The 64,400-nt window shown below is 34.7% G+C and overlaps 2 protein-coding genes across 2 annotated transcripts; one reads left to right on the top strand and one right to left on the bottom strand.

The window, feature by feature from the left end:
* Positions 1 to 12,575: 12,575 nt before the first annotated feature.
* Positions 12,576 to 20,547, top strand: LOC121418792 (ankyrin repeat and EF-hand domain-containing protein 1-like). Its single transcript, XM_041612928.1, has 7 exons — positions 12,576 to 13,491; positions 13,839 to 14,038; positions 14,510 to 14,783; positions 15,470 to 16,289; positions 16,757 to 16,983; positions 17,418 to 17,620; positions 18,448 to 20,547. Exons 1-7 carry the CDS (start codon positions 13,146 to 13,148, stop codon positions 18,724 to 18,726), a joined length of 2,349 nt encoding a protein of 782 aa, XP_041468862.1. The 5' UTR covers positions 12,576 to 13,145; the 3' UTR covers positions 18,727 to 20,547.
* A 6,877-nt stretch (positions 20,548 to 27,424) lies between these two features.
* On the bottom strand, positions 27,425 to 64,057 carry LOC121418791 (menin-like). The gene is made up of 6 exons (XM_041612926.1): positions 63,391 to 64,057; positions 60,541 to 60,735; positions 56,950 to 57,092; positions 35,020 to 35,060; positions 32,627 to 32,851; positions 27,425 to 30,523 (listed from the first exon to the last, which is right to left on the bottom strand). Exons 1-6 carry the CDS (start codon positions 63,812 to 63,814, stop codon positions 29,506 to 29,508), a joined length of 2,046 nt encoding a protein of 681 aa, XP_041468860.1. The 5' UTR covers positions 63,815 to 64,057; the 3' UTR covers positions 27,425 to 29,505.
* Between the last annotated feature and the right edge of the window lie 343 nt (positions 64,058 to 64,400).

Below are 64,400 nucleotides of genomic sequence, written 5' to 3'. Positions count from 1 at the left end.
TCATCAGGAACCATGCAAAATTTAAAATTCATGCATTTTATATTACATAACACATGGGGCAGCTGCTCGTTTATGACGTCACAAATCCAAAACTTTGAACTCTAATAACTTTTTTACTCTTTAACGGATTTTCCTCAACCCTTCACCAATATTTTTAAATATTTTTTTCTGCTATTTTTACAACAAAGTTTTCTTCAGGGTGAACTTCCCCTTTAAGGCCTATCTTGTGTCAATAAATTTATATTACTCCTCCTTCTGTTTTCTTTTAGTCCAGCACGCGACACTGGCACCGGTCCGACGGTCCCAGACCAGTAGAAATTGCTGTTGGGCCAGTAGCTTTTCAGAAATAGCCAGATTTAATGGTCCAACATGACCAATAAACTGATACAAAACATAATAAATGGCTCTCCAAAATCATGAATTATGTACGACTTGTTTGTGTGCACTGTATGTATCTTTTTTTCTGACTTTCTTTTTATATGGACCGGGTGCATGATTTGGCGACTGAAAGGCAATAATGACGTTCATGATTTATCATAAATATTCTGTTATTATTGATTTCTGATATTATCTTCGTTATTATCATCATCATTATAGTGCCATGATCAGCACTTTTTATGATAAAAGAGCACGACCTCTTCGTCTAGTCTAATTGGAGGCCTATATTCACTATGGCAGATTGGGGAAGGCTTTTTTTAGAGGGCCTAAGGGGGTCATGGACCGCTCAAAAGTTTCTGAACCCCCCTCCCCCCCAAAAAAAATATCAAAAACGGAAGGAAAATGGTGCACAGCAGCATTGTGTTGGTTGATACTTTTTTTTAATTTCACATTAATTTACTTGATCATGCGTGACGACAAAATTATCAACGTAAAACTAACAAGATTCTAATTTTGAATTTGTAGATTAAATAAACGAACCCATTAAATTCGAACTATCCCCTTTCACACGAAATTTTCATTGCTACAATGTTTTGGACTGTAGCTGGCGCTATACCACTTTTAACCTTCAGTTAATCTAAATTAAACAGAAATAAGCAAAAGAACAATTACAACATACAAAAAAGGTATAAGAAAACTAAATCTTCTTACTTTTATCATTTACTCCATTCTTTCATCTTTAAAAAACATTCTCATTGAAAAATAACTCTTTTAATATTATTTATTCAAACAATATAATGTTTGTAACTAGAGATGGCGCTATACAACTTTCTACAGGGTGTTGTGACAATACTCCCAGTGTAAAATGTTTGATAAAGATTTATCGGGTGAAATTATTATTTTAATATTTTAAAGGATAATTAATTATGATAACCACCATCACCAAAGATTTCAAAATTTTCTTTTCATACAGGCAAATGAATTCATGAATTACAAGATCTTGGAGCATCATCTGCAAAATTAAAATGAAAAATTGAAACTGTTCAGGGATTCTTAATAAGAACAGTGGTTATATCGGGGGTATATGTGATTTGTTTTAACGATTTCGATAATATGTGCAAAATGAACAATAAAACAAAGAAAAGGTATAGAAGAGGTAAATGACTTTATTTTTATTGGCTGCATTCTTTCAATTTGAGGACATCGTTTCTAATCTAAAGTAGTACTTTTGATATTGTTTATTAAAACAATGTAATGTTTGTAACTGGAGATGGCGCTAGACCACTTTCGTCAGAAAAGCCTGGCTAAGTTGATGTGACAAAAATTGTTGAAATAAAATTCGTCGAGAGAATCATTAGGCTATTTATCAAAAATAATATTATTATAATTTTTAATAATTAGATGGACAAGTTCAATCAACCATCTTCACTAAACATTTCAAAGATTTGTTTGTTCGTATTCATCCTATCAAACAAATTTACATATTCTTAAAGAACTGATTTGGAATCAAATCCCATATTGATTTAGCGTATGCTAATAGTAATAATTATTAATTATTACTATTAGCATACACTAAATCAATATGGGATTTGATCCCAAATCAATTCTTTAAGAAAATGTCAGTCATGCAGGGATTTTCAAAAAGAATAATTGTTTCTATTCTTGTAAAAAAAAAACATATGGTGAGCGCTCATTTGCACATGCCTCTTCCGTCTTATGGAATGCACCTCCTAATTATATGCCAAATATACATGATTCTTTACTTACTTTCTAATTTCTTTCCTTAATTTCGTATTTTTGTCCAAGTGCATAGAGACATGCGTAGCTATGTGTTATGCGCTATAAAAGAACTGATTATTATTATTATTCAAAGTAGCACATCAAGAAAACAAGATTTCCATCTACAGAAATCATGATAGTGATTTGATATAGAAAACAGCGGGCGAAATTACAAGTTTCTATTTAATCAGTCATAGGCCTATACTGCAAGTTGATTTTGTTTCATGAATTTGATTTACTTTGCAAAACCAAGAAGTTATTTTCTGATACTTGAAGTAAGTGTCAAAATATTTATTTCAACACACCGTCTAGTTTAATTAATCATTTCAGATCAGGTGATATCATATCAAATCGAATTAGGTTTAAAATGCTATACATTATTATTTTGAGGTAGTTTTTCTTAGCATTAAATCTTTCGAAACAAATTACATGTTGAATTCATTGTTACCGAACCAAAATACTAAAAAGTATATTCATTCTATTTTTTTATTGTACAGACATGATTGCATATCGCATTCTGTTATTTCTTTTATGTGCGTAATCATTATTATACAAATAAACAGGTACGGCAAGTTGTGTGAAAAATACTATCAATAAGGTTACACGGGCCTTATTACAACTGGCAGGCAAAAGATATTCATTCGAGCTAACCCGTTCTCAATTTATAAATTTGATATTGCTGATTGACAAAAATGAATGAATATGACTGAAAATCTAACCTTGATTCTAGAAAGGATACCTACTGATCTTCCTTTCTTGAAGGTCCTCCAAATTGGAAAGATATATCATCAATTTGGAAATATTTTCTACTGGTAGAAAAATTAGGACCATTTTACTGTCTCCAGTGATGAATTTGATCCTGTCAGGTGTATTCTTCATAAATGCCGATTTGTTTTTAAAATGAGCCGGTCGATCGAGGTATCCTTTTCTGGTCAGATAAGGAATGTCAGACATATATTCTATCCACTGGTAGTAAACATTAAACCCTTGAATTTCGTCCCTATTTTTTATGATTTTTTTAAGTGCCACTTTAACACACGATTCTATGGGATTTTGTTAAGGCCTGTGATACCATAACTCGGTAAAAACCTGTCTAGCGCCATCTCTAGTTAGAAACATTACATTCGTTTTTCAGTTTTTAATGAATCTCCATATTTCAATTCGTATTTGAATTCTGTTAGAAATAGCAAACAAATAATAATAAGAAAATCGTTAGCTTGTTATTTTATATTTGGTATAGTTCTACATGCTTCTGGAAAGCTATGAAATTTGTTACAAAAAAAAGCGAAATTTGAAAGCTGTATAGCGCCATCTATAGTTAAAGATATCAACGGTTAGAGCATAGAGATATACTTCTAGGGCCTACCGTTCAATTATTTGTAATTATATTTTGTTTAAAATTTTCGTAATAAAAACTTTTCAAATCTGATTATTTGAATTATTTATAGTGGTCTATTTGTGTCAAATTTGTTCTAATCGCTCTCATCGTTGTAGTCTTCAAATATTGAAAGCTAGTTTTTGTTTTCGTCCCATGCGTTAATATTTTTTTCAAAGCTTTTTTTCTCCTCTATACAGGGATTTTATTGGCAATAAAACTGCAACAGATACATAATACAATATATAATAATGACAATCACTGATAGAATGAACTGACAGGTATAACAAAATAATTTTGTATGCAATAATCAAACAATAAAGAGAATTTTCAATTGAAACCATATTTTGTCAAATTTGCGTTGTTTGTAATTTAGTTGGGTATAATATGTATTTCTTATTTTGGTAATATTGGTTATTGATAACAATACTGAAAAGATGAATCGTTTTGTTTATTTCACAATTATATACTGTTTTTCTTATTATAATTACAATTCAGTGCACAATTAGTTTTCCCAATAAATCCAAATATTTCATTTTCAGCTGAAAAATGTATTATCCCACTGGTTTTTGGCCATAATCCAGTTCTGTAACCTTTTTCCAAATGTGATTTACGTACCTTGATTCCTAACGTAGATACGAAACCCTTTTACTTCTTCCCTACAGAAGGTACATTAATTTTGTTTACTGAAAATAATTTTTATTTAAAAAGCAATCATTTGTAAATAAAATATGTTGCATCAAACCAACGCAGGTCACATCATTGGTAACTGAAATCCCAATGAGCAAAGATTCCCACCTTTTATCATTTAGATCAATATGTTTTTGTTTCTGATTTTCTTCGTTTCAATAAAATGGAAAAACTAAAATATGCGACCATCCATTAGTAATAGATGATAACACATCTGGAATTAATTAACGAGGGTAAGATCAAATGGATCTTTTGAACAGTTTGTTGATAGCACACACAATGAATGATATATTAGAAGTGAAAATTTAATCAGACATCATGAATATCCTGAAAATCATTCAAAGAAAAAATAAAGCCTCGATCTAGTCTGATTGGAGGTCTATACTCACTAGCAAATTGGGGGGGGGGGTCTAATGGCCTCCTGTTTTGCAGATTTGACAATAAGAATCAACTTGATTGAACCATAATCAATGGTAATTCCACATGTTCAGGGAGAAATAAACCCTTTTTCACAGGACAATGAGGAGAAAATATACCGACCAGGATGTGCATATAACTATTTTGTGAAATTAAGTGAAACTTAAATGAGTATTTATATTATCTCTATATGGTCTGAACCCGGGTCTGAACATTTTTTTTTCAGACAGAATTGAGTCTGGATCGAATCTCATTTTAATTTTGCAAATAATGCTTCAAGATTTTGTAATTCATGAAAAAGAAAAGCTTTAAAATTCTTTAGTGAAAGTGGTTATTAATTGTACTTTTCCTTCAAAATATAAAAATAATTAAGTTACACGAGAGTATTGTCACAACACCATGGAAAAGTTGTATAGCGCCATCTTTAGTTACAAACATTATATCGTTTTAATAAACAATATTAAAAGGTTATTTTTCAATGAGAATGGTTTTCTCAAGATAAAAAAAATGAAGTAAATGATGAACATAAGAAGATTTAGCTTTCTTAATCTTTCTTGTATGTTGTAATTATTCTTTTGGCCATTTCTGTTTAATTTAGATTAATTGAAGGTTAAAAGTGGTATAGCGCCAGCTACAGTCCAAAACTTTGTAGTAATGTAAACTTTTTGTGAAAAGGATAGTTCGATTTTAATGGGGTCGTTTATCAACAAATTTAAAATTACTTTTGAAAATAGCACATTGTTAGTTTTACGTTGATATCTAATTTGTACATTTGTCATGCATGCTCTTGACCAAATTGATATGAAATTTAAAAAAAGAAGTACCAATATAATACTGCACGTTTGCACCCTTTGCACGTACCATTTTCGTCTCCCTTTTCCATCAAAGGAAGATAATAATAATAATGTGTTAGAAATCAACAATGAAAAAATAATGTTGGTGAATCATATGAACATCAAGGGCCTATTAATTGCTTTTCAATTGCCCAAGCATGCACATGGGTGGTCCATATGGGGACGGGACAACTCGGACCACGGGACATCTCGGACCGCGGGCCGAGTTGTCCCACCCAGTACGAGATTTTTTTCCCACAAGTTTGCGTCTATTTTTCCGTCATTTCTAAATTTCTTGTAAAGATTTTTTAGAGATATGGTCTGATGATAATGTTCTTCACATTTTATTACTTTTTTTTCGCTGAAATAAAAAAAAAAGTGTAATTTTAGGCGTTTTTCGACAGCTCGCGATTCCCATAGGCGCGCGTGTATTAACTGTGTCGGTGCTCGGCTCGGCCCCGCTCAATAACTGACTTGATTTTGTGATCATTTCTCCTCAAAGTACCACTTTTATCGCAGAAGATGGACTTTGTTGTATTCCATTACCTCCATTTTCTCATCACAAGGATAAAATTTGGTGTATTTGCACGATTTTGTTCAAGTTTTTCACCTTTTTCTCTCTGGTCGCAAGAAGCGAACAACCGATGCCGGTCCGCTGCTCTTCATCGTAATTCTCCGTAGCTCGGCCGCCTAAACTGCGCGGGGTGGGATTTAGCCCGAATCCACAATGGAAGTGGGCGTGCAGTCAAAGAGCTGAGCTTGACTGAGTGAGAGAGAGTGAACTAGAGTTTGAAGCTTGGCAGTGTCGTATAGGCTCTGCCTTTTTTTGTAAATATATATTTTTCAATTTTTTCTATATTGATTTTCCCTGGTTTCGAGCTCTAAGATTGTAATGATATAATTATGCTTCAATTTCTTTGACTGAGTGTGACTGTGGTGTGGATGTTTGAGTTGCTCAAAAATATTTTTTACGTGGGTGGGGGCTCGGGGCGATTTCACTCTTGCCCCGGAAATGCGAAAAAAATATATTCGGGGTGTAGCTGTGTGGGCATGCCGGGCTGAGGCTAGCCATCAATAATTTTTTTTTGAGAGAGAGAGAGGGGGGGGGGGGCTTAATATTTCACTTTAAATTGATCATTTTTAGGCCTTTTTTTTCCATTTTATTTTTAATATTGAATTTCCGTGGTGTAGAGTTGAGTTTTAAGTTGCAATAATCAATATGCTTTAATTTCTTTGACTTTGAATGTGACTGTGGTGTGGATGTTTGAGTCGAACAAAAAATACTTTTACGTGGGTGGGGGCTCGGGGGCGATTTCACTCGATCCTGCCCCCTAAATGCGAAAAATATTCGGGATGTAGCTGTGTGAGCATGCCGGGCTGAGGGTAGCCCTCAATAAAAAAATGTTGTTTTTTGGGGGGGGGCTTAATTTTTCACTTTAAATTTATTATTTTTAGGCCTATTTTTTGTACATTTTATTTTTCATATTGAGTTTCCCTGGTGTAGAGAGTTGAGTTTTAATAAGTTGCAATAATTAATATGCTTCAGTTTCTTTGATTTTGAGTGTGACTGTGGTGTGGATGTTTGAGCCGAACAAAAAATACGTGGATGGGGGCTCCGAGCATTTTCACTCCTGCCCCCGAAATGTGAAAATGTTCTAGGTGTATCTGTGTGGGCATGCCAATTTCATTTTTAATTTTTATATTGAGTTTCCTTTGTGTAGAGAGCAGAGTTTTGGATATAGGGTAAAAGGGACGACGATGTGAGGGATGGCGATGATAGCATACCGGCGATAACGAGGGGTGGGCCTTGATGAGAGGGACGAGGAGGTGAGAGATGGTGATGATAAGAGGGATGAGGATCTTTGATGACTCTTGATGAGGGGGGGGATGATGAGAGGGACAAAGGGAAAGAGATGGAGATGAGGATGTGAGGGATGGCGATGATAAGGGGTGGGCCTTGATGATGAGAGGGAAGAGGAGGTGCATGAGGGATATAAATAAGAGAGATGATGATGATGACTCTTGATAAGAGGGGTGCATGAGATGGTGAGAAGGACGAGGATGTGAGGGATGATTATGGGAGGAAATCGGGGGGGGGGGGATGTGTCCCCCTACCAAAAATAGGGGGACACAATACCAAATGTCCACCCTACTATTTTTCTTCATGGAGAACAAAATAATGAATCATTCACAATTGAAATGATTGTGTTTAGGACTAAATGACCTTTTATTATTGAAAACCCCCTCTTTTTTCTTGTCAATTGTTTTGGGGTTACAAATTACCCTACATTTGGGCGATAACCTTTTTTTAAATGTTTGTCAAATTTTGCAGCCTGTGGTCCCCTCTACCTTTGTGGACAGTTTTGCGCCTAAGGGGATGATGATAGGGACGAGGATGATGGGGAGGGATGGGGATAAGGTGAATAGCCGGCAAAGATAGATTTAAGAAGAAAAATCCGTCCCACGAATGCCGCCATGTAGATTCCGTCCCACATAACCCAAAAATATGGCTTGATTTTTGTTCAAAATCATGTCATGTGATGAAAAATCATATTAGGCCCTACAAGTATTTTGGTTACATTGAAAGAAAATAGGGGTAATCCTTTTTTCCAATTATAAATAAATTAAATTCTTCATTCAATAAAAATGACGAATTTATGATTTTAAATTTAATTTCTTTTACATAGCATGTGGTTTTTCTTTTTGATTAAATTCATTTTATTGCTTTATTTGTCATCACTGTGCATGTCATGATTTTTGTCTCACCTGGATGGCAGAGTGAGACTATAGGCGCCGCTTTTCCGACGGCAGCATCAACATCAAATCTTAATGCTGTCATTTAATAACCGAAGGTTATTAAATGACAGCATAACTTATATCACTGAACATCCTGCAGCGAGTTCCAGGTCACATTATCAAGGTCAAGGGTCATGTAAGGTCAATGAACTTTGGCCACATTGGGGGTATTTGTTGAATTACCATCGTATCTCTTTAAGTGTATTGGTATATTTCATAAGACATGGAAATAAGAGTAACCCAGTATCACTGAACATCTTGTGCGAGTTGTATATAGTAGTTTTCAAAGTCAGCACTACTGTTATATTGAATCACGTGATGCAGGTGAGACCGCCAGAGGCATTCCACTTGTTTTATTGTAGAGACTATACTCTTTCTCGAGAAAAAGAAATAATAAATAAATCATTTAAAGGGATGCTCCGGGATGAAAATATTTATATATGAATAATGTAGACATAGCAACATTCACATATCAAAGTGCTTATTTCATAAAAATCTGATAACAAATAGCGGGGTTATTGAATTCAACTTTAAAAAATTAATCTAATTTCACATAATAAAATACAAAGAACAAGTGAGGATATGACATCATGTATGAGGTTGCTGATTAAATATCCATGAAGAAACGCCAGACCTGTTTCACCAGAAAAATACAAATCATTCTTTAAAATGCAGCGATAATATTGTTTTTCCTTATCCGATTTTGATCAAATTTTTATTGTTTCTTTGCTCAAATCATATCATTATCAGCCTCGGGTTCCCCATTGTCACTTATATATAGCTCATTAATCTTGCCACAATTTGGTCCAGTTGTTCAAATTATCTAGTAAATACAATATATTTTATTAATTGCAGAAGCTTGTCTTAAGAGTCATTGAGAAGGTGATCATACCTGCAACTTGCATGATTAATGTAAATATATACCAAAAGTCAACAATTTTCTAACTGGTACACCTTAAATGATTTCATCCATACATGATACAAGGAACTAGAAAATGTAGATTGGAAAACAACACTAGGGCAACTTAGTGTTAGATACAAAGTTCACTTTCTAGAATGGGTGAAACAAAGGAACTGCAAAGGAACTGCAAAAATTATTTGATAAAAACCAAACCCTCTTCATAGTTGCTATTTGCAATATTGTATTGACGACTCTTCTCCTGTTTTTAAAACCCAGACAAGAATGACTTGTTGTTACCCCCCCCCCCCCTCCTTGTACCTGTCATTTCTTTGTATTTTCCCTCTTTTTCTTTGTTTTTTTTCTATTGATCGATGTTTCATTGTTGAGTATTGTCTTTTTTTTATTCTAGTAATAGAATATAAATTTAATTGAAATGAGAGTGATGAACATAATGAGAAAGGGAGACAATGATAAGATAAGAATGGAGATAAAATATGATTTGAAAATATTACAATTTACAGAATATAACATTATTTTCTATTTATTCAAAGTTCATAATTCATTTTTATTCAGGTTTGCATTTTAAATTCAAACAAGTTAATTAGGTGATGCATTTTGGAACAATACTAAATTAAATACATTTTACTTGAATAAACAATAATTGGTTAAAAATGCAAAACATAAAACTTATTTAATTTGGTATTCTTTCCTCCTGTAAAAATTAAAACTAAATAATATGGACATAAGTTCTAGTGGCAAATCGAGGGAGGGGGCACATTCGCCCCCCTTAAAAAGTACTGAAAAGGCAACTTACAACATTTTTTTCTTTTTTTTTGCTTGTCAAATTTTTCCTGAGAAAAAATTACTGTGATTTGGCAGTAAAGACCTTTTGTCAAAAATTCCTAGACAAAATGCCCCCCGGCCCTGTAGGGAAATTTTGGATCCGGCCCTGATTATGTTTCAAATGGGAATAAGACTGAGTGGCCTAAAACTTGATTAAAAAATATTCTAAGCTATAGGGCAAGGCTTCAGTCTCCAAGCTCACGACTGTACAAGTATGTCCACTTCCATTGGCAATTGTGGCTGAATTCCATCCCGGCAGCCTGACATCCACCCTTGAGACCAAGAAATGAAATTAAAGAAAGTAAATCAGTTTTATTTTAAATCCTGTAAAAAATACAAATAATTAATTTAATTAAAAATCAAGCCCCCAAATAAAACACTTTTTTTAATTGATGGCTACCCTCAGCCTGACATGCCCACACAGATACACTTAGATCATTTTCACATTTCGGAGGCAGAGTGAAATCGCCCTGAGCCACCACCCTAGCTCGTAAAAGTATTTTGTTCAACTCAAAACATCCACACCACGGTCACACTCAAAGTCAAAGAAATTGAAGCATATTAATTATTGCAACTTAAAACTCAACTCTCTACACCAGGGAAACTCAATATGAAAAATAGAATGTACAAAAAATAGGCCTAAAAATAATAAATTTAAAGTGAAAAATTAAGCCCCCCCCAAAAAAAAAACAACATTTTTTTATTGAGGGCTACCCTCAGCCCGGCATGCTCACACAGCTACATCCCGAATATTTTTCGCATTTAGGGGGCAGGATCGAGTGAAATCGCCCCCGAGCCCCCACCCACGTAAAAGTATTTTTTGTTCGACTCAAACATCCACACCACAGTCACATTCAAAGTCAAAGAAATTAAAGCATATTGATTATTGCAACTTAAAACTCAACTCTACACCACGGAAATTCAATATCAAAAATAAAATGGAAAAAAAGGCCTAAAAATGATCAATTTAAAGTGAAATATTAAGCCCCCCCCCTCTCTCTCTCAAAAAAAAAAATTATTGATGGCTAGCCTCAGCCCGGCATGCCCACACAGCTACACCCCGAATATATTTTGTTCGCATTTCCGGGGCAAGAGTGAAATCGCCCCGAGCCCCCACCCACGTAAAAAATATTTTTGAGCAACTCAAACATCCACACCATAGTCACACTCAGTCAAAGAAATTGAAGCATAATTATATCATTACAATCTTAGAGCTCGAAACCAGGGAAAATCAATATAGAAAAAATTGAAAAATATATATTTACAAAAAAAGGCAGAGCCTATACGACACTGCCAAGCTTCAAACTCTAGTTCACTCTCTCTCACTCAGTCAAGCTCAGCTCTTTGACTGCACGCCCACTTCCATTGTGGATTCGGGCTAAATCCCACCCCGCGCAGTTTAGGCGGCCGAGCTACGGAGAATTACGATGAAGAGCAGCGGACCGGCATCGGTTGTTCGCTTCTTGCGACCAGAGAGAAAAAGGTGAAAAACTTGATCAAAATCGTGCAAATACACCAAATTTTATCCTTGTGATGAGAAAATGGAGGTAATGGAATACAACAAAGTCCATCTTCTGCGATAAAAGTGGTACTTTGAGGAGAAATGATCACAAAATCAAGTCAGTTATTGAGCGGGGCCGAGCCGAGCACCGACACAGTTAATACACGCGCGCCTATGGGAATCGCGAGCTGTCGAAAAACGCCTAAAATTACACTTTTTTTTTATTTCAGCGAAAAAAAGGTAATAGAAAGTGAAGAACATTACCATCAGACCATATCTCTAGAAAATCTTTACAAGAAATTTCGAAATGACGGAAAAATAGACGCAAATTTGTGAGAAAAAAATCTCGCAATGGGTGGGACAACTCGGCCCGCGGTCCGAGATGTCCCGTGGTCCGAGTTGTCCCTGATTCGTCCATATGCACCTGTGAATCAATTTAGACCATATAACATCCAATCCATTCCTTTGCTGTAAATACCTTTCTATTAATATTGGATAGCTTCTACAATTCCAAAATTTTCTAAGAAAATTTAGTTTAGTCACTTTAGTGTCAGACGAATAGCTTGTAATTTTATCTTTTATAAATACATCTTACATAATAGCTATCTGTTATCAAGTTATTCTTTCACCGCGGCATGTCGACTGTTAACCCCAATCAAGGATAAACACCAACCGCAGACACCCCTCATTTCATTGTCTTCTCCTAGCAACGGGCATTGCTACACACGCTATGGAGTCAACATGTGTGTGTGTACGTGTACGTACGGGCATATCGGATAAGCAGCAGCAAATTGACGCTGTCCGCTGTGTTTCCCCCAACCTTTATTTTGGGAACCGTACGTACAACACCACAAAATCAAAAGGAACAAAGTAAATTAAAAGATTAGTAGACTATAATCTAGTTGGCATTATCGTGATATAGGTAACCACCGTTCCTTCATCACAGCAGCGCTTTATTCAGTCGCACGCACGGTTCCCTATTTCCACCTCCATTCACTTTGTACACAAATGCGCGTACACAAATCTATGAGTGGTTTCCTAAACCACGATTTGGCCATCTAGTTTTCGACGTAACAGAATTGGCAGCTGATCGGATATTAAAATCACTTCTTTCTGGCGATTGTAGTAAAATTGTGGAATCAATTTCTCTTCCGGATATCGGAGCGACAACCCCTTCCCACGACAGCCGAGATAGCGGAAGCGACAGGTGTAAATTTGGAACATGTCACAGCTAAGGAGAATAACATCAGAAACGTGATGGTGTGATTGTTTAACGATTTTAGTAGATTTTTCTAATAATATCAATACTAGACCTACGGTACAAGATCTAAGAGGCAAGACCGGAGAAGTTTTATAGTTTCTTAAAACTGAGTGAGTCGATATCGATCCAGGGATTTTTTCAGTTTCAGTGTCACTAAAAATAATTGTCAGTGTCATTTCTTTGAATTTGATCATGCAATTGCAAATAACTCGAGTTTTTTGTACTCGACAGTGAGCAAGTTGACTTGAAGATGAAAATACAGGAAGATTTTTAACTATAGGGCCTAGTATATGACCATCACCTTTCGTTATTGAAAGTAAAGCAGATAGGGTCTAAGAATTTGATAAAAAAACAACAACCCAGTGTCAACAATGCCAGTTGCACAAACCAGACTTGAAATCTTGCAAGTTCACAAGTTTCTGCAGTGTGTACGATCAAAGGACAAAGCGCAGATTGAGAAACTGTGCTCAAATGGAGTCCCACATCTTGTCAACTATAGTGAACCAGAGGAAGGTGAAACAGGATTGCATTTGGCAGCAAGAGTCAATGATGAGGAGATGGTGCGATTTCTTCTTGACTTGGGAGCCCATCCCAATGTCATCGATCTTAAAGGGAGAACAGCTGCAATGAGAGCTGCAGAGTTTGGCCATGTCCAGACGCTTGAAGTGTTAGCCACTGCTGGCTCGGACATGAAAATAAAAGACACTGATGGAAAAGGTAAAGAAGTCTTTCAACAATATTTTTTCATAATTAAAACTGATGTCTTTAAAATGTTTATTAGATAAAATTGGAACAATTAAAATTTCTGGATTGACAACAAAATCAAGTGCTTTTACTCTACAAATAATACATTGTGTGATCAATTGAGGTACGTACATATACATGTAAGCCCCCTTTTTCAGAAAATTCCACTTTCATTTGTTGGGCAAGTGATTCATTTTATTAAATCTGTTTAATTTTATTTCTAGTGGTTACACAGGTTTGTAAAATTTGTCTTCAAATTGAATGTTAAAGCTCAAATCTCAGCACAATGTCTAACAGTCAATTTTTTCCCAATTTCGCAGGTATTTTATTCTACTGTATTTTGCCAACCAGCCGTCATGCTCGCTGTACGTCAATAGTTATTGAGAACGGAGCAGAATGTAACAACACATCTAATGATGGTATGCCTCTTCTGGTTGTAGCCTGCCTGGAAGCAAAAGAGAATGAAGAAATCTGTAAGAAGCTCCTTGACCATGGTGCCGATCCAAACAGCACCCATCCAGTAAGTTTTATCTCAATCCCTCAAGGGCTACATGTACATGATTATTACGAGCAAGAGAAGTGCTTGGTGAAGACAATGCCAAACCTAGGAGGTGCATATTCAATCACAGGAAATCAGATATCAAAATGTCTAGTCTATGGTAATATGAACATATGAATATGAGATGCAAATTTGTGTAGTCAGTATGAAGACAGAATTGGAGCTAGTGTTAAGAAAAAATAAAATGTACTGAACAGTGAGTTGGTACTTTTGGGGTCCAAATCCACTTTCTCAAGTATCAAGAATCACATAAAGTACCATTACTATGAACTGAATAAAGGTTTTTATCTGGATGGTAACACAATAGATAGATATATTCCTTGATACATCTGTTGTTTGTTAGCTCACCTGTAAATGTGTTTGTTTAAATTGTGATTGCTGACTAATTGTGCACTTTGAAATTTAATCTAATTTTATCTTCTACTCATACAGTCAACCGGAAGAACAGCCCTAAATGCTGCAGCTGGTAGCGGAAGCGTTGAAGTCGTCAAGAATATCCTCACTAAAGGGGGTGATGTGAACACACCCGACAAGAACATGCTGACTCCTACGCACAGAGCATCCATGAGAGGCCATTTTGAAGTTCTTCAGGTATTAGCGAGCTACGGGGCTGACTTTGGATGTGTTGATGTCATCCTGAACACACCTGTACACTATGCTGCAGAGGGTGGTCATGCCTTATGTTGTAGATACCTTGCACAAAGAGGTAGGTCCGAGTTAATCAAGATAACAAATAGGCTTCATAAGTGAATTGTGTGCTGGCTAAAGCCTGAAAGAGTGTTTATTCTTTAAGCTACGATCAAGTCTGTATCCAAACCAAACAAATTTGAATTGGATACTATTGAAATGCTAGATTTCATCTCCCTCCTTCGATATTCATTACAAAGATAATCTTAATCTAGGCAATACATTTTTTAAAAGTCAGTTGATACTGATGTTGTTTTTCTTCTTGTTAACAGGCAATCTGTAAATATGTCAACTACTTTTATAAGTGCGTTTTTATCATCACATTTCCACATACTGGTAGATGATTCAAATCCAGTCCAGACAGACTGCTACATCCTGTGCTGTATGTGAATGTTGAGTGTGCCCTTATGATGGGAACTTCAGGGAGTATTTTACATTTTGCTTGCTGACTTCGATTTAATACTAATTACATGTATTGTAGTTGATTCTAAAAAGAACAGGTTGTATTTTTAGAACTTTCAGTAGCTTCTGATGCTACATTTACATGTATATTCATTGTTTTTCAAGTTACATTCATGTACAAAATTATCTTGCATGAAATAAGAAATTTATTGCTTGAATAATGACAGATGTCATCTCTAAGCTATTTTCATTGTAATTGTTGAATACTAAACCTACTCAAATGTTTTCTTCTATCTTAAACAGGTGCCAAAGCACATATGAAGAATGAGGATGGCCTACTTCCCAAGGTAATTGCAAAGAACTATGGATTCAAGGATGCACTGAAGGAATGCAAGAAGGCTGAGAAACTTGCCAAAAAGATCCAAACGGGTGGTAAACTCCCCACAGAGCCATGGGCTGTCAGAGTATACGATTGGGCAAATGCCAGGCAAGACGAACTCTCAAAGAAGTTCATGGAGATGGACCCTGAGATGAATGAAGTTGTATCAAAGGAACAGTTCTACGATGTCCTCATGTCGCTAGATGCACCCATCGATGAAGAAGACTTTAAAAAACTATTCCAACTTCATGACAAGACAAAAGAAAATGTTATCAACTACAGTGACTTTTTAGGAGCCAAGAAGTATGTTCACAAAACGTATCTCATGTCAGCGTACGCCAAAAAGGAAAAGAAAAAGAAGGGCAAGAAGGGAAAGAAGAAGAAGGGTAAAACCAAAGTGCCAATGCCAATTTGTTTAGGACCCGAAGGTGATAGGACTGAAAGAGGTGGACCTCCACCTGTATTCATTGAGAGACATGTTCCATTCACTGATACCGGTCGGTTTGATCGTGATAGACCACCACTTCATCCCATTCAGGATGACTCAGCATGGTATCTTAGTCATCCAGATAAAACTTACATTAATGTCAACGATGCTGCAAAGATGGGTGATATAGACTCGTTACGACAGGCTTACATTCATGGTAGGAGTGTGGATGTACGGGATAAATACTTCAAGACTGCTCTTATGATTGCGTGTGGTCAGGGAAACCTGGAGATCAGCAAGTTTCTAATTGACAATGGGTAAGTGAATTTGCATGTGATTTGCAGTTTATAAAAAAAATTGGAATAGGATAAAATACTGTTCAACCAAGTTAATAGATTCAAAACCCCTTCCATCTGATAATTTTCTCCTTTACCCCATAAATTATAAATTTTTCCATGTAAAAGCAATTAAAAATGCTTAAAATTGTACTTATGCACATTGACTTTTTAACCTGAATATCTGCTTGTGCTGAGATATTTTCTTAAATCACTGTAGTTTACATGAACATAAGAAGTGTAGTGTACAAAAACATCTTGCTAAGTCACGTGGTAAAATAAGAAGGATATGAAGTGTAATCAAGACACTTTAAAGAAAAATTTAGAGATTGAATATATGCTATGACTTGCATGTATTTTTCAAGATTGAACATTTCATAGTAGGTCCATTTCCACTGCATATATGTAATAATAATAATTTTTTATTTTAATAAATGACTTTAACCCAGGGCCCAGGTCAACACTTGTGATAACTTCAAATGGACCCCTCTTCACCACGCCTGTCTGTCTGGTCAGATAGATATCGTCCAGCGGTTAGTAGAGGCTGGTGCAGACATGAATGCTCAGGCATTGAATGGAGGTACACCACTCATGAGAGCTATACAAACAGGATCTCCAAACATTGTACAATATCTCATCAATAAAGGCTGTAATGTCCAACTTGAAAATAGGAAAGGTAAGATTTAACAGAAAGTGTGTAGAGTGAGCAAAAAAATATAAAAAAGTTTGAGCTCTATTAGACTTTGGTAGCTTTTTTCGTTACTAAAAGTCAATTCATATTTTCAAATTACTACTTTAGGGCAGAAAACCCTTAAAACAGTTATAATAAATTTCAATATGATTTTGATTTACATTATTCTGAAAATATGAGGTGATAAGAGGTTTTTTAATCAGATAGTTGTTCACTGCCCCAATTAAAAAAAAATACAGTCTGTGTTTTTCATCAAAAGAGTGTAACAGTTTCCAAAAGACATCCTTTTGATCCTTTCTCTCTCTTGCATACAGATCTCTCAAATGTTTTATCAACTCTTGCCCCTCCCTCTCTAGGTGTTTGATCCATAAATTTTGTGATAGATATGATTTAGTCAAATCTTTGTTCTTTCTACTCAGGGGACACGGCTATGGAGGTAGCGAGGTGGTGGGCCGATCCAAGGGTTCTTCAAATCGTCTCGGACAAGTTTGACACCATCCCAGCTCCAAAGGAAGGGAAGAAGAAGGGCAAGAAGAGTGCTGGAAAGAAGAGCGATGGAGGCAAAAGAGCACAGTCTGTACCGCCAATCCCTCAAGGTGGTCTAATATCACAACCATCAGGGGTAAGAAAGAAACTCTTGAAATTGCACCTGTCTTTTTAAAAATGCTTAGTTTATAGATAAATTTAGAATTCAATTTTGACTGAATTATAAGAATTAGGAGATCTCAGCTGGTAATATTCTCAAATCTTTTCAAATAGTGTCTGTTTCTGTTTGTCAAATATGTTTTGATATACCAGCTTTCTTATTTAGATGTACATGTATTCCATTTTGATGCATGGACGGACAATATTGTGTTCTTTACAACCTATGAGCTTGCCTTTAGATATACTTTAACTGACATAGCAACATATTTTGTGTGCAAAGTTGATTGAGGTATGCACTTCACTCACCAATGATTAGTTTGTGGAATGCTTTGCTAGGTCCCCAGAAGAGAATTACTTCTAATAAAATAGTAAAGTGGTTTAATGAACCAGACCGTATGTGTTTGTCATTTAAGAAAGGAAATGTTCATTTTAATGTGAATATTAGAGTACAGTCACATTTTATGTGTGTGGCTTGATGTAGAGTCAGTGAAAGTTTGCAGATTGGTAAAGGATTAGAGGTCAGTTGATACAGGAGTTTGACTTGAAAAAAAGTTTTATAAGAAATTTACCCTGAATAGGATTTAATAGCAATCTAAAAAAAAAGCACTGTGAGGCTAAATGTGGGGTTGCCCTAAAATATGAGCTTTTGTAATGGCCATTTTGGTCAAGATTTAAAAGCCTTAAAAAAATCTTAGTATCTACATACCAATAATATTTAATAAAGACTACAAATGATCTGAGAACTGGTATGCAGCCTCTTGTTTATGGAAACTAGCGAAATCTACTTTTATCTGTTTTCTTTAGACCGACTCTCCAATCACGACACCCCGTGAGCGTAAGGGTTCCGTTCTGCGAGCAGCATCAGCCATGGCCGGAGGTATAGAACACCAGGAGGATATCACATATGTACCCCTGAAAGCATGGAGTAATGTACCAAACACAAGGGAGCTTATCATTAAGAAGGAACAACGAAGACAGAGATATGGCGACGGTATCGACTTCCCAGATTACAGGCAACCTTTCAATGAAAATTTCATGAAAAAATCAGAAGAACTTGGTGGTGCGGACTCCGATGATGACTGAAATACATGAATATTGATTTGGAACCAGGACTGGATGTTTGATCATGTGATTAAATAAAGAAATTACATTCGAGTATTAATGTAAGTACATGGGGGGGGGGCTTTCAAGATTTGATCAATATGAAGGAATCACACATACAGAACAAGGTGATGAAAGTCATTGTTTTGGGGCAGAAATTTATTACATGGAATGCAATTACATGTATACTATTCAAAGTGCGGTATGTGTGTCAAGGAGAAGTATGCAGAGAAGTGTGGGAGTTTGCCTAATACTGTGGTCACATTTGCTCTACGGCGGCTGTATGGCGAGTCGAAAACAGCCGTTTTATTCATTTCTATTCAAATCATGTAGCTGGAACAAAAAAATGTTAAAACGGTTGTTTGTGACTCGCCGTACAAGAAATGTGACTGAGGTATAAGTAAGTGCAGACTATATTGTTGGGAATTCAAGTTTGACTAAGAAGTCTCAAGTAGTTTTTAGTTGGTTCCTTACTATGGCAAGAACCAAATTGGATGGACTAATCTATAATTTCATGGATACCCCTTACTGAGATCATATTCACCTGTGTCATTTGTTTTAATGCTTTACTTTCATGATATATTTCAAAGAGGATTTTTTTTTCCGGTGAATTTGTAATGCATTTTCTCCTTTAGTATAAATGGAATGTGGTGATAAATTAGCTTTTACTCATCAAATATATGTGGTCTTTGTGTACTGATCTCATACAATATGCAATAGTTGAATATACACAATATTATTTAAAAATTGAATATGTATTACTGTGCTAAATTTGTTGTAATTTCTTTTATACCATTGTCTATGGACTTGTACGCTATGCATCAAACCCCACTGAATGCCATACTGAACAATTTAAGACTATGCACCTATTTCTTTTGCAAAAAATATATGATCAATCAAACACATTTTTTCCCTTTTATTTAAACTAGAGTTTGCATTTATAGTTTGTGCACTACATGTATATTTGTACCTTTTATGACTTTTTGTGAGTTTGAACGGTATATTTCTCCAATACCTTAAAATCAATGGTCAATGGATATCAGTAGTATTTAAGTGACAAATGTATTTTAAGTGAAAGTGAATGGTTGATTATATGAATGTAAATCTATGTGCTGAAATAATGTATATTTTAAATTACTTGTACGTTAAAATCGGTTTGTTGAAACACCTTGCATGTTCTGCCAGCATTAATATCTCAGACTAATGTATTCTTATTTGTGTATCAGATCTTGATAGTAAGATTTGTGAATTCTATTGGCACCAAAAAGCATTATCACAGCCATTTTTGAAGTTTTATGAAATTATGCACAGAATTGATGAAAATCCAACATTTTTGTCAAATTTTGAAATTTATGGAAATCATGGTGAACAATATTTTGGAACAAAATCAGATCTGAAAGATCACTATGTGTACCTCTGTTGATTTATTAACTTTATTTGCTTTCTAAGCTCTGGATTCCGTTTAATAAGATGCCTATATTTTTGTGACATTTATTGAAGTAGAGAGAGATAATCTCTATGTAATTCATTACCATTGTTAAATATCATGCGATTATCAATAAATATTTATGGATATGCATTTGCTGTTTTCTCTGTTTTGTATGAAAGTCAGCGTCTGTCAAGTAAGCTATACGTAGGAACAACAGCAAAATATGCCCTTCATTTATTAAAATGAGATAGAAAAGAAAATCATCTCTTCTATCAAAAGTGCACTTTGGCTCAATAGCCTATTAATCAGATATCATACCACATTATCACCTACCCATTCATTACTAGAGAAAACAAATTGGTTTTGTCTTAAATGCAATCCTAGCTTGTAAATTATTTACATACATGTATATGTCCAATATCAACCTGATATTGATTTCAGATCCATTAAATCTATTATTTCAAATCACTAAAACCCATCTCCAGTCAGTTTAAACCTGTTCTTTACTACACTTTAATTTGTTTAATGCATTTTACCAAAATTCTGCTCAATCTTTTATGCAGTAATCCTATATCTTTTCATTTCCAATCCTCATATAAGCAGACAAAACAGCCGGGATGTTTGGGGGGGAAAAATGAAGTATACATAGCACCTTAATGACTGGATTCTTGCCCCATTACATGTTTGGCACCACGCTCGTCCACAACAAGCAATGTACTGTGTGTACACTTCAAAATCTATCAAACTTGCCAAATAAGGAATAAAAAAGTGCACTTATAAAAGTCTTGAGAGCCTGGAGCCTGGAGCATGGGAAAGGGATATATTTCACCCTATAATGGAAATATAAAATTTCAGACATTCAAAGTCGGGAAACGTGGCAAAATACTTGTTTTGGGTCCATTTTGAAAGTCCATGACCGAGCATGGGGTCCACCATATGACAGTGCCACTTCTAGATTCTCGCTAAAAGGAGCAGACTTGCCGATCGGTATAAAATTTCATCAAAGCTGTCTAGAATATTAGACTTGGGCAGTACCTTGGTTTTAATAGGCTTAAGTTCGAGAGCACATTTCCCTTCGTCAATCTAAGAATTTCTTCGAGAAAAAAATTGGTACTCGTCGCCTCTGTTACGAAAGTTTAACTTGATACTTCAAACAAAAATAAAATGTTGATTAGCATTGTAATTTTAAGTTTCTCAACAATCAAAAAGGCACATTCGGGCAGAGGGAAAGTAAGTCCCTCCTTCTTCGAGAAAAAAATTGGTACTCGTTGCCTCTGTTACGAAAGTTGAAACTTGATACTTTAAACAAAAATAAAACATTGTAAATTGAAGTTTCTCAACAATCACAAAGGCACATTCGGGCAGAGAGAAAGTAAGTCGCTCTTTCATCCCCACCCCGCCTTTCACTATCTCTATTTCTTCTCCCTTCTCTCCCTTCTCTCCCCCTCTAACTCTTTTCTCTTTTGCATGTTAATCTTTTAAAGGAGGATCGTGACCATAGAGATGTCTTTACAATCGTGGCAAACCATATCTTGCACTCACAGATCAACCACATATCAAACTTGTGAAATTGTCAAGCAAGATGTTTATTTATCTTTCATTGCAATAGCAGTACATTTGAGCACACAAATCAAAAAAACAGAACAGAACAAAAGTCAGAAGATAAACATACAATCTACAAAACAATATACTGGTCTTGAATTCATAGTTCAAAGATTGTCTCAGTGATTGTAACATTATCAATTTGGTCAATACAATAATATCAAATTGAGAATTCATTCATTTAATGAAAAATATAATGCATCAATTACATAATAAAAAAAAACAAACCTTACAGGATAGTTTACATCAGTAAATAGTGTGTTTTAACAATATGATTGTATTTTCAGCATATATTTGTGAATAGAATTTTTAATCTTCTAATATCAATTAATAATAAGTTCAGTTATTTTTAGCTACAAATTTTGCTTTAAATTTCACTTTTGTGTGTGTTATTTCATATAAAATAAAGATAATCATGATTATGGTTTAATAATCCATATTCTGAAGAGGCTTTAAAGAGTTTAAAAGAGTGCCAAGCACATCAAAACTTTTTTTTGCAGTGGTAACAGTGGTAACAATGCTTGCTAGCAGGTTTTCAAACAATATGAAATTCTATGTTATTTGAGGCAGCATTTGAGACCACCAACAATGTAAAAGCAATAAAGGTAGATAAACATGTAGGAGAAATGTAGTTAGCCATCATTTCTATCAAAATGTATAGGGTATAAGGGTTATTTGTTTTGTTTTAACACAAACATTTCATACATGTTGTTTTATGTATATTTAATCAATTATGTCTTTTTGTTTGTATAATATGAACAAAAAATAAATGAATACTTTGCAAGAACTAGATGTTTTTTTAGTTAGTTTGATGAAGAATAAAAAAAGAGGGAAGCTGGTTGATACACAGGTCGGTTAGAAGGGAAGTCTGGATAAATGACAGTTTTTAATTTCTTGCTTCTAGACAGTACCATAAATGCTGATAAATCGATAATCTCCAAATTCAAGCTTCCATCAGATTTAATTACAAATGGGACAATGTTTACAAAGTGACATATCAAACAAGTAAACAACGGTTTGATTAATCCATTTTAGAATATGGTTCCTTTATAACTTTATTCTACAAATAATGTAATCTTACATTCAATAATTCAAATAGCTTCAACTATACATTTTCATCTAAAAGCTGCAAAGGGATTTTACCAAACTCAAGGTGTGCTCAAAAATAAATAGCAAAAGAAAAAAATTGCTACAAATGGAGAAAAAAAATATTAGTCTATTATTTCTATTTCAGATAAACAAAGACAATATTACATGTACATCAATATATACATATAAAATATAAGGTTACCCCTCAAGTTTGAGTTTTAAGAAGGCTATATTATCAAAAAAAATATGTATACAGATATTTAAAGTAAATATCAGCTTAATCTATATTGCAATTATTTGATATTATTCTTTTTTTCAATATGGGAATAATTTCTCATAAAATGATCATCAAAGTTTCAATCCTTTTTTTACCACTGTGCTTAATATTGTAATGACACTAAAAATCAAGAACATTCCTCATGAATTCAAACAGACAACTTACCAACCAAAGACATGATTAATCAATAAAATTAATTCTCTCATTTGAAATGAATAAAACATTATAATATCTTCAAAGCAATATAATTTACCAGCAAGATTGCAATTCTTAGCTTCAGCCTTTCACAATTATTTTCATATGGAATATTAGAATCTGAATTCATATTTATATAGCAATACACACCAGAGTGAGTGTTCTCAAATGAAATCATTCTTAGTACTAAAATAAGCAATTTTATCTTGTGAATACACTTATATTTTTTGGTAAATATAAGTCCAATTAAATGAACAATTTGCTTTTATACCATATCACATACTTGCTTACGTGTACTATCCAGTTTATTGGATGAACAATTTGGTTTAAACAAATATGACAGAGATAATAAACATCTTCATTTTACTTACACAAGCAGGATCTGCTACAAGTCAATTCACTTACAAGGGAAGATACAATGTTATTCTAGTAGCTCGTAATACTAATATACTATAAAGAGAGAAGACTTCATTGAGTGTGTTTATATACATATGTATAATATTTTGTTTGAACAATAAGTTTGACATGAAGGAGTTATTCAAAGACATGCAAATTGGTGCCTCAATGAACTATTTTCATTTCTCCAGAGAAAAATGCAAGCATTTGACCATGTATCAAGTCTGCTATATTGTGGGAGGTCAAAATGCTTACATAGTATGTTTCTCTTTATGTTTCCACAGTGAAGATTACTAGTTAAGTTTCATTTCCTGAACAACATTTTTATTGAATTTTAGTGCCAAATGTGCTGACAAATCAAACCTCTATTAACTAACAACTCTTGCGATTAAAAAAACAGCTGCATTTTAAGCGATTCATTTTGTATTAAAGACAGGGAAAGCAAGAATGCATTGGTCTAAGTTCAGCTGCTACAATATATGAAGTTTAAATGCCTATATCATTCTCATCTCTCATTGGAATGATAGAATAATGGGAACACAAGGAACATCAAATAACACGAGTTATGGAATTATTATTTGTATACATCACAATTAAAACTTCACTCAGTGCAACTTTTAAGAGACTCTGACTGACTCTCTTATTTATCAATGACACTTCAGAAAAAAATTGTTGATCAACTGTGCAATATTTTCCCCAAGAATAGTGCATATATCCATATAAATAATGAAATAAGGGTTGAGATATGATTAAGATAAATGCAAGTATTACAGTAATAATGCAAATCATTAGCAATTATAATAAACTTTCATTAAGTGGTACAGAAGCATTGAATGCCATTTTCATCATAAAAAGGGAAAAAATGATTTTGATAAATGATAGCTGATGGAAAAACAATTATGACACACGAGTATAGTTCTTCCCAGTACCGTTACTCAAATAAATAAATAATTAACATAGGAACAAAAAAGAGAAGAACCTGAACTGATTGAGTATAAATAATCTAATATTAGTAATAACATTACTAAAGACTACTTTGGCACAGAGTCAATACATTAAAATCACTGTTTTTCACTACAAAATGTTTCAGACTGTCATTTGTGTTTCATTGAACTGTATGTTCATTGTGTTGAAAATAAACCCTCCCCCTCCCATCAAATAAAAAAAAATTAAAAAAAAATCAAAATTATGAAAAAGATGACCAATATAAGCCTGTACAAAAAGGATGTAAAAAGTTTAAATTCAATATCGAGTATGAGTGGGTCATTAAAAAAATGCTAATACAAAGCTGTAAGTTTGTCAGTATGATAATTACTTTTTTTTCTTAAGAAAAGTGCAACAATTTCAACCTCAATAACAGTATATGAAGCTGTCCCATGACTCCATATGGGTATCTGCAAATACACTGATAAAAATAACATTGATTTACATCATCATAAATATATTCATATGCATCACAGTACTGAGTAATATACTGTATTTCTTATAACATCATATATAGCACGGCTATAGGATTTCAAACTTGATGCCAAATATTATGTCAAACCTATGGAGTTGTATGGATGGATATAATTTCTAAATAGTTTCAAATGAATACACTATCAAATGTTACCATGAATCATTAGGTTTGTGCACGCTGTGCAGTGTATTTTTGGAATGGTGAGTTTACATATTTCAAATAAAACATACAATTCTTTTTCATCTTTTCCATGCCTCGACCTTACATCAAATAAGGAACAATATATCAACAAATTACCACAGTTTCACCCAAAAAAATCAAACTGACACAATTAAGGAAAAAGAATGTCTCATAAAAAATAAAGATATAACATACTTCTCTTTCAAAAAATAAACTATACTTCCATGTCTTCTCATTGCATTCATTTTAACACCTGACAAGCAATGACCACTTGGTGGCGCTCTTTCATTGTAAGGACACAATTGTGGTACAATTTTTTTTTTCATATCAAAATTTGAAAGAAAATGAACATTCAGTACTTCTGATTTTAAAACCTAGTTTATGGTACAACATGATCAGGCAGACTGGTGGTTTTCTCACTCAATTCACATGCATTATTATTATTCTACATATTTACAAAAACAGAAAATCCCATTCACATAACAGGATTTTCTTTACTTGGGCCATTCTCGGTCATGTGTGTGACCAAAATTATGACAAATCTTTACTTTAATAGTTACAAATCAAAAACTTTCAGAGATTTTAAACTTTCAAAATCATGCTTCTGTGTGAAGTCACACACGTGACCCACTCCTTTTGACCTCTGACCTTGAACCTGCATTTTGGAGATAGCTAAAAATATTTCTCAATCATAGCTTACTAAACATGTTAATGCTATATAACCTTTGATATTACTAAATCTCTAAAACTTTTGAATTTATAACTGATTGAAATCAAGGTTTGTTATAATTTCGGTCACACACATGACCAAGAATAGCCCACTTAACAATCAATAATATCTTTCAAAGATAGCATTATAGGTCATTCAAGTACTGGAATCTTATCACTGGAATTATCTCTAAATTTAAATCTATCGCCAGATCCTAATTTGAATTAAATTCATTCTGGTCCAGCATGCAGCTGTTCTTTCTGTACCACTAAGCTGCAAGACTGACAAAATAATAGAATTTATTCAAAGACAACACCTCTTAAATGTTCTAAACACAAGTCATAAGGATATAAAGTAATTTCTAATGTCCTTTGGCAGTTCAACAGCATGGTGCTTTGACTTACCGGTAAGTCCTTGTGCTTGCAAGATTGCAGGTTTGAATCCCCAAATGGGCATGGATTTTAATTTGAAAATTTTGATTTTTCTTGTTTGAAATAAAATTGAGGCAATATGTTGGTATAGCATACCGAAGGGATGACGTCACAAATTTATTATTTTTTTTTTTAGAATTTCAGTGTTTTTTTATACCATATTTTGGTTGAGCATGATGAAAAACCCCCTCAGCAAAAATTTGGTGGGAATCGGTCCATGGGGCCCTAAGAGATGACCTCTGAATACATAATTAGCCCAACTGAAGTCAGTGTATTATTGGCCAGGTTCTTAAAGTTAGGAACCAGGCCATAATACACTGACTTCAATGGGGATAATTATGTATTCATGAGGTCATATCTAAGGGCCCCATGGACCGATTCCCACCAAATTTGGGTTGTGGGGGTTTTCATCATGCTCTACCAAAATATGGTATAAAAACGCTGATATGCAAAAAGTAAAAATTGATGACGTCACACTTCGGTACTCTATAAAGGCCATAAGTGCAAGACTTGTTGTAGCCTGATTCAGTCTTCAAAACAAAATGGTGATGCAGAAATTTCATCCAGCATGTTCAAATGGTGGATACACTCAACTACTTCAAAATTTTCTTTGAATTTTTTACCATAAAATCTTGATAAAATTTTATAATATATTTGTATATTGTTCCAATAAATCCATAGAATTCAACAAAACCTTTCAGGTATTTATTAAAAAATAACTTTACTTTAAATCGACATCATTGGAACTTTTAATTGATGCTGAAATAAAAGTTCAAAGGCATTTTAAATGACCAAATGAACACAGAAATATGATTATATTTGCCTAGGCATACTTCGTATATAATTGTATTACAATATGCACTATAAAAATATCAAACTCCTTTTTTAAAGCCTCAATCAATTTTTGTCCTAACATGCTGCATCTCTAAAATACAACCCTTACTTACAAAAGCATTTTGTTCATTATTACACTTTATATCATAACCCTCTTCTTGTAATTTACAAAGGAACTTTTCTACTGACAGAAAGACATTATTATCTATACAAGCATCGAACAATAAAATGACAAAGAGTATTCGGTCAATGAATCTACACAATTTTTTTATAAACAATATTAACAATTCAAATTCAATTACACTTTACATCAATATGATACATCAACAGCTTACGAGAGGACCAAATACATTCCAAACGTTTGGCAAGTGCATAATACATAGCAACAACATGAAGAATGTCATATTTATTCTTTGGTAACAATTTGAATAAAAACTGCTGTTCATTTAAAAGATTTTCAATGAAATGTCAACTATGAATGGACAGAAAATATATTCGAAAAAAAGAAAAAAACAATGTATAAAATACAAAATGTCAAGAAGTTATCAATTCATCCAGGCATGCAAAAAGTATTATAATTTGGTCATGACAAGAGAGAGAGGTTTTGGAGGAGAAAGCTCTTCTCAAGAAACAATTTATTAATACAACATTCAGATAACAACATTCTAAAGGGAAGTTCACCCTTATGATAAGTTGGTTAGGATAAAAGCAGAAAAAAAATAAAAATATTGACAGTTTCTGGAAAACCTCATAAAAAAATAAAAAGGTATCAAGTTCTAAAAATTTTAAATATCTAACATGATATGCAAGCAGCTTTTCCATATATCATGTTCTATATATTCCATAAATTTGTTTTTTTTATATGGAATATGATAAATACGAATATATTTTTCTTAAAGAATGGGGTATGAACTGTGAAATTGTGCGTCTGATGATATATTCAACACACATACATGTATAAAACCATTATCAAATTTTGGGGGAAATGGCAATGGAGAATTTATGATGCAAAACAATATCGTCTGTGAGGTCACATTATTTCTCCAAAAAAAAAAATTCATAACTGTTATTTTTTGATGGATTTTTTTAAACCTTTGAATTTTTCTGCTTTCATCAAAACTGAAATTATCAGGGTAAATTCCCTTTGATACATGAAATCATTAGATAAGCATTTACCATCTTCTCCATAATCAGAAGAAAACAGACAACTTCATATCTACAAAGATAAAGCACTCCAACAAGAAGAGTTTACACTTTTAAAAGCAACACTTTTTCGGTGCTATACAGTATGTACAACTGGATTAATGTCACAGGGAAGTTCTGTTCATTACTTGTAAGGAAAATGTACATATTCAAGCAAATACAATAAATTTCAAAAGACATAAATACAATTTGTATTTCCATACAATAAATATAAAAATCTGACCAACTGATCACATAAAGCATGCTTATGAAACATAAAAAGAAGGGCACAATTGCACTCCGCACCTGTGTACTGTCTTGTTTTCATTAAAATATACAAGAAAATATATGATAAATGCACATGAAATACGTACATATTGCAGAGTCAAGGAACAGAAGTTCACAAAGTGCACTTTTTATCTCGAAAATGCACAAAGAACAACCTAAATTTTACAGGATGTTTTTTCCGCCAAATCAATTTATCTGAAGATTGTCTCTGCAGTAAAGATTTGTTATTTCATAGAATGTGGAAATGTTGGTGAAAAGCTTAAAAGTCTAAGTTTAAAATATGTTTTTAATTCGTTAACATTACAAAAATAAGGTTCAGAAAGTTGATTATTATGTAAAGTAAATCTCAAAGAAAATTGTGACCTTTCAGACTGAAGACAAATTTAGATGAGATAAGATATGCTCTCTTTATACAACTTGATAAATGACAATGTAAACATTAATTGGCAACTAAAATTTAAGTTACGATTTCATTCTTAAGACTAAATGCTTTTTGTCAATGACAAAAAACAAAATATATTTTTATGCATGGCACTGTTCCATCACTTCAGGTACTCTTCATAGAAATAAACAAATTCTGTTTGTTGACATTCATACATCAAACAGTGAAACATATTTAATTATTTTATTGCCAAGAAAAAGGAATCCTTGACATTACTGGCAAAGTTTATCAATGGAATTCAGTCCTCCTTATTCCCTGCGTGGTCTTCGTCTCAAGGTGCCATAGTCCTCATAATCGTTAGTGGATCGAATTCTCTTGCCGACCTGGACCTGCGATTGGGCCGTCAGCTGAAGGTGGATGGCTGCAGTGTTTAGTTTACCTGTAGAGGTGAGGATACCACGCAGGCCTTTCATCTTCGCACTCCTCAAGAGGATCTTGGGTACAGGTTGCGGTGGCAGGTTGATGCTGTCCTCAAGATCATCCTTGGTGTCATCATCCTCATCGACACATCCTGCATCATCACCTTGTTTACTCTCACTCTGTCCTTGTGCACCAGTATCATCCTGTGAAAGCTGCGACTTGAGACGCCTGTGGAATGCCATTTCTGCAGGACTCTCGGCTTTCATGAGAGATTCTAGGGTCATGCCCGGGAAGGCACTGCCATTTGAGCGAGTGCTCAGAAAGTCACTGAATTCCGTCTTGGTGTCCCAAAGTGACCCTAAGCCGGTGAAAGGATCGGAGAAGAGTTCTGGATGAATGTTATCCTCATTGCGTTCACCCTCATTCTCCGTCTTACCTTTCTTTCCACAACTATCTGCTTCATCAGGTGCAGAGACCACATTCTTGTTGATATCCTCTTCCTTATCCTTCCCAGTTTTCTTCGCTTCACCAGCCTCTCCTTCTCCTTCCTCCTCTTTATCTTCTTCCTCATCATCCTCCTCATTCTCTTCCACTTCTTCTTTTCCATCAGCATCAATTAACCTTACATCTAACCGATCTCTAATGCTGCTATCAAACTTGGTTACCGAGGCTACAAAGTGCTTCGCCCACGTGATGTGCAAGACAGGGGTAGAACTGCCTTCTTCCCACTTACAGATGTTGTCATAGAGACGTAGGTAGAAGCCATAGCATTCAGGGTCTTTTGGGATGTGCCTAGCATCTCTGGAATGGTAAACAGTAGCTTCCTTCAGGATAGTGGGGATTAGTTCATTGGCCACTTCCATGAATTCCTTGTACACCTCCTCATCTTCGCGTTGGTAGTTGTACCTTCATTAAAAGAAAAAAGAAGGAATTTAACGAAATGAATGAATAAATTTTAGAAAAAAAAGAAAGTGTATCTTTTGGGGATTTATAATTCTACAGATTTTATTGATGAGTTAAAATCATCTTTTGTTAAAGCTTTGCAGTGAATTTTCATTAACTGGCAGGGATTAAACATACTTTGAATGGGGATTCCTCTCATGAACAATCATTGCAATATGACTTCTTGATGTTTGCATAGCAACAATTTAACTCTTAAAAAGAAGTGTCAAATCATGGGGAAATGGATTCTTACAGAATTTGGAGAAGGCTTACTGACTTGCACATTATATTCTATATGTCATGCGAGCCAGTTGGACTAGTGTGATAAAAATTTGGACAATACAAATTCAACTAAATTCAGATTCAGTTAATAGCAAGGTCTCATTATTTCCATACCAAAACTAACACCCTGACTCAAAAAGTCATGTTTCAAAGTAACTTCTGGTTTCCCAGTCCTAAAATTGCTTTGTGGAAGAAAGTGTCCCAAAGTGATTCAATGCATCTATGATGCTTGTATGATATTTGAATCACTACAGCTGAGTCACATTCACTACATACGTACTGGAAAACATACAAATATGGCTGGCATTGTGTGCTTTTGGTAACCAACCATTAATAGCAGAGGACTGTTTTTTTATAATGATAATCTTCCCTGAAAGATAACAATAATTATTTATATTTTTTCCAATAATATTATTCCTTACAAATATGGAAATGTCTTATTTTCTTGATCACTTTATATTGAATTCACATTAACAATACTGCCATACCTAATACTTAAAAGTTTAGTAGTTCTACAATGCAAAGTCATTTCCAACATACTGAACATGAAACTCAAGTACCCTGTACAGTAGATGTAAAGGGTATACTCTATGTAAAGACATACATACATGTATTTCAATGCAATTTAATACAGCTGAAGCACTTTAATAGAAGAGACGCTGTGCAAGAACGTTTATATCCAAAGTCTACTCAAGGGCGGATCCAGGATTTTGAATAAAAGGGGCATAAAGAGAAATTTGAAAATAGAGTAACAAAGTGTGACATCATCAATTTTTCCTTATTGCGTGTCAGATTTTTGATACCATATTTTGGTAGAGCATGATGAAAAGCCCCTACAACCACAATTTGGTGGGAACCGGTCCATGGGGCCCTAAGATATGACCTCATGAATACATAATTAGCCCCATTGAAGTCAATGTATTATTGGCCTGGTTATACATGTTAGGAACCAGGCTAATACAAAAACTTCAATGGGGCTAATTATGTATTCATGAGGACATATCTAAGGACCCCGAGGACCGATTCCCACCAAATTTGGGTTGTGGGGGGAGTTCATCATGCTCTACCAAAATATGGTATCAAAAACGCTGAAATGCAACAACAAAAAATAAAAAAAATTGTGACATCATAACTTGGGTACTTTACAGAGGGGGTGCAGATGACAACTGTCAGATAAAGCTACATTATACTCAGTGAGGGGTTCTAAAATATATAGAGGCATGCACCTCTACACCAAACTCAGAGTTCAACATCTAACTGATAACTAAAAACTGAGTGTCCATCCCAATCCCATCAGCAACATTGTTATAAGGTGGGTGCCAAGGATGCTGTTTGTTATTCCCCAAACCACACATCTTGTGTCATTGACAACTGAATACTGAACGATGTTGACCCCATCGGCTGTGCCTCCTTTCTGGTTTAGTGCAGTGCTGGTGTTGTTTTATCACAGCACCAGATCAGAGTTTAATACCTGATATTATTGACAAGTCAACACTGAGGGACATCAATATCATCACAAGCCTCGCTTCAAGTTTGGTGCGAAGGCCAGTGATTTTCAAGCCCCCTCCCCCTATGAGGCTGGTGCTTATAAACACCAATTAGCCTGAAGAAAAGGGTGTCATGACATTTGCTTCGGTGATGATTACTTCGCTGTAAATTCCACACATTAATGCTATGACCAACTTCAACCCTGGATTTCACACCATATCCTACCCTTAAAAAGAAAAGCCCGGATAAATTGTCGCCGGAGCAAATGTCACGTCACGAAGAAAATAATATACTTACTGGCTGAGGACTTTTGCTCCTTCTGCCCAGTACTGCATCGCTCTCTTGTACTGCTTCTGCCGATAGAGATGACCTCCTAGATATGTGTAGGGATAGACATGATGGTCAGAATAGAACTCTTTACCAGATTGAATGGCCTCCTCAAACAGTTCAAGGGTCGTGGGTCGACCAGGACTGGGGTCAATGCTTTCAAGGTCACCAAGATTGCTCAAAGCAAGAGGATATCTACAAGATAAGAAAAAAATAATATATATAGTTACATTGCTCTAGACCAGAAAATTTCATCAAAATTGGATAACAATTAACAAAGTTATTGAATTTTTAAATTTGGCAATATTTTGTGAAAACAGTCGTCATGAATATTCATTAGGTGGGCTACTGATGTCACATCTCCACTTGCTCTTTTGTATTTTATTATATGAAATTAGGTTTATTCAAATTTTTTCCTCCAAGAACTAGAAAAATTGGATTGACAAGTGATTTAGTGCATTAGATATCTATTGCTGCAACTTATTTCATTATAAGGGAGACATATTATTCACACAGGTATGAATTAATGAAAAAATTTTGATTTTATGTTAATAACATAAGAAAACGGAAAGTGGAGATGTGACATCATCAGCCCACTTACTGAATATTCATGACTGTTTTCACAAAATATTGCTTAACTTTAAACTTCAATAACTTTATTATTTGTTATCCGATTTTGATGAAATTTTTGGCATTTTGCTCAGTGAATTCTACTCCAGGTCTTAAGATATCAATATTAAGATATCAATATTTTCAGCCCGGATCATCCCTTTAAAACATGTGTATGCGGGATATGAATTCTGGCAAAGCCTACAGAAATCTGTCATTCTTATACACATTAATCAGAGTATATGTCACTGGATAATCATAATAAATTTGAGAATCATTGGTTTTTTTCACTGATTTATGCTTTCTTGATTTGAAATAAAATTGTATCAGCTCCAACTTGAGGTCATAGATTATTTTGGATGAAGAAAAATGGTGGATGACTTGCCCTATGATGCAATCTTGGAGCTTTTGTCAAGTAACATTTAAAGTGTATAAAACAAATCAAAACTTCTCATGAACTAAGATGGTCTGGGCTCCGTAACACGAAAATTAGCGATAAACTGCTATAAATGGACTGACCAATCAATATCAATGTTTCACGCGCATTTGGTTTAAAATACTGACCAGGAACCTATCAGACGTGCTCTTTCATATTTGTTATTCATCGCTAAGCTTTGTGTTAAAAGGTCCTGGTTAATATTCTCAAAACAAGTTACATGAAAATAGGGTGAGTAGTTCTTGACAACTAACAAGGATATTGCTGATGTGGTTTACGGTACACCATGTGGAGTGTTATAGAAGCAGTGGATAGAAGAGAAGGAAGTGGATAGGCGAGAAAGTGGAGATTTGAGAATAGAGTATTCTTTCTTGAGAATAGTCCTGAAAAGGACTGTAAACCAGAAGGAATGTTGAGTGAGAACAGCTTGAGTAGTAGAGCTGATGAGGAGATGCTGGCTTGCGTCGGCGAGTAGAGATGATGAGTAGTAGAGAGACTCGACGTTTCGGACAGGTTGACTGTCCGTCTTCAGGAGTGGTCTTCAGGAGTGGTCTCCCACTCAACATGAATTTTCAGAAACTGCGTGGTATGGATGGATTCTTGGTATTGCACAATCTTGATTTTTAGTATGGCTGCTACAAGAAATTACATTAGGTGGTTTCAGACCGCCTCGAAGTTCGCCAGTTCCAGGTATTCTCTGATCGGGAAGTTTACCCCGATCAGAAAATACCAGGTATTTTGGTAATGTGAAAGCAAACTACGCGTAATTTCCCCGAAAGAAAATACCCGCTAAATAGTGGGTACTTGGCGAAATTACGAGAACTTTCGTGGGGATTTTTCCAAGGTCGCAGGTATTTTGGCGATGTGAAAGCAAATTACGGGAACTTTTAGCCCAGCGTGTCGTTGGGCGCGGCGGCGTGGGTGGTTGCTGGGCTAGTGATTTTGAATCTCGCGCCTTGCCTGCTTATCAGACCATACTGCGCATGCTCGTAACTTCGGGAACTTATCCCGAAGGATGTGTTTCGGGGCGGTGTGAATGCAGGAATAATTAACGGGTATTTTTTAGCCTTAAATAGTTCTCGTAATTTAACGGGGATTCTTGTGATCGAGGCGATTTGAAACCACCTATTGTGTAGCTTATATTTTAAACATACATGTAGGACTGTTCATTATGTGTTTTCCTTAAAGACCAAAATTGCTTTAATTTTAGAATTGTAATTATTCCCTGCAATAAATTCCCAGAAACCTTCATAGGGAATTTATACTACTCACTACCTATTGAACATGATACAATTTCACTAAATACTAGAATTCTTACTTTTTCAGATGACCCATGTCATACAATAACCATAGAAGCTCCTGAAAGAAAGGAAAGATAAAAAAAAGAAAAGAAAAGAAATGAACATGGTAACTGATTACTGCATTCTTCCTGATGATTCCCCACAACACCTTTTCCTGAGACGGTTTTCACTCAATAGCAATAATCAATTCTAAATGTAAAAGAGCGACAATCCTAGGATCTGTATCAATCTTTGAAGCCATGTTTCTTAATATACTAGGATCTGGTTTGGGATTGATTATAGACCTGAGAAAGAGGTCTTGATTCAAATATTAATGATACACATCTTTGCACTGTCAAAATATAAAGGGCCTGTCAGCTTGCCAGTGGGAAACTAAATGCACAATAAAATTGACCCAACAGATGGCAATAAAATGGATAAATATTTGAACTCATTTCACGATATATGACTCAAATCATTTCCCAAGAATAGGAATGATATTGATGTCTGGGAGTGAATCATATCTTATACCGTCTTCACACTGCTTCTCAAATTTATCCTGGTGATGTCATGGGACTGTGACAATGCTCTGAACACACTAAAAATGCATTCCCACTAGAAAAGTTATCTCGGCACAGTCCCGGGATAAATTTCAATATTTCATGTATCCATGCACACTGCAGCAGGTGATTTTTATTACCTCCGTAACAAAACATGTGTAGGCTTGTGACCCCACGAGTGACCCGACTCTGATACACTGGAAATACTTGAGGGCGGGAATCGAACCCACATCCTTAAGATTGAAAGACGAGTCATAACCACTAGACCACGACTATTACTATGGCTTGCCTAGCGATAGACATTGCAGATTTGTAGTGAAGCGAAGTTATCCCAGGGTAGTTTATTGCGGGTCCGAGAATTCACACTGAAGGCAACACCGCGACAGTCCCGGTACTGTAGCGGGGTTTGTGGCCAGTGTGAAGATGGTATAAGGTTCCTAAAGCCAATGCTTAGTGGTCAATTCCATTGTGACTTATGGGACATTTGATACTTTTTTCCACATAACTGAGGTGCATATCTGAAATAGTAGCTGCACAAACATGGATTTACTTTATTAAACTGAAAGAAGAATACTTAAACTTACTATATACAAAAATGTATGCTTTCAGCTTGGTTGCATAGGGTGCTAGATATTCAGAAATGTCATTGTGACTTATGGGACATTGATGGACCACACAAATTGGGCTCTTTTGTTCAAAGTGCCATATCTATCTCAGTTTTATGACAATGTTTTTAGATTTGGGCTTGGAGATTAACTAGTGATAGGACTCACTAACAGTACTTGAATTGGACTTGATTCATTTCATTTGTTTCAGTAGTTGTGTGCAATCGTGTGTGACTTATGGGACAAGTGACTGTGACTGATGGGACCCTATCTCATTTCATGGAATTAACATTTCCTCGCGATGACTTTTTAAGTCAAACTTAATTTCAGCATGAATAAATATTTCCTAATAAGATGACACCCTTAATAATTCATGCCATTGTGTCAGAAATAAATTCAACAAAGGGCAGAAACATCTTTTCATGCAGTTCATTTATATAAAGGGAACATTAACCAAAAAAAAGCTTCCTAACTTGTCATCAAGTTTTAAGAACTGTAATCAAATAAGTAGAAAATAATCAATAAACAATTACAATCATAAATATTTAGCAAACAGATGAAAAATGAACAATTAGAAAGAATGTACACACTTTCAATTGTGACTGATGGGACATAATGATATGACATATTTGTTACAGATAGGACAAATAAATGTTGCTTTTCTCTATCTGTCTCATACAGTATGGTAAGAAAATGACCTTTTCAGTGTATTGTATGTAAGCAAATTAAGACATTAATGCTGCCATGAAGTAAATCAATATTCTTGTTAATATACTCTCTTTTGTGTCAAATGCTCATATTTTTCATTAGCTGTTGATGTTTATGATAAAACAGATGGATATCAGTGCACAGGCAAATTTTTGACAAAAAATATTAAAATTTTGGCATAAATTCTTTTTAAAAAATTCATTAACTGGACTGTCTAGAAAACAGTTGCAATCGCTTTCTACTATCTAAACTGCATGTACATGTATACTTGTATAGTAAAAAGTGTATTCATTTACATAGAAGATTATACCATTGTCTGTGCAAAAAATATGAAAATAATTGATTTTCATGAAAAATCCAAGATGGCTGCCAAAATTGCCAATTTGGAACCCCATGGGACACGATTTGACAAAGGGAACATCAAGATTCATTAACTATACACTTCAGGCAATACAAAAAATGTTGGTTAAAAAATATACCATGGGGATGCACCCTATCACATCTTCTTTTTTTGCCAGCTGCTTGGGTTGATATGTCATCTCTTTCATAGAAATTCTGAATGCCTGTAAGGACATCATCATTTGTAGAGTACCAAAGTGATGTTAGTTGTCATGGTGTAATGGCGGCCTGGTTCTAAACAAAATAACCTGGGGCCATTTCATAAAGCTGTTGTAAGTTAGGAGCAACTTTTCAGAATGACTAGTGATCCTTTCTTATATGCTAAAACATTGCCAATTTATGATGACATTTACCACAAGGATCATCGGTCGTTCTTAAAGTCGCTCTTAAGTTACGAAAAGCTTTATGAACCAGTGCCCTTTTACGACTATCAGAATGATGGTAACAACCAAGGACAACACAAATCATTATTTTTGCAAATACAAATGTGTAAGACGATCATGCAGCTGCGACTAGGTTTAGAACCGGCGATTCGATGTTCATGACATTATGACACCACCCTTTGGTCCTCTTTAAATGCGCATGTTCCTTTCTATTGGCAGGCGGCAGGAATGATTCTGAGAAAACTTGATTGCAAGCTTCTGAACAATTTTTTGGCATTTACAGGGGCTTTAATAGCTCTGCTCATGGTAGACTTAAATGCATCTGAGGACTGGTGCTCTTATTTTGACAGGATCCAGAGGGTCGCTCAACTACAAAATTCGTGACTGATGGGACATTGACATAGGTTTTAATAGTTTCCATGGAACTACGTGTATATACCAAGTTCACATCATATGTAAAACAGTTGATGCACACTCTAAGGGGACAAGAAAACCAAGAGAATGATCTGGACCTAAAAAATGACTAAAAGCTAGGGTGAAACAAACCCAATTCACCTGCACTCAGCTTTGCATTTTAGCGATCATATTCAGTTTTCTCCTTCTTTCTGGACTGGGCACACAATGCAAACTTATTTTTTGTTGTTCAATGCACTGCCTTTGATATTCAGACTGTTTTTTCTGACAGTCAGCATACTGTTCTCCAGCTTTTAAGCATTCTTGTCTCTCTCTTTGCTGTCATGGACAGCTTTAAGGTGGCATGGTTTACAAACTGTATATGTGACTTATGGGACATGTGACTTATGGGACTGAAATGTATGTCCCCCCAGTATAGCTATTTCAAGTCCAATACAGATGCAGCTTGATTTGTTGAAGCAAGCATGTACTATGGTAGATAAAAAAGTCCAATACTTGTCTCCAGGAGTCTATGGCAGCATATGAGGGAAACTTAATGCTCAAAACTGTGACTTATGGGACATCAAACATACACACCTTGAAATGTATTTTGTGCCTCATAGTTTCACTGCAGCGTGTAAAACAATACAGCTAATGGTAAATTATTGCTTGGAGGTCACATGGACAGTGGGATTTTTCATCAGCACCCTTTGCTTGCCAGGAGCCAAGGATGGGTGAAAGTTGTACATTTTCTATGAAATCTTAGTACCACAATGCAACAGAGTGTACATTGCGTATTTTATGAATGAATGAGGGTATAGTAAATATAAGTGTGTTTTTGTAAACCTTAAACTGTATACTTATAAACAGTATAAACAAAATTGCTCCGAAAAGAAATTTTTGAAAATGGAAAAATGCAACATTTGGCTGGAATTGACCTAGTCAAAGATTGTAAAAAGTAAGTATGATGGTGTTTAATAGACAAAACTTCCAGCAATTGCAGTATTATTACATTATAATTGAATAGTATCAGGGAAACCTCCCACTTCCCTGGTATGATGTACACATTATTTTTTATCCAGACCACATCGGTATGATTTATTTTCAAACTGAACAAAACATTTTGCTGATCATTTCAAAGCTCTATGTACTTTATGCAACACTTCATTTATCTAGAGACAATGACACCAACTTGTACAATTTAATCCAATATAATTGAGATTTTGACTCTGCATGGATCTAAACCAAATTAGCAGGATTTAGTGACACCAAATTGAAGCGAAATCCACTCAAAAAAATTTTATGCAAAATTTTCTCAAACATGTAAAAACCCTTTGGTACCGTAATTAAAATGTTGCAGAACTCATTAATCACCCGGTATATGTAGAGCTCGCCATGTAGATGAGATCAAAATGACAATCATCCCATTACTCTTTATGTACCTAGTGACGAACCACATAGTTGCCATGGCTACAGTACCTAACAGTAACCACCCTATGGCAATAACCAAGCATACGCCCACTCAAAATATATTATTACTTAAGAGAAGCACCACAAACTAAAGTACTTTGTACAGTATCTTATTACATAGTTCTTCTAATTATTTATTCGCTAGGAAAAATAGTACATATAGACTATATCAAACTCTGAGAGTTCCTTTTTTATAAGACATGGCTCTGCATAGATGCCATTGAGCTTTATTTAAAAAAAGAATGACTGTATGCATAATGCTCCAATTCCACGATCAAAACACTGCTTAAGAAATGCACATAAATATACAGTATTTGTCAATGTTTCATGTTTGCCACCAATATATATTTTTTTCTTCTTCTCTCACCATAAAAAATCAGTTTCTTCAGCGACGTCACATGTGACATTTTTCAAGAATGAGAATAAAAACAAAACAAACGTCTCATCTATTTTTAGGTGTTTGTTACCATTATTGAATTCTCCCAAGCCAGTCACAGGGAAGAAGATGGAGGCATGGGACATCGCTCCACGCTCGGAAACAAGGACAATTTGCACACAGAATAAACACATGAAAATGAGTCATTTGGTCTGATCGAAGTCTCATGTACACGTGCACTTCAGGAAGCATTATGGGCAGATCTCCTCTGCCCATAATTTTCATTCTCTCTTGTCTACTTTCAGTATTACTTGCTCTGGGCAGATATGCATTAATACTTCCCTCTTGATAATAACACAAGTCAATGGCCTACGCAATATATTTGCACCTTTACAAATTCTTAGTGCTAGCTAGCTTCATCTTGATCACTAGCTACCCTCCACTTTTATTCTTTTCCTCTCTACCCCCCCTCTCCTTCCCTTGCCCCCCCCCCCTCCCCTCTCCCTTTATATATTTCCTGCTCTCCATAAGACACACATACATATGCACACAGTCACACTCATAAAAAGAAATCCCCAACACAGAATCAAATCACAAATGTTTGTTTCAGCATTTTTGCATTACTCTTGTGTAAAAAGTTTATCAACAAATTTACCACTTATGAAATTAAGAATCATTATATGAATGTTTACATCATGATGATGTAAACATGGAAATCATGGTGTGATTATACAGTAACTCCCTTAACATGTACAACACATGCAGAATGCATTTTTTCTCGTGCAGTCTTCAATATGACCTGTGAAATTTAACACTCATTGAGATAAATCCTTCATATAGACCATCTTCATTTACCATCAGAAAATAAAATGCAAGGCTATCTTATCACAATTTGCCAATTACATGGTGTGTACACATGTATGTATCAAATTGTGAGTGCAATTTTCTCTTAATGACCCATGAAAAATATCAAATTATTACAACACATTTCAACAATATCAAAAACTTTCAAAAGGATCGGACCAAGATATGGAAATTGAACAAATAAACATAATTACATGGCTTCTCTATAATTTTTTTTCCCTCAATACATGAGAAGACTTTAAAAAAAATAGGATTAGTCCTAGATGTATGAGAACTTCAGAAAATGGTTGCAACCTGCAAGACGTTCCAAATCACATTGCATGAACATGAAACATGTTGTATTCTCAGTATTGCATGAATTGTCTTACATACAGCCTGCATATTAAGTGCTTGAATTTTTAATTAAAAAAAAAAAACACTACTTTATAAAAAAATACTTAGGGGACTTGGGGAGCATAAAACACATTTATATAATGTCTACAGGTACATGTTAAAATTTATCAAAGGAGAAAAAAAAGTGACAAATGATATCATAAATCTGTAACAATTTGATATTAAACAGTTAGAGACTGAAGCAAGTAATATCTCTGAAGCTGCACTTGAGTGAATGGTTTTATTGACAAGATATTGCAGTGGACAAGAAATGGCCATTAGTCAGACTTCAATGATTCAATCAATGAGAGATTTGAGAAATGGCGAATGATTCAGGCAGGAGAGCTGCAGCTATGAAGTGCATTAGTTTGTCATTCAGACTGTAGAGAAACATACGCCTGTGATATTTTGAAGGATGATGAGGACAAGCACAAAATCACAAGCCTTTATCAAAAATTTTATTCATCTAGAATTTGTGGGGAATTTTATAAAAGAAACAACTTGAGTACATATAATTCAGTTGAAACTATAATCATAATGATAAAAATGATGATAAATCCATTATCTATTGTTCGAAATAGACATGAAATTAAATACTCCGAAAATTTCCTTTGCCCAATTGCTCGTGGGCCCTGCAGCCGCTGTGCAGCACCAGATCGACGAGGCTCTATCCCTTTAATCGTTAAACGCCAAACAGGGTAGCAGCAACTTCCATCTTTTAATGTCTTTTGGTTTGACGCGGCCGGGGTTTGAACCCCCGACCTCCCGTTTGTGAGACGGTCGTTCTACCAACTGCGCCAACACACCGGTATTTGTAAATCAATAATAAATACGTTAATGTACTTGTAGTCATGAATCAAATAATGTACACAGTTTACTACTAGAGTCAAAATATTGAAAATTCTTCAAAAAAAGCATGTCCTTGGAAGTCCAAAAGCTTGCCAGACATGACATTGATTCAAAATATTTCAGTTCATTCATTCGATGTCTGACCCTTTATACTGTAGTAAGGGAAAGTTAAATTGGGTTGGTTATATTGGAGGGGGATTCATGAATGTTCCACTTTGATGGCCCCCCCCCCCCTTATAGTCTGTTATTGCTGTTTCTTCATGCAATTTTTTTCAACCCGCCTAAAATCTAATAGTTTGTTTTTTTTCTTACCATTTTCACAATTTCCCATGCACGTGCCATTCCCTAGCTCTTGGTGCAGATGTAAACTGCACCAAGTGTGTCGACCAAAATATTGCTAAAAAACAACAAGGTTTGTCTTCAGTGGAAACAAAAAGGAGCATCTACTTGGAATGACTACCAACTTCATGATGAGTAAGGTATAATCTTCTTCTAGTCCATTTATGCACTTTTCAAAGAAAAGAAAAAAAATGTTATCGAGAAGAACCTATATAGAAAAAAAAAATCCTTTGTGATGCTCTGATGAAAATTCACAGTCATTCCTATATTAATTTCGAGATCTCCCAACTGGCTTTTTTCATTCCCTAAGGTCTTTTGAAGAATGAGAAAAAGATACCTGTATTTACGGTCGAATCTACCAGTCGCTTCGTTTACTCCAATTATTTCCTGAGCATTTCTTATCTGTCGACATTTCATTGGAGTCTACCTTGTTAGTGTTAATGACCTGTTCTTAAATCTTATTAGTCAAACTTTTCTGAATGATCATTGATTCGATATGTCTCTGTGATAATTAAACAAAGTCTACGTCAGTTGAGTTCATATTATTCTCCGTTACTATTTTTTGAATTATTTTACTTGTTTGATACAGTGAGAAGTAAGCTATAGTATTTTTGGTATCAGATATTCCCCTTTTCATATTTTTCTCACATTTCACAGGGGTATACCATTTTGTAATGACTATACATTTTGACTCATTTTGTCAGTGACAATTTGACAGCTCGATAATAACATAACTTAGTCAATTAAAATGAAATGTAGTTGTTTATTCTACTCCCCCATTTGAGATCAAAGTTGTCTACTAAATAAATTCATGTAACTTCAGTCACAACTTTTTTTTCGATATTTCAGGAAACTGTTACTTTCTGATATTTCATAGGAGTCAACCTCGTGATTATAATAGGTAGAATCGAGAATCTTGATGTTCTTATTCCTACAATGTTGTCCAAGCTTTTCCCACCTTTTGATGGGTCTCATAATTTATTTTCTCTGCGATAATGACAGTGTCTCTCTTTATGTCTGTTAACTTATCCTTTTATTGAAGATTTTGAAGACTGCATTCTCATGATTCACATTAATGATAATTTTGCCACAAGTATATCAATTATATTTGCAACTTTCGTCTGAAGTTCACTGATTAAGATTATTACCAGTTGTAAATGGGATGGGAGATAGTACAATTTGTATCAGATTGACAAATGGCTTAATAATTTACTTTGCATATTAACGTTGGATGATGATGAGCATTCATGTATAGCTCACCTTGTCAGTACATTTTATAGACTTTGGCAGCTCGTGAATGTCAAATCATCTTACGACACTAACATTCAATTTATAAAATTTCTCCCCTAGTAAAGCTTGATTTCGTTCACAATTTTTACACACCAATATGGTTTGTGATCTTCTTTTTGGTGTTTCAAAAAAATTTTCCTTCTGTACTTTCAACTAAGTTTTTAGCCATTTTGTCTAAAGCTCACTGGTATACATATAGCGGACAGAATCTAGGGTCAAATTTGAATCTGATTGTGGCTTATTGATATACTTTGCATATTGATAATCATTTTATTTTTTTAACATGAAGAACCATTTTTTACCGTAGACCTCAATTGGGTATGCAAAAATTTATGTTTTACACTGATTACTATTCTAACTAAGAAAGGGAAATGCATGCATAATTTATTTTTTCATATAGGAGTCAATTTCGTGATTCCAGTTGACATACGCTTACATTGTCGCCCAGGCTTAGTCTTCCAACACTTCTCTATTTTTTATCAGATGGGAACTGCAATTCATTTTTCTGTGTCAACATGATAGCCTATTCTGGTCATTGCAAAAACTTCTGAATCTAATTTCACTATGAATCGAAGATTTTTCCATTTCCACTTTAAGATAAATCTTATGTTAGATGTATCGCACGGAATTTACTTTAACTGCACTCAACATTATTTTGCCTGCCTGATTATGTGCTTTATATTTCTTATTATTTTGAACTTTAATCTTTCGATACAGTCATAAGTAGATGAACCTGGAACGATTAGGCTCAAATCTAAATACGATTTGTCATTTAGGGCCTACTGTACATCATGCATGGATAAAGATACAAACCTTGTTTTTTGTCCTACATTATGAGAAAAACAAATTACCATGCACGGCAAAAAGTATGAATATACAGTGTGAATTACCCCTTAAAGATGATTTTATATACAGACAGAATATCATATTTGAATAACATGTTGGTTATTACTTTTAGAATTATTGTTTTAACTCGTTTTATCTAACTTTAATACCCAATAAGTATTTTCCATATTCTTCTGATCAGTTCACTGGCGAGTACACCGGTCTATAGTTAAGATCTTGAGAATTGCTTAATTCTTGTTAATGTGTATTTATTTCAGTAGTCATGTTGTAGTACAAAGTCTGGTTGATATAAACTGGGATTCTGTTTCAGGTAGAATTTATGTAAAATCATTTCCTGAATTTCATAATAATTACTGTTTCATTGCTATAATCTGATAATATGAGAATCATTCGCATTCACTTCAACTATCTGTAATACAAATACAGCAATCTTCTCTGTGTTAAGCTCTTAGCTTTTAAATATGCAAGAATTTTACCATGTCCATGAAACTCTATTCAGTCCATCTTAATTACTGTCTTATTTGACACATCATTGATTACAGATAAAGTTTACTGATATCAGTCCACCATTATTCATATTATGTGAGCCCTTTTTGGAAGTCATTCAGATGGTATGCATGTTTCTGATTTATAACTGCTGTCTATACATTAATCATCTGCATACTTTATGAGTCTGATGTTTACCAAAGAATGCATACCTATTTCAGAACCCTTAATTAAACAGTTTTATAGGGTAACAGATACATCTATACGGACCTTTACAATGTTGAATTATATACATTGTACCCCCTCAATTTATTCTGTTCACATCTACAATCTACCAAATATTTTGCTTACAATGATCTTTTGTAAGTAATCTATGCATGTATTATGTTTATGTGTAGTCTACTGGACAGGTGAACATCTAGATTTAGCCATACAGCTAATTTGTATTCAAATCAGAAGTCTTAACCTAAAGATTGATGCATTCATTGAAAGTAAAGTATCTATCGAGATTATTGCATTCCATAATACACGTGTCTGATGTCTAAATTTGAATTTTGCGGTCACGATTGCATGCACTGTACTTATGTCATTGTACATATTCCCACGTGTCATTTAGAGTCAGTCTGCTTTTATAGACCATTGGAACTTCTCTTACTGTATGTACCAAATTTCTTTGCAAGGTTCAACGAATCCCGGATGATTTCTTTTATTTCTCCTATTTCTCCCCTTTTCACTCGATTTGTCACTCAGCAGCCCGGAGTCTGTTCGTCACACTAGTGTACGCGCACCCAATCAGACACATCCTTACATTAAGCAAATACACTACACCCACCTGCACGCACCTTTCACCCTAATTTCAACACACCGTATTGGTAACAGAAATTTCAGCCATTTATGAACCTGGATGACGTTTTAAACGACGCTTTATTTACACCTCAGTGTAAATACTACACTGCAAACGAATTCAATATAGCTTTTAATACCACCAAAATCGATAAACCAATCAACTTTAGCTTTATGCACGTTAATATTAGAAGCTTGCAAAAAAACTTCGATACTTTCAGTGAGTTTTTATCCATATTGAATACTTTTCCATTTTCTTTGATCGCAATGTCAGAAACCTGGTTACATTCAACAACTCCAAACATTTTCAATATTGACAATTATACTTTAAAACATAACGATCGTAAACATGGAATGGGAGGAGGTGTCGCTTTTTACATTCATAATGATCTACATTTCAAAATAAGACATGATATTAAACTTGAAGGTATAGAATCGTTATTCATAGAAATTGTTGAGGACAATAAAAAAAATAAAATAGCTGGTATTATCTATAGACCACCAAATAACATCACTAACACATTTTTGGACAGACTGGAAACATGCCTCGAAAAGATATCACGCGAAAACAAGGACGTTTATTTCATGGGTGATTTCAATATAGACATTTCAAAGCCTTACACTCCACTTGGTCAACAGTTTATTGATTTATTTTCCTCATTTTCTTTTAAATCACTCATTAATAAACCAACGCGGATAACTAGCACAACACATACAATACTAGATAATATTTTTTCCAATGTAGATACTTTGAATGATAAAGACAACAACGGTATAATTTACTATGACATTTCAGATCATTTACCCATATTCACGATATGTCAAGATGACAAACACTTACCAAAACAACAAAATAACGAAAAAATTACTCGACGAAAAGAAACTAAACGTAACATACAATCTCTCAAAACTGATTTGAGTGCAGAGGGTTGGGCAGATGTTTATAGAGAAGACAATATCAATGAATCATATGACATATTTTTAAATAAACTTCTTTACTATTATGACAAAAATGTACCACTGACAAGAATCAAACCCCATAAAAATAAGAATAAACAACCATGGATCACCCAAGGTATAATTCAATCAATATTCACCCGTAATCGATTATATAAGATATCGCTTAAATCACCAACTCAAGAACATCAAAACAAATACAAGAAATACCGTAATAAATTAACCTCAATAATCCGCTTGGCTCGAAGATCGTACTTTTCTAATAAAATTGAAAACAATAAGGATAATAACAAAACATTGTGGCGTACAGTAAATAAAATGTTAAATAAAAATACGCGTGATTTTAACAATGTTGATTTCCTTTTAAACGGGCATAAAACGCAAGACCCTTCCGAAATTGCTAATGCATTTAATTCTTTTTTTACCAATGTTGGTCCTAACCTTGCATCTAAAATTGCATCTAATGCCAATGACTTTTCGACATATTTAAGTAATCATGCCGAACATTCTTTATTTTTTAACCCTACCAATACTCATGAAATCATAGAAATTGTTCGGTCTTTTAAATCTACCAAATCCAGTGGCCATGACGGTATCAGTGTATGTTTACTTAAAGAAATAATTCATTTTTTAGCTTCTCCGCTTTCTTATATATTCAATTTATCTCTCTCAAATGGAATTTTCCCGGATCAACTAAAAATTGCAAAAATAATTCCTATTTACAAAAAAGAAGACCCTTGCCAAATCTCTAACTACCGTCCCATTTCATTATTACCCAGCATATCCAAAATACTTGAAAAAATTGTTTATACACGATTATACTCTTTTCTGGACACAAATAAATTGTTAATCTCAAATCAATATGGCTTTAGGAAAAATCATTCAACCGACTATGCAATCTTACAACTACATGACAAAATAATAGATTCACTTTCTAAAAATGAACACACCGTTGGGGTCTTTATGGATCTATCAAAGGCATTTGACACTATGGATCACCATATTCTTTTGTATAAATTAAAGACTTACGGAATAAGAGGTATTGTTTTATCATGGTTTACTGATTATTTATCCAACAGACGTCAGTATGTTAATTTTCATTATAAATCATCCCAAGTTTGTACCGTTAAGTGTGGGATACCACAGGGCTCCATCCTAGGCCCACTATTATTTCTAATTTATATGAATGATATAATTAATGCATCACCTGTACTTACCTATGTTCTCTTTGCTGATGACACTAATGTATTTTATTCTCACAAAAACTTAGACATGCTTGAAACAATATTTAATCACGAATTAGATAAATTGTCTATGTGGTTTAAGTCGAATAAACTCTCCTTGAATATTAACAAAACAAATTTCATATACTTTAAACACCTTAATTCTAAACATACATTTCGTGGTTCCATTAAAATTAATAACATAAGTCTCGTTGAAAAACAAGAGACAAAATTTTTAGGGGTAATAATCGATTCTAATTTAACTTGGAACAGCCACATTCATAATGTTAGCACACTAGTTGCCAGAGGTATTGGTATATTATATAAACTCAAATATTGTCTTTCCCAAAGATCACTATTTATGTTGTACAATTCTTTTATTTTATCACACATTTCATATTGCAATATATTGTGGGGTAACAGCAATATAACAAAAATAGATTCAATTCTGCGCCTTCAAAAAAAGGCACTCCGTATTTGCTCCCACTCGCAATATTTAGCTCACTCTGATCCCATTTTTCGGAAACTCAAAACGTTGAAAATAAACGATATCCATACTTTACAATCTGCCATTTTTATGTACAAATTCTCAATCAATGCTATACCTACATCCTTTCAAAACATTTTTACTTACAATAGGGACATTCATTCATATCCTACACGTCACTCATCAGACTTTCATTTGACAAACCCGAAAATAATTTTAGCACAGAAAACAATTAGACACCACGGCCCAGATATATGGAACAACATACCCAATCATATCAAACTCACTGCATCTGTCTTTTCTTTTAAAGCTTCATTAAAAAAATACCTTTTATCCAGATATTCATAAATCTCCCAACTGCACTTGCACCCACTAGCACACACTAGCACACACTTCATTTTTCAATTTCTACTTTTTTTTCCCTTGGTTTGATGATTCGTGACATTAATTTTTTTTACAGACACAATTAATTTCTTAGGTTTCCATGTAGCCCTTCCCTTTTTTGGCTGCTATGCTTCAAGCATGTATTTGCTTATATAGTTTGCCTCTGCATTTTACTCATTATATATATATATTTTTTTAATGTATTTATGTCTTCAGTCACTACATATAAGATTGTCACTTGGTTATATACTTTATGCTATATTATGATTATGTTTCAAGCATTGTTAATTTGTTATGTATATTATTTCAATAAATGCAGAAAATCCTGCAAAAAAAAAAAAAAAAAAAAAAAAAACTTCATTTAGATTCTGAATAATTAAATTCGGCTCTAACAATAACTCATATTCCTAGACAGGGGGGGGGGCTCAAATTATATTTTGATGGAGGTCTACCTCATGAAAACCTGAAATGGGGGTCTAAGGAACTGACCACAAGGGTAAAATGCGGGGTCTTGGCAACTAAAAATATACTGTGAAAAATGGTCTATGGAACTAGATCACGGTACAGTAAACGGTGCACGCTAGCGCTGTGCACGTATCTGTTAGTGCTTTCAGTACATGGAGCTGCTAGCTGAGGGAGATGTGAAGCCGTGTGTGCAGCTCTCGCATGCGGTGCTAGCGCTGGACAAATTTGGCAGGGCTAGGGAACTGAGATGTTTCGTAACGGGGGTCTTGCGAGCGATGCGGGCAGCTTCTGAACCGAACTTTTATCATTCGGAGAATTTAGAGAGCTGAAAATTAGGTCTGAAAAAGAGGCTCATCAAAGCAGCACATCCCCACACTACCAATATATGAGTCCCCCCCCCGGGTCCTAAACCCCATTTTTCATTTGCTTCATAGTGTGGAGCGTTGTGGCCCATTGGATTAGTCTCCAGACTTTGAAACAGAGGGTCGTGGGTTCGAATCCCAGCCATGGCGTGATTTCCTTTGGCGAGAAATTAATCCACATTGTGCTGCACTCGAACCCAAGTGAGGTGAATGGTACCCGCTAGGATTATTCCTACAGATACAGATACTTGAATGTTTTAGTGCCTATTAATATGGCAGCTCAGCTACAGCCGGGGTAGTAAAATGATACCAAGTATCAAGGCGCAGTTGAGTATATGTACATAGGATACATAGTATCTGCACTATATAAATGGACATACTATTATTATTATTATTATAGTATAAAAGCTGTTCTAAGACCCTTTTACCCGTTGGCCCCGTACAAGGACAGTCTGGATTGCAGCAACCCATCTCCTTATTCTGTGTGCTTTCAGTGAGGAGCTAGGACCAGCCTTACTGCGGCAGCCCGAACACAGTGTACAACACTGTCTGAAGATGTGTCGAGGTCCCCGGGGCAAGGACAAGCCTAAACTTTTTAATCTTTCTATATTTTGTTGCAGTGGCGCTCTACATGCAGGCCTAACAAACTATTATTTGGTGGCGCATCGGGTGGACACAGTGCAGCGTCATGGGCCGGTCACATTAAGTTGGTACCACATTTGGGTCTGCATGTGTTTACAAATTACAGTGAAAAAGAGGTAAGGCCAAGACAACCTCCAGAGCTGGGCCAAATGCCTGGCTGCTTTGGTACGGTATTTGGCCTTTTGAGCATTTCACAGATTTTTAGGCCCATCCTTCTTTTCTTAATGTAACCAGGGTCTTTGAACCCCATTTTGGAGTTGGCTACAGCATACCTACTTTATCCTCATATTTTATAATAAAAGTTGATAGCACCCCAGGGATTTATACATCTACTAACATACAGAGAATATCTTAAAAAGCCTTGGCTGTATGCATATTTCCCTGTATTCATTCAAAGCCCTACCATTGTTCACTTTGATGATCCAAAATACAGACAATGTACAGCATCAGATACAGCGTACATAGTATCTACTAATGACAGCCACTGAGAATGGGCCTATCTAATAATTACAAGTATGCAGCAGTAGAGGTGTGCACAAAATGAAGTTATGATATTGTTTGGTGAGGGGTGAGTGGCCGGGAAACAAGACCGTCACCTAAGTTAATTTCAATTATGCTCCTGGCAATTGTTGCCGATGATACATGGAAAGGTTAATAACCATAGCTAATAACCACACCATTCACACTATGCTATGAGTAATGCTAAGACTCATCCATACTCTACAGACATGACAATCACCATGTCATCTTTGATCGTGTGTGTGTTGTAGACATGTGTTGTTTGTAACCATAATTCTTAATAATCTGGCTTCGAATATTCATCCATTTCAAACTCTACCTGTCACTGATAAATGTAATATTTTAGGAAACAGGCTTGTTCTGGCATGACCTTTAACCTTGACTTGGTAACATGTTATTCTCATCATGTGATATTTCATCCAATTGTTTTTACACTGTACATCATGCATGAAATTTGGTCAAATAAAGTTTATTTACCTTGTTATAGTGACCTGATATTTTTCTCAAATAAATGTATGATACTTGATGACCATCAACATTTCATGGATTTCCTTTAAATATAAATTTAAGATTTATTTTTAGAATTCTACATTTTCATTTTTTTGTAGTATGATACCATAATGCAGTCAATATCTGATAAACCTGGTATGACCTTAGATATTGATTTGCAACCTGACTTTTGTTAAATGATTACCGGTAGTGATACTAAAAATTCTACTTAAAAAAATAATAAAATTTCTTGAAAAAAGTTTATCAGGTCAAGAAGTAGAAGCCACTGCTGTTCTTGTTTGGATGCTTCCGCTATGCAGGCAAGGCAACAATTAATGTCTGCATTGTGCAATCAATCCTTAAAGAGGGTATGTAGCATTATAATATGTATATCAACTAAAGTTGGTAAGCCTCTCATGACCCCTATGACATACTAAGGGTGCATATCCACGATCATGTCTAGACAACCTTGTGTTGCTTGCAGATGAGAAATTTTTATTTCATACTCTCTCCCTAGCACTATGCAGAACAACCCTGTTCATACCTGCTAGCTAAATGTACCTTATCAAAGGACGTGATGTTTGGATAAAAAAATTGCATAAGAGATCTACATGTACATGTACATACACCACTAAATGCCTACTCCTTCTCAAGTGGACGCAACCCTGTTCACACTTGATACCTTATCCGAGGGTTTAAGGTTTGGATCAGAACATTGCAGAATTGATCTTCACATACATACACCAGGGCGCGACAAACCCGCTTGCCCGGGGCAAGTGAAAATGACGTGCGGGCAAGCACCTCTCAAAGCCAATTGCCCGATCGGGCAAGTGGTTGTTGCGTCTTTTTTTTCTGTACCGTACCTCGTTTTTCCATAAATCATCCAAAATCCACACTCAAATCATGAATAAGCCTTAAAAAATATCGAGTAGTTTCAAATTCCGAAATTGCGTTATTTTTTCTGTACCACGTATTTCCATACATGGTACCAGGTATGAAAAAAATCAACGCAATGGCCGGGAAACAGTTGAATGTAGTATAGGGGTCCATTATGACTACCACCATGTGCAATTTCTAATGCACATTTTCCCCCTTCCGATATCACAATTCTGTGATAAAATAATTAGAATTACACAGGAAATAAATAACAGAGTCTAGTAACCTCGCATTGGTGAGTTGTCATGTCATTCGGCTTTGCTTTTCAAAACGGCCTATTAACATCCAAAATAAGTTGCCGTATTTGTTAATTATAACTTAAAATTCATTTGTTTCCCTTTTTGAGGGGATGAGGTAAATATCAGACAATAAATCATCAAACAAAGCTCCATCTATTTTACAAGGCCGGCGGGAGGCTCACACACGTGCGCATTCTAGCTAGCCAGTCTGAGCTCTGTCTCTCTGCCAGAGCTCTGGGGGACAATTCGCTCAGTAAAGGCCCCAATGATGGTGATTTTCTGTTTCAGACAGAGTTTACATTTCGGGTATATTATTCAAAACTTCCAATAAAGTTTGATGATTTCTTCATTGTCATGTATATTTAAGTAATTAATGAAAACATTCTCACCAAATTTAGACTCCCCCATAGAGAAATGCAATTTTCGTAGAAATCTGTGTTTTCAAAGAACTTCAGGAAAAGTTAGGGTATGTGGGCCTTTATTACATGGCCGAGTACAGGTTATTGTACTGGAATAGGCGAAGTAGAAATTAGATATTGAATTCATTTATATCAAAGTTCAACTCACAGTCACACCCACACAAACACATGCACACACACACACACCCAAGATTCTAAGCTTAGTGAAAAAAATTACTTAAAAATCATACAATATTAAACAATATGTTACTAATAATTCATTAATAAGTGAACAGGTATTCTTCAAAATAGAAAAAAAAGTAGCATGTGAAAACATGGTGATAAAATTATTGACCGAGTGGAACATCATAAAATGATGAAGAAAAGACTTGATGGTTTCCAAATAATTTTTTTTTTTAAATCAAGGAAATATGGAAAATAAATGACCATTTCATGGATTTAAAGATGCAAAATGTGAAATTTTAGCCACTCCACTTTTGATGATAAAATAATTTTTTCAGAGTCAATAAAGAGCTGAACATTTTTCACTGGCTTTCTTTATAGTTTCCAACTACGGTAAATGAAAGCAATTCTAAGGAAATATGTTACGCAGGTAGCCATTTCATGGATTTAAAGATGCAAAATATGAAATTTTAGCAACTTTTGTTGAAGGGTTTTTAAAACCTTAAATACCCATAAAATATTGATTTTTTTTTCTCCAAAATAAATGTAAAGACTCAGGCCTACATTGCTGAAAATATCCTTTTCAATGTGTGTTCTTTTATACTGGACATGATTCTCAATTGTTATTTAGTATACCTTAATAAAAATAAGAGTAGTGCCGTCATAATGAAAAAATTATTTAAAAAATTGGGCAAGCAGTTTTTTCTATCGGGCAAGCAAATTTTTTCATCACTTGCCCAATAGGGCAAGTGACAAAAAAATTTTTTGTAGAGGCCTGCATACACATACACCACCTTCATAGTGTTTGCCTTCTCCTTCTTGAGGAGATTTCTACCTTATCCATGGTTGTGAGGTTTGGAGCTTTGGATCAAAACATAGCATACTAGATCTACAAGCATACATGTACATCACATTCATAATGTACTCTGTCCCAAGCAGAAATGAGCCTTATCATACTTTATCCAGCCAAATTTAAGTAAAATATTAATAACCATTGTGACATCATAAAGTCTAAGCAAAATAACGCACAATCCACATGTGTGCAGCATGTAGGTCTATGACTGCATATAAGAACATTGATATTTAAGTAAAATACTACCCCCCCAAAAAAAAATAAATGAATAAATAAAAAAATAATAAATAATAAACAAACAAATAACTCAATCAATCAAAAAATTAAAATGTAGAAAAATAATAAATAAATACATAAATATATTCAAATAAATAAAAAAATTAATCAAAAAATACATACAAGTGGAGAGGAACTCTGGCAGTCTCACCTGCATCGCGCGATTCAATATAGCAGCAGTGCTAATTTTTAAAACTACTATAAAATAATTATTAACAAAAAACACCATTCATATAATGATACAATACTACATTCATGGGCAATAAATGATGTTTGACCTTGATCATGCGACCTACATTTTAGACTTGTCAGTGATACTTGATTACCCCTATATCCACATTTTATAAACTATATCTATAAACTTTGAAAGTTATGACAGCAATACAATAATTACCTCCAAATTGGCCAAAGTTCAATGACCTTAAATGACCTTTGAGTTTGACTTTGGTCATGTGACCTGAAACTGGCAAAGGATTTTCAATGATACTTGATTACCCTTTACGTCCAAGTTTCATGAATCAGATCCATAAACATTTAAAGTTATGATGGTAATTCAACAAATACCCCCAACTTGGCCAAAGTTCGTTGACCTTAAATGACCTTTAACCTTGATCATGTGACCTGAAACTCGCACAGGATGTTCAGTGATACTTAATTGCTCTTATGTTCAAGTTTCATGAATCAGATCCATATACATTCAGTGTTATGATGGTAATTCAACAGATACCCCTAACATGGCCAAAGTAAATTGACCTTTGACCTTGGTCATGTGACCTGAAACTCGCACAGGATGTTCGATGATACTTGATTACTCTTATGTCCAAGTTTCATGAATTAGATCCATAAACTTTTAGAGTTATGATGGTAATTCAAAAACTTCGGTTATGATTTGGTGTTGATGCTGCCGCCGTCGGAAAAGCGGCGCCTATAATCTCCCTCTGCTTCGCAGCCGAGACAAAAAATGAATGATAAATACGGTTATTATTTAACTTAAGCAAAATACTTAGTTAAATATCTAACATTCAGATAATATGCCCTCTTTCGATAAAAGTGGCCTTTCCCAAAAATATTGATATTCAAAGCCTGTCTGATTAATGGCATTTAATTGAGGACCTTTCTGCTCTGCACCTGATATTTATGTTCTTCTACACATTCATGGTTTGTCTAGATACAGTATATAAGAATATTTCTGCTTTTCATTAGAGCTATGTAGGATCCAGGATTTGACAAGGATGAACAGCTACTTGTAAGTGAAATATAGAAACCTGTACCTGATATAAAACCGAAAGAGGATGTTGCTGCATGCAAATGGTCACCTGATTATAATATAATACTATTGGATCTACATGGCACTTATCAAGCAAAGAGCTGCAATCACACAATATTTCTCAATTTTCAACAGAAAATAAGCAACATATTTTAATGAATGTCAAGTCCTTTTTATCATGAATTTCTAACAGATCTATTTAAAAAAAAGGATGTTTTGAGATTCTGATGAAATTTGATACAATTTGTCCCCTCATACCCAACAGTGATATACTATAGGTTTAACTCCACTGGAGCAGGGGATGAATTCTGTATAAAAATTACCCAAGACAGACCTTCATTTTTGAGGAGCGCGATCGCGCCGGCGCTCCTACCGCGCTCCTTAAAAAAAATAAGGAGAGCAAAAAATCGCGCTCCTCAAAAAAAAAAAAAAAATTGCAAAAAAAAATTCCTAAAATTTCACATTTCACATCTTCAAATCCATGAAATAGCCTTCTTTTTTCCATAATTCCTTGAAATTACTTTTAGTAGAAATCTATCAGAAGAATGAAGAATATTCATCTCTTTCCCGACTCTGATTTTAATTTAATCTTGGTAAATATTGCAGTCCCATGTAGTCCCATATGTAGATTTTCATGGCAACACCATGTAAGTCTACATGTGGGACTACAATATTTACCGAGGTGAGTTCAAATCAGTGTCGGGAAAGTGGTGAATATTCTTCATTTTTCTGATAGTTTTCAACTAAATCAAAGTAATTTCAAGCAATTATGGAAAAAAGAAGGCCATTTCATGGATTTAAAGATGTAAAATGTGAAATTTTAGCAATTTTTTTTAAGCAATTTTTTTTAAGCATGATTATTTTTAAGCAATTTTTTTTTTTTTTTTTTTAGCAGAAGCATGACATCTTGTAAACGTATTGACATGACCAGGCCTAGTTTCATCACAGATTAATTAATAGCTAACACAGCTATTGCATATATAAATTGTTAAGAAAAATCTACAATTTATCATACATGTATTGTAATGAATTGATTTGAGCTCCTCACGGAGAGCGATTCTGAGGAGCTCAATTGAGCTCCTCAAAAAAATAAGGAGAGCGATTTATTGAGCTCCACGAAATTATAAACGTGAAGGTCTGCCAAGAGCCTCCTTAAACCTCCTTATTCATCATATGTAGTTGGTGTAAGGAAATATACAAACATGTACATCTAAGCATTCCAAACAAATTGTTAATTTGCTCTTCAACAAGAAGACAGGTATAATCCTTAAAAAGGCATGCCTCCAATCCAGGATAGTAACAGAAATATCCAAACAAATATTGGGAAAACATACCATAACAAAATCCAATCTTTAAGCACAAAGAATTACAATTTTTCTTCTCTTTTTGTTTATTACACTTGTCCCCATTTTAACATATTACCATGGTATTAATAGACTACCCTTTTTGATAGTTTTTTTTGTGGACAGCAATATACTCGTACCCTACAATAAAAATGTACCCACCTGTTGTAAAGATGCTAGTTCTATGCTGTCTAATGACGAGTTGATAGTTGGATTGATAGCCGATACCAATGCTGCTACCTCCATGTGTCTAGTACACACCACAGGAAAACCATTCAAATATAACCAACTCTTCTCCGTGATACCTGTACAGAATTTGATTTTTAAAAAATGAAGAAAAAAAAAGCACAGACAGGTGATACATGAAATATTTCTAAAACATTCTAGACAAAAGAATAAAAGGAAATGGGAATAAACTCAAATTCAAAGTACAAGGAACACAGTTTTTTAAGAAGGGCTATGAAACACCCATGTCAAATATTTTGGAGCAATAGTTTTGCATAAATACAAATTTTGCTCAGCTTTAGACTGGTTTTTTCGAAATGTAGATTTATAATACCATGATTTTGACAATATACCGGCTGGAAAAAAGTCCTTGAACTGTTACTTTTATTATTCATAAGTATAAGTCTAACTCAAGCTTTATTGCTGGTACATGTAGGATGGTGATTGTTTGTTACACACATTACCTGGAGAGTAGATCATGAATAGAAAGAGGCCTACACAATTAGGATTATGGCAGAAAACACCCTCTAATTATACTTTTGTGAAAAACATGAAACTAATATAACAGGACACAAAAATAGCAGACAACTTTTATTCTTGTAAGTTCATCCATGTTAAAGATAATACCAGTTGTGGTAACAATCTCAAAATGAGTTCAAACAGAATCCAATATAACATTACCACCAGTGTTTGTATGGATAAATACAAAATATGTGCCAAGTGGCTCCGGAAGAAAATGCATAATTGCTGAGAAATTATCAAAATAAGCACAGAATTCCATAAAATATTGGGTATTTTTCCAAGCAGTATTAATACACTGTCCCACATATGCTTTTCTGTGTTATTGATCATCAGAATCATCAGTTTTGAGCTAAGATTTCATTTCACAAAGATACATTAATGTACCAGATCTAGATATATAACATATTACATTATGGTGACAACTAACCTTGATTTTAAACATATTCTAATGAAATTATTATTTGAGAGTCAAAAAGGGCCTAAGCTTTCGATCCTAGCAGAATCTTCATCGTAGGCATAATGACAAACATATAAATTGGAACAACCATAATATAGACCACAGACATGTAACAGCAACACTAGAAACAAGGAGACAAAAGGGCATTAGTGAGTAGAGATGACCAATCAGGTTAGTGAAGGGGATGAAAGAAAAGGAGTAGGCAGACAAATTATTATTTGCTGCAACTACTACCTTTACCTTGAAACAAAATATGATTCATAATTCGTGAAAGTAAGCTTTACATGTTTGCATATTCTGATGTCATGATTTTCCCACCTGAAAGGTTGTATAAAGAAAGTACTGCATTAGTATAAAGTCACTTTATTCCTATAAATGAAAGACCATCTCTTCAGGGGGGAACTGTGATTACACATAATTCAAGAGCAGGATGTGGGAAAGCAGAGCTACATGTATCCTGAATACGATGACTATCTTTCCCATGAAAATGTTTTTATGTAGGCGTTGCCTCCGGACTCCTCAAGCACCATTGAACTGAGCTGAGGGGGTGGAGTATGGAGGAGGCACTCTCATCACATCCATTTTGATAAGATGCGTTGAGAAAAATGAGAAATAATCTTTTATCTAGGTTTGTCTGCACAAGCAAGTCATCCAGGCTCTCTGGTGTCCACATCAGAATGTATAACGATAATTTTATGTAGAGGAACAAGTTGTTTTTCCATCCACTTAAAAGGTCAAGTTCACCTTAACACCAAGTTGATTTGAATTGAGAAAAATCAAACAAGCACAGCACGTACAGTACATTCATCCAAATTTAATGTCAAATATGAAAGTTGAATACATTTTCAAATTTGGCCGAATTTCACAAAACATATCAACTTGCATGCATGAAACAGGAGATATGCAAAATCATCCACTCACTTTTTTGTATCTTACAAGAAAAACACACTTTTTCATTTTATCTAGGTCTTAGAAATTCTTAAGCAGCTGTTGACTGAATCACAATACATCTGCAGGTAACAAGACAGTGCTACATTTACATAAAAAATAAAACAATGTTTTTAATTAAACTAAGGAAAAGGTTAAAGAAGTCATAATTATTTTTTATTAACAAACAAGAAAAGAGTGAGTGTGTTAATAATGTCACAGGTTAATTCACACATTTAGCATATTGGGGCATAACTGTTTATTGAAATTGTTTGTTTTGCTTGATTGATCTCTATTTAATGTAATTCCCTTAATATTGGGTTGACTTTGCCTTATAAAGTCCGTATTTTCAAATTACAATACAAGTTTTATTTTCTTTTAAAATCAAGCTATGCATAGGAAATCTGAGGCAATTTTCTAACTGACCAAACAAGCATATGTGCATATTGTAGTTTTTGGTGTTAACCTACATACTACTTGGAAAGTAACCTCGTCAATGTAGATGCAGCACTGTTTTGCTCTAAATGGTACAAAAGTTCCAGTTATAGTACTGAGTTCTGTTGAAATGTTACAATTTGTGCCCAACTTCATTGAAAGACCCACATTCATGAATGAGACAGGATCAAATTCCGATGAAGCTTACAAAATATTTTAATTTCTGTAGAGTGCTTTACTTTATTCCATTCAATAATTTAAGAATAATTGATTTTGAGACATATTTCTTTAAGGCTCATTTTATTCACCTGGAAAGATAAGTCAGATCTAAGAAGATGAAGTCGTAGCTTTGTAGGGCAGGTTAATGAATTCTTCCTTTCCAACAATGCCTCAAGACTCCATCCATCCTGGACAGATTTCCTTTTTTTTCCAAGTCATAAAAAGGAGCCGAGACGATTAAATAAGGCAAACATCAATGATTCTAAAACTTATACTTAGTTATCACTGACATAGAATGTATTTTTCTGCTTATAAACATGGCAATAATTTCTTTGCTTTGCAATAATGAGACTCAGTATATATGTTCTAACATTGACTGATATTTGAAGAAATCAATCTTTCAGACTCAAGAAGAGGGTAGCATTAGACATTTTCTTAGAGATTTCCAACTAAATCCAACCTCACACAACCTGTGAAGAGGTAAAGATAGATTCCTGTTAAAAATACCCTACTCTAAAACCAAAGCAACTCTTTTAGCTACGCAGCTCCGAAACTGTGGAACCAACTTTCCCTTAGAATTAGAATGGCCCAATCTATACCTGTTTTCAAAACATTATTGAAGACACATTTGTGTAGGGAAGCGTTTAAGTATTTCATCATTTTTAGTAAATGTATAAGCAATAGGAGTAACCAAAGCATAGTAGAGTGTATCTATATAGTGGCTGCACTATACAAATTTATCACATCATTATATAAGGTACTGGTAATTTGAAGGAAATAAATAAGGTCAATGTGCATTTCATGGATGTAATTTAGATATCAAATGGAAATTTTTAGCAACTTTTGTGGAAGATTTTTTTTTCTTTCCATATTTTGGACACGGTCAAAAGGTTGACAAAATGGCAAACAGTTTACTTTTACAGTCTACTTTTAATGGTCGTTTTGACTCCACCCTACTTTCATCTTACCCATGCTGATAGGCTGCCCTCTTTTGTCCTCATTCCCTTTTCCATGCCAAGTGACCTCAGCAGTCCCTTCTCCTTTCTCTCCAAACACGACCCATGCATGGTCTTCAGATAGGGCTAGATGTACATCTTTGAAGTTCAGGATCTGACACGCAGCAACCACAGCTAAAGCAACGCCAAAACAGTCTAGCTGGTTTCCTAACAAGTGAGGAGTTCAAGAAATTGAAATGACATTGAACATTCTGAATGGTTTAAAAAGAAATCCACTCTCATTGGGAAGAACAATGAATATACTAATGATTGACCAACTGTATTTGCACAGGTCAGTTGAATCTTTGATCTACCATCATCCTGCAAGTCTTATTTTCATTCCCAAAATCAAGCATATGCCCTGCAATTAATTGCAAATTTGCAATTGATCGCTAATCTGCTCCATGAAACAAGGAGTGTAATCTGATTTGCTATCTGTGATCAATCAATTATAAAATTGCAACAGAATATTTACGATTGATTGCAAATATTTTCTTGCAACACCCCCTTAAATACAAATATCAGTATAGTTCCAAATCGACACTGATTTCTCAATGATAAATTTTGCACTTGTCGATTAAAGGGGTGACTAACCAATCAAGAGATGAAACTTATATCTACATAATTCAGGATTTTATATTAAAATTTTCATAATTTAATTTTGTCAGCCTTTACAGTCTGGTCCAGATTACATGATAAACTTATACTTTGGGTGAGTGGCCTTGCCTGTGATACAAGACTCACTATAGCAGCATTGATGACTTTGTTAACATTTAAAAAATTATAAACCAATCTTCTAACCTTCACATTTTACCATCAAATTTGGATGCGAATCAGTCTTTTCTAAGCTTCAATGAATTTTTTTAACAAATGCAATTTACATGTACATGCTTTTGTAAAGAACATGATAAGTGTCTGTGTATTCATGTATTTCACTCAGCCACACACAGAAAACACCGTGTTCAGATTATCTCCCACATACCGAGACATCCCAGGGAATCTGTGTGTGGATATGAGATTGTTCCAGTCATTCCAAAATTTTGATTTTCAACTTCCTGTAGCTTCTTTGTGATCAAGCCAATCACTAAAACATTCCTGTGAAGGACATGTGTAATAAACTGGGAAGTTCTCATTTTCATTGATCTTTCTTTGGCCATTTCATGACTTTGGATTCTGAAACCAATTAATGTGAGGGGCTATCCTCTCTGTGATTGGACCACAGAACCACAATCTCTTAATTATTGATATGTGCTTAGAAAAGATCACTGAAGATAGCCTGTGTAAAAATATTGTTCATATTTGTTCATTCTAAGTGGAATTTGTGCAGAGCCCTTACTTTTGTCCCCTCCACTAATTTAAAAAAATACTTCTCCAAAACCCCCTTCTTTCTTTCTCTTTTTTCTTCTTTTTTTCTTCTTACTTCCAGTGGGAACTTGGATTTGAACCTCTCACTGCAGAACGAAGCATCTCCAGTCTGTCTCCTTACTCACTGAGCTAGCAGTAATTGTTGATAGCCATGGGTTTCATAATGGTTATCTACCGATATTACGACTAATCTACTCTCCAAGAGTATTGGGTATTTATTTTTCTGACTAAATAAACTGATGCCATTGGGAATTACACACTTAAATCTCTTAGATAATTCTTGATAAACCTTCTCCATACTTTTTTTCAATTCTAGTGGAGGAGACATATGGAAGTCTTACCGTTTCTTTTGGAACCAAATTTATTTCTTTTTGTCAAACTTTGTAATATATCCCTTGAATGCTTGGTTTGAATTAAAAAGAAACTTTACTTAAGAATAAATGGCTGAAAAAACAACAACATTCAACAGCCACAACTGGAATTATACTAAAGATCATTCACAAGGCTTTAGACAGGCTTTGAAATACTTTTTTATCACACATCGATTATTTTCAATGTAAATTGACCTGAAATCACCTTTTACATGTACCTCGACCCAGTGACCTAAAACTATACTCACATATTCACTGATAATTGATAACTAGGCCTAGATCTATATGGTGTTTGCTGAATACACTATAATTCAAAGTATGAAAAAACATACTTTCACCTTTGGATATTTAACACACAAAGTTCATTAAATTGATGTAACATTTGAACTTGAATTTTTGACCAGAAATTCAGGCCAAACACTCAGTTCTATTTTTAACTCTACTTTATTACCAGAAATAGAATCTCAATGCACCTTTAAGTCAATTAAGACATTTCCATAACTTTGCCAGCTGTTGAAGCTGCTGCGGTTGACAAAAAAGCAGTGCCCATGTTCAGCTTCTGCAGGCGAGATTTATTTACTTTCTGACTTTTGACCTAATACTAATAGTAATCATGGTAATACTCAATTGTAATATCTGTTAAAAACTTTCTGATTTAACACTATTTTGCCAAAAAAATATTTGGAAATAGAATTGAATTGCAGAAGATGGATACTCAGTCATACTGTCTTTACGTTTATAGATTGAATTGTCTGAACTCTGATCACAATACTCATAGTAACACAAGCTTATTCAAGTTTCAACAGTACCGGTAGTTATGATTTTTTTTTATCTGCGAGTGATTGGCAAGAATTTTCAAACATAACACATCTTCAAAAACTGAAATGCACTTTGAAAATGTTGAATGTGAAAATGTGAAACAAACAATGGACCAGAAGCAGAAACAATGACCCAGTTTAATCAACATCTCGTGGGGACGCACTTGCCCCGCCCACTTTGCCCAATCACGTGGAATCGAATTCATATTTTGTCCAAAATTAAAGTTAATTTTGAACCGTCTCAGACTCATGATAGTGCATTTCCTTACCAGTCAAGTAACTGAAAAGAGATTGCAAGTGGGCCTTGTCTTTGTAGTATGCGCGAGAAAGGGAACTCCAGATAATGTCCGACACCTTTTTCACCATTTCTCGGTTAGCAAATTCTGATTTGTAGTCGCTCAAGTCGACAGATCCCTTCACTTGTGCCTCGAATTTCGCGCACAATGCCTCAACGTTCGGTAACTCAATGACTGGGAAGATGGGTTCAATGCACATGCGGTTCTCATCAGCAGCTTGACCCTGGGACGAAGAACGATTGCTCGTTAAAATGTTTTCCACCATCCCAATAACAACCGAAAGAATCGTCAAATTCGGTTCATGATCTCCTTCCAATTCTGAACGGAATATCTCCAAGATAGCCCGAACACTATCAACGGGGAAGAGCTTCCTCGTTTCATCACGGATACCCGCCATTGCGAAAAAGTTGATTTACCTGCCTTACGCATGCGCATTACAGGATGTCGAGATGATGAAGAATGAATAATATCATGCGCAGTGTGCACTTTACTTGAATGACGACGTTTTATCGCATCCCGTGTTTACATCGTTTTCTTCACTGTTCGAATCGCAAAAAAATGTGACCTCTCTAATAAATGTTTAACAAATGCAAAATATGGTGGAATAGAAGACAAATTATCATCTTAGCGGCCTATCCTGGGGTCCTTGGGGCCCGGGAGACCCTCCGGGAGGCCCTACTAGACTTGGAGGTAAGAAGCATCCAAGGTATCTAATTCTCGACTTCAATTTTCGCACCACCCAAATCCACATCACCAATATGCCAAATAGACGCCAAGTTCGGCACAAGTGGTAGTATGAGACACAATATTTCAGCTCGAATCTTGTGTAGATCAACAAAATACTTTTTAGCCTTGTTATACAGAACGACAGCGAAAAAAAAATGATACCTGAATTCGTCGCTAAGCCTATGGAAAATGATCTATTCGCATTGCCTGATAGTATAGATAATGAGCCCGGGATAATGAGATGGAGCTCGATGACA

Source organism: Lytechinus variegatus, chromosome 7 (assembly GCF_018143015.1).
Source record: "Lytechinus variegatus isolate NC3 chromosome 7, Lvar_3.0, whole genome shotgun sequence".
In the NCBI taxonomy this organism is placed as follows: domain Eukaryota; kingdom Metazoa; phylum Echinodermata; class Echinoidea; order Temnopleuroida; family Toxopneustidae; genus Lytechinus; species Lytechinus variegatus.
The sequence above is the reverse complement of the archived record's forward strand: the minus strand, read 5'-3'. Positions and strand labels throughout refer to the sequence as shown.

Excerpts from the sequence above, each read along its gene's own strand:
- LOC121418792 (XM_041612928.1), top strand. The coding sequence starts at position 13,146 with ATGCCAGTTGCACAAACCAGACTTGAAATCTTGCAAGTTCACAAGTTT. Across the intron at positions 13,492-13,838 it reads AAAAGACACTGATGGAAAAG|GTATTTTATTCTACTGTATT; the intron begins GTAAAGAAGTCT and ends CCAATTTCGCAG. Across the intron at positions 14,784-15,469 it reads TAGATACCTTGCACAAAGAG|GTGCCAAAGCACATATGAAG; the intron begins GTAGGTCCGAGT and ends TATCTTAAACAG.
- LOC121418791 (XM_041612926.1), bottom strand. The coding sequence starts at position 63,814 with ATGGCGGGTATCCGTGATGAAACGAGGAAGCTCTTCCCCGTTGATAGT. Across the intron at positions 57,093-60,540 it reads AGGGCAGCCTATCAGCATGG|GTATCACGGAGAAGAGTTGG; the intron begins GTAAGATGAAAG and ends AATTCTGTACAG. Across the intron at positions 32,852-35,019 it reads GACATGGGTCATCTGAAAAA|ATATCCTCTTGCTTTGAGCA; the intron begins GTAAGAATTCTA and ends CTTATCTTGTAG.